Source organism: Myotis nattereri (genome assembly GCF_964212035.1).
Source record: "Myotis nattereri genome assembly, chromosome: X".
Lineage (NCBI taxonomy): Eukaryota > Metazoa > Chordata > Mammalia > Chiroptera > Vespertilionidae > Myotis > Myotis nattereri.
In genome coordinates, this window is record NC_138078.1 from 40398727 (window position 1) to 40467594 (window position 68868).

The window sequence follows — 68868 nt, forward strand, 5'->3', positions numbered from 1 at the left end:
GTAAGAGAACAAAAGGAAGACATTCAGAAGGTGGTAGAATAGTGAGGCCTTTTCAGTCTAAGCAGAAAACAGCTGGAGGAAAAGCACAGAGGGTTGCATGGACATAGCATATGTGAAAAACCAGTCAGGAGCTTGTGGCTGGAGCACAGATTTGCCAGGCTAAGGAATAGGGGATGTGGTTTGTGGTGGGAAGTAAGGCTAGTCAACGGTCTCAAATGCAGGAAATTGATCTTACATCCACTCTGCGTGGAAGCAGATAATGTTCCAATTCCTCTGACAGTGTAGTGTTGGCAGGACCGAAAGAGAGCTGATTTTCCATGTCCCTTCTGGCAGAAGCAGGCAGTGCTTCCCTAAGCAGGAAGTGTTTTCCTGTCAGAATAGTAGTATAGGTGGTGCTGAGCATAGAGCTGATCTTCCATTCCTCCTTTAGCAGAAGCAAGCAGTGTGGTGCTCTGATCCCTTTGCCAGAGAAGTGTCAGCAAAATTTAACAGTGAGCTGTTCCTCCACAGTCATCTGGTGGTATAAAGTACTGGATGATAGTGATCTCTATTCTATAGCCTTTCTTCACCCGCTCTTCCCATATCAACACAACATTGATGAGAGTAAGCAATGTAGAGTGAGGCAGGGCTAGTCAGCACTCGTTTCCCTAGATCCTTGCTGGCAGTGAAATCCAATGGTGAGCTGAGTTTTCATCCCCAGCCACCATCAGTGATACTGAAAGAGGGGAACAAGATAGAACTATGTGCTATTCAAATTTCCCTACAACTTTTGTGTCAGGCCCAGTGGCATATAAGCCTCCACTCTCACTTGGAGGCAATGAGATTGTATAAATCAGTACCACACTTTCACCATGAAGAAATTTTCAGATCTCAGAAGGGTGCTAAACTTCTATCCATCCCACCCATGTGCAATGTGGCAGTGTGAGTCCTCCACTTTGTAAAGGTGGTCTCTAGAGATCCCACAAGAAGTCTAACATGCACACATACCTGATCCTCCAGCTACAAAACAACAGAGGGGATGTCTGATAAAAAACAAATTAAATAGAGTACAGAGATTCATAATATAATATCAAAAAAGACAATGATACAATAAAAATCAAAATTCATGCAAAGAGCAAGGGAAATCAACAATTTGAATGTGACAAGGCACTTACCAAATGGAAATTTTAGAATTAAAAAATAAAATAATTAAAAGTATCTTAGGATGGAATCAATATAAGACTAGAGATGACAGAAGATAGAACCAGCACATTTTGGGTTAGAAAAATAAAATTTACTCTATGTGAACAACAGAGAGAAACAGACTGAGGGGAAAAACACAGTCTCAGAAACTGTGAGCCAATGAAAGAGTTAACATTTACAATTGCCTTAAAGGAAGTGAAATTCTTAGCTATAGATCTACCAAAACATGTAAAGGATCTGTATACTGAAAATTAAAAATGGTAATGCCAGAAATTAAAGCAGACCTAATGGAAGGACATACCATGTTCATGGCTTTGAAAACTCAGCATAGTAAATATATAAATTCTCTTCAAAGTGATCCATAAGTTTAATGCAATTTCTAGGAAAACTTGAGCAATGTTATTCATAGAATTACATAGGATTATTCTTAAATTTATGTGGAAAAGCACAATATCTAAAATAGCTAAAACAATTTTAAGAAAAGTATATTGTACAAAGAATCATTCTAACTGAAGTTAAGACTTACTGCATAGCTACAATAATCAAAAAAGGGTGGTGTTTACAGAGCAATAAACACATAGATGATGACACAGAAGAGGGAACCCAGAACTTGACTCACACAAATATGTCCAAGTGATTTTTGGCAGTTCAAAAGCAATTCAATGGAGAAAGGATAGGATTTTCAACAAATGATGCTAAAGGAATTGGATATTGCACTGCCCCTCCCCCCAAAAAATGCTAGATTTAAACCTCTTATCCTATCTAATAAAAGAGAAACATTGTAATTAGCCATAGGACCACTACCCTTCCCATTGGCTAATCAGGGCTATATGCAAATTAACTGCCAGCCAAGATGGAGGTTAACCACCAACAAAGATGGAAGTTAATTTGCCTACCTGGCCGCAGCGCTGGGAGACGAAAGGGGAAGGACTGAAGAATGGTGATCCGAAACCCAGGCAGCAGGTGAGAGCTGGGGGGTGGGCAAAGGCCGCCTTCAGCCGGTGATCGCCATCAGAAAGCCAGTTGGGTTGCTGCCTGGCCTGCGTGGAGCAGTTGCCATGGCGATCAGAGGGCGGGAGGGCCCGGGAGCAGGCCAGGCAGCAACTCCGTCCCCCGGGCCGGGTTGCTGGTCCCCCTGGGCAGGGTTGCTGGCTGGCCTGTGCCCAGCAATTGCCATGGCGATTGGAGGGCGGGAGAGCCTGGAAACAGGCCAAGCCGCAACCCCTGATGTCCCAGGGGCCAGGGTTGCCGGCTGGCCTGCGCCCAGTGATCGCCATGGTGATCCGAGGGCAGGAGGGCCTGCACCCTGTCATCGGAGGGCAGGAGGGCCGGGGCACAGGTCAGGCCGCAACCCCTAACTCCACAGGGGCCAGGGTTGCCGGCTGGCCTGCGCCCAGCGATTGCCATGGCGATCAGAGGGCGGAAGGGCCCCGGGTCCAGGCCAGGGGGCAACCCCAAACTCCCAGGGCTGGCGGCTGGCCTGTGGACCCAAGATCGCCATGGTGATCGGAGGGTGGGAGGGCCCGGGAGCAGGCCAGGCAGCAACCCCGACCCCCCAGAAGCCGCCTGCCTGTGCCCCTGTGCAGCCGCAGAAACCGCCTGCCCGCGCCCGTGTGCAGCAGCAGAAGCCGACAGCTCTAGCCCGTGTGCAGCCTCTGAAGCCGCCTGCCCACAGCCTGTGCAGCCACAGAAGCCGCCTGCTCACTCCTGTATTCAGCCACAAAAGCCGCCTGCCGCCGCCTGTGACCTGATCTGGTCCGGGTTGCAGGCCCGCGCCCGTGTGTGGCTGCAGAAGCCACCAGCCCGTGCCTGTGTGCAGCCGCACAAGCCGCCTGCCTGCCGCATCCCACTATGATCCACTGAGTTATGAGGCCAGAGAGCAAGGAGAACTTCCACCCCTGAGTCAAAGTGGGGAGCAGAGGACACGGCCTCCCCTCCTAAAGTCGCCAAAGGACAGGACCTAACCTAAGCCACATCCTCTGAGACAGCTGGGCAGACACCACTGACCCTCTCTGCAGGCCGGGCCCCCCTCCCCCTTCCCCTGTCCCTGCACAGCTCCCATAGCTCCCCACTGGCTGAGTCAGGCACAACAGGTTTGCAGCCACAGGGGCGATTTAGCAGCTAATGAAAAATGCGAGAACGAACAACTGAAGCAGCTACTGCAGTGGGGAAAAGACGTTCATCAAATTCGTTGTCTCTGAGAAACTGAGGCAGCCAGCACAGGCCCCTGCACAGGATGAGGCTTCTGCTTCTAAAGAAACATCCTGGGTTAGAGGTGAGGGGGTGCTGCCTTTCCCATCTCAGAGCTCTAGGAGGAGTCTGTGCTCCCCCTCCTGGTATTCTTAACACCCAGAGACCCCTCCCCAGTCCAGGCAGGCATGTTCCACGCTGACCGCCTCCAGAAAGCAGAGAACAAAGAGGCACTTCTTGACTTCAGGCCTCTAAACCAGTGGTTCTCAACCTTGGCTGCACATTAGAATCACCTGGGAATCTTTTCAAAATCCTGATTTCTGGGCCTCATCCTCTGGAAATTCTGTTTCTTTGTTATGGGGTGGGGCCACAACATTAGTAACAAAGAAACAGAATTTCCGGAGGATGAGGCCCAGAAATCAGGATTTTGAAAAGATTCCCAGGTGATTCTAATGTGCAGCCAAGGTTGAGAACCACTGCTCTAAACAGACTTGACCACTGCGGGCAAAGACCTGCAGGTGAGAGGGGGCAGGTTCTGGGTGTCGAGGTCCAGAGCGTGGAAGACCTCCTGGGGGAGCAGTGGATCTGGAAGCCTGTGTGCTGGGTCAGAGACACGCCTGCCTCCCACCCTCCCCTGCCCTGCACATAGACGTGCCTGGACTGGGGTGAGGAGGAGCAGGAGAACTAGAGGGAAGGAACACTGCGTGTTTGTTGGTGACCATGTAAAAAGGACTGTGACCTCCCCTCCCGCTGAGTCACTCCCTAAGGCAGCAGGAGATGGAGGGTCTGAGAGCAGCCACACAGCTTTGTGGCCGTGACCCAGGCACCAAGATGGTGTCCGTGCAACAGGGCTGAGGAGGTGTCAGAGGACCTCACCCCAGAAAGCCCAATAGCTCTTTGTGTGAGAGAGAGAAGGTGGCAGGGAGGGAGGGACGGAGCACATTGGACTCAAGAGGCCTCAAGGCCCAGATGAGGAGAATATACCAGGGATCAGCATGGACGTGAGCTCTGAGGTGAGGGCCAAGGGCAGCTGGTGGGGGCAGCCCAGACAGAAGGCTGAGGTCCAGACGTCCTGACCTGCTCGGCTCTCTGGCACCTCTGCCTGAGACATACACTGTCTGACATGGAAGCACAACTCCAGAGAAGGGGGTGGGGAACCCAAGTTAAATAATATTTTGTTTTTGTTTTTTCACTTGGCAGAATGGGGGCTGAAGCTGAAGTTAGGTTTGGTTACTAAACAATAAAGAAAGCAACATTTCTTGCACACCCGACTGTGTGGTCTGAGTTTGCTGCTGCCTACAAACCGAGAAAAAGCTGTAAAATGAAGTACTAACCTCTAGGGTTTAGTTCAGACCGAGGAGTAGTGCCACTCAGCCAGAAGCTGGCTCATGGCTGGCCAGTGAAGTGATGGTGGCAGGAGCTTCTCCCACCTCCATGGCAGCACTAAGAATGTCCAACTAACGGTTTAGGCCCGACCCTTGGGGGCCTAAGCCTTTAGTCGGACATCCTCCAAGGGCTCCCTGGCTGCCAGAAGGATGTCTGACTGCAAGCTTAAGCCTGATCCCCCGGGGAGTGGGCCTAAATCAACAGGTGGATGTCCCCCAAGGGGTCCTGGACTGCAAATGGGCGCAGGCCGGGCTGAGGGACACACCTTTCATCTCCCCCCACCCCCCGCGAGTGCACAAATTTTGTGCACCGGGCCTCTAGTCTATATATATAAAGAGCCAGGGTCCGTAACATCCAAAACAACCAAAGGCTTGACTGAATGCCAGTCTGTGCGTGCAGCAGGCTCCAGTGGGCAGGAACTGAGCAGCTGGCTGAACTGCTGAATTCTCAGAGAGAAAGAGAAGCGGGGCTGATCAGCAGCCTGCGCATAAGAACCTGCTTCTCTCTCTGGGCCTCATCATCAACCGAGCCTCTCTCTCTTTCCAAGAGATCAGCAGTTCAGCCCACTCACCAGCAACCTGGGGCAGCTGCAGATCAGCTGTGCCTCTCTGATCAGGCCCAAAGATAGGCCCAGAGACGCTGACTGGCATATAAACTGACCAATCAGAACCAAATCTGGGTGAACTGTGAGGAACCAGTGGCTACCTAGGAGGCGGAGCTTTTGACACTGACTGGTATAGAAACTGACCAATCAGAACCTCATCTGGGTGAACTGCTAAGGCAGAACCTAAGGTGGGGGCTGAGGAGGGGTTTTAAGGGCAACAGCTGTTTGGTATAAGGTGTAAGAAAGTGGTTCACTTTTTTAATTGAGTTTGGCAGTATAGTGCATATGGCTGGCTATCAGTCCAGATATAGGGATTATATGTTTCTGTCTGCCAAGAGAATCTCCTCCTGCTGAAAAAGGCTCCCCCCATTTAAGCAATCCTATCCTATATAATCTATGTATACTAACAAAAGGGTAATATGCTAATTAGACCGGGCCGACTGGCCATCTTCAAGACATCTGACTTCCTTCCGGACAAAGCCATGGTGGTGGGGGCTGAGGCAGAGGCAGTTAGGGGTGATCAAGCAGGCAGGTAGAGGCAGTTAGGGGTGATCAGGCAGGCGGGCAGGCACTGAGCAGTTAGGAGCCAGCAGTCCCAGATTGTGAGAGGGATGTCTGACTGTCAGTTTAGCCCCAATCCCACAGGGATCGGGCCTAAACCAGCAGTCAGACATTCCCCAAGGGGCACCCAATTAGAGAGGGTGCAGTCTGGCCTGAGGGAACTCCTCTCCCCATGCACAAATTTTGTGCACCAGGCCACTTGTATACTATAATGTTTACAATAATTATATATATATATATATATATATATATATATATATATATATATATATATATATCTCACTGCAGACACAACTAATTCTCACAGCCACTTGGCCTGGAGCTCAAATCCCCTCTAGTATTACCTACAACAATCAAGGCTTAACTACAACAAGACTGCGCACAAAGACCACTAGGGGGTGCACCAAGAAAACATAAAAAAATGCGGAGACAAAGAAACAGGACACAAAGGTCAGGAATGGAAGATATAGAGCTCAAAACCACACTTTTAAGGTCTTTCAATAATTTTCTAAAAACTGCCAATAAATGTAGTGAGATCCTCAAGAAATCTAATGAGACCCTCGATGTTGTGATAAAGAACCAACTAGAAATTAAGCATACACTGACTGAAATAAAGAATATTATACAGACTCCCAACAGCAGACCAGAGGAGTGCAAGAATCAAGGCAAAGATTTGAAATGCGAAGAAGCAAAAAACACCCAACCGGAAAACCAAAATGAAAAAAGAATCCGAAAATACAAAGATAGTGTAAGGAGCCTCTGGGACAGCTTCAAGCGTACCAACATCCGAATTATAGGGGTGCCAGAAGATGAGAGAGAGCAAAATATTGAAAACCTATTTGAAGAAATAATGACAGAAAACTTCCCCTACCTGGTGAAAGAAATAGACTTACAGGTCCAAGAAGCGCAGAGAACCCCAAACAAAAGGAATCCAAAGAGGACCATACCAAGACACATCATAATTAAAATGCCAAGAGCAAAAGACAAAGAGAGAATCTTAAAAGCAGCAAGAGAAAGAAACTCAGTTACTTACAGGGGAATACCCATACGACTGTCAGCTGATTTCTCAACAGAAACTTTGCAGGCCAGAAGGGAGTGGCAAGAAATATTCAAAGTGATGAATAGGAAAAACCTACAACCAAGATTACTTTATCCAGCAAAGCTATCATTCAGAATTGAAGGTCAGATAAAGAGCTTCACAGATAAGGAAAAGCTAAAGGAGTTCATCACCACCAAACCAGTATTATATGAAATGCTGAAAGGTATCCTTTAAAAAGAGGAAGAAGAGAAAGGTAAAGCTACAAATTATGAACAACAAATATGCATCTATCAACAAGTGAATCTAAGAATCAAGTGAATAAATAATCTGATGAACAGAATGAACTGGTGATTATAATAGAATCAGGGACATAGAAAGGGAATGCGGGAAGAGACTGGACAAAACTCGTGCACCTATGGATGAAGACAATGGGTGGGGAGTGAGGGCGGAGGGTGGGGCGGGAACTGGGAGGAGGGGAGTTATGGGGGAAAAAAGAGGAACAAATGTAATAATCTGAACAATAAAGATTTAATTAAAAAAACACAAACAAACAAACAAACAAAAATATATATATAATATGCAAATGAGGTCGAGACTCTGTCATGGTCACGACCAGCTCAGGAGAAGGGGCCAGGCTCTGCCCAAGCCTGAGAGATCAACATAGAGGGGTGCCTGCTCCGAGCTCCTGCAGTGTGGCTGAGGGCAGGCCCCCAGCGGACACACACACACACACACACACACACACACACACAGGGCACCTGCTCCGAGCCTCTACAGCATGGCTGGGGGCAAGCTCCTAGTGGACACACACACACACACACACACACACACACACACACTCATACACACACAGGGTGCCTGCTCCCAGTCTCAGATGCGGCTGGGGGCAGGCCCCCAGCGGACACACACAAACACACATGGGGCACCTACTCTGAGCCTCCATGATGCCCCAGTGGACACACACACACACAGGGCACCTGCTCTGAGCCTCTGTAGCTAGACTGCTGCTAAGCTGTCAGTAGGACATACCCTGAGGGCTCCTGGACTGTGAGAGGGGGCAGGCTGGGCTGAGCAACCCTCACCACCCCAGTGCATGAATTTTGTGCACTGAGCCTCTAGCCAATATATATATATATATATATATCCAAAGACCCTTATGGCGGAAAGACCAGAATGACCAGTCATTATGACTCATACTGACCACAGCAGGAGCACCACTCAGCCAGAAGCCAGGCTCATGGCTGGCAAACACAGCAGCAGTGGCAGGAGCCTCTCCCACCTCCATAGCAGTGCTAAGGAGCAGCGAGCCAAGTGGTAATGAGCAAGCAGGCGGGTGGTAAGGAGCAAGCAGACAGGCAGGTAGGAGGCAGGGGTCCTGGATTGAGAGAAGGCACAGGCCGGTCTGAGAGACCCCCTTCCACACACACGAATTTTGTGCATCAGGCCTCTAGTATACTATAATATACTATAAAATATTAAATAAAGATAAATTTTATACACTACTGAATGAGTTTACTTTTACCTGAATTAAAATATATGTTACATTTTATATTTCCCAGAACTATTTTTCTCTGTTTTCATCATGAATTATATTCAGGTACCATCATCTGTGTTTTTACTTTTCCATGGAATCAATTGATCCATTCATCTCTATCCTACTCTTTTGCTTGCTGAACTAGAGATAAAAGATACACTCCTTTTATTACCAAAATTTGGTCTACCTTCATAGGAAACATCTACAAAGCTAGTGGATATTCTAGATCTATGCAGTTGTCCTTTTATAATTTGTATATTTTATATACTCTCTTTCAATTATTATGCATTTCACAATTTAAAAAATAATCATAAAACTATCTGCCAGTATGGAGGTAGAAGTTCTTAGTAAATCTTAAGAGACTCCCTAGAAATTCTTACTCTTGATGCAAGAAAATAGCTTGAAGTGTGAGTACTTGGAAGAAGCACTATAAATCAGTGAAAAGGGATTGTAGAGGTGAAGTAATTAATATTTATTTCTGAATTTTACAAAGTCCTTTTTTTTAATTTTTACAAAGTTATTTAAGGATGCACTTTCAATTTTTTGCTATAAAAATAAAATAACTGAAGTTACTATACCAAATTGTTTTGTAATTAATTTTTTAGAAATTTTATCCTTTTTTTGCATCCATTATATGCTGTGAGATAGCCTCAAAAATTACATTTTTAAAAATTCTGTTTAGAAAACCCATTACAAATTTAACACCTTTCCCCTTTATTTCCATTATATTTTTTCTCTTTCTCTATCACAATATACTACTTAAATAAATTGATAGTTAAGAACAAGATAAACCTTTTTATTTGGTTCCTTTCTGTAAAAGAAATCAGAGATAAAGAGTAAGAACTTTCAGATTAGATTATGGTATTTAGATAATTTAGGTTTTGATACATTTTATTACATAAAACCTGTTACCTTTGGATTTTTTGAATCATTTCAAAATGAAAAGATAATTAAAATCACAGATCAAAATCCTTACATATTTAAGATTTTTAAATATTCAAAAACAATCTTTGTCTCTAAAATGATTAGACAATTGAAAAAGGAAGATATTTTGTAGCATTTTTAAGAATCATATTTGAATTGTGAAAATTTTTTATATTAAATTTATCGGGGTGACATGTTACCTAATAATAGACAAACATGCAAATTGACCATACCTTTGCTACATCCACCAGCCAATTAGATGAGTATGCAAATTAACCAAATAAAGATGGCGGTTAATTTGCATAAGTAGGCGCCCAGTGGTGATCGTAGCCTGCAATCAGAACTGAGAGGTCCCCTGCGCAGGCATAACACCTTCAGGAGTTAGGCCTGGGCAGGGGCGGAGCTGGCAATGGGGAGCAGGGACAGAGTCGGTGATCGTGGAGCTGGGGGTCCTGCCCAGGCCTAATGCCTTCGTCAGAGGTGTTAGGCTTTGGCAGGGGCAGAGCAGGCGATCGCAGGGGCAGGGGAGGATGTCGCGATGGTGGGGAGCTGGGGATCCCCTGCTCAGGCCTAATGCCTTGGTCAGAGGCGTTAGGCTTGGGCAGGGGTGGAGCCAGCCATGGCGGGGAGCAGGGAGGGAGCCAGCGATGGCAGGGAGCAAGGGCGGAGCCGGCGATTGCAGGAGCTGGCGGTCCCCTACCCAGGCCTAATGCCTTGGCGAGAGGTGTTAGGCCTGGGCAGGGCCAGAGCCAGCGATCATGGGGAATAAGGGAGAGCCAGCCATCGCGGGAAGCAGGGGCAGAGCCAGCCATCACAGGGAGCAGGGGCAGAGCCGGTGATTGCAGGAGCTGGGGGTCCCTGCCCAGGCCTAACACCTGGGTCAGAGGCATTAGGCCTGGGCAGGGGTGGAACCGGCAATGGCAGGGAGCAGGGAGGGAGCCAGGGATGGCGGGGAATAGGGGAAGAGCCAGCAATCATGGGGAGCAGGGTTGGAGCCTGTGATGACTGGGAGCTGGAGCTCCCCTGCCCAAGCCTAAGACTTGGCCACAAGTGTTAAGCCTGGGCAGGGGCGGAGCAGGAGATTGCAGAGCTGGGGGTCCCCTGCCCAGGCCTAACGCCTTGGTCAGAAGCATTAGGCCTGGGCAGGGACAGAGCCGACAATCCCTGGGAGCTGGGGGTCCCCTTCCCAGGCCTAAAGCCTTTGCCAGAGGCATTAAGCCTGGGCAGGTGTGGAGGTGGCAATAGCTGGGAGCAGGGGTGGAGCCAGCGATGGTGGGGAGCAGGGGTGGAGCCACCAATTGTGAGGAGCTGTGGGTCCCCTGCCCAGGCCTAATGACTTGGCCACAGACATTAGGCCTGGGCAAGGGCAGAGCTGCAGATCAAGGGGAGCAGGGGCAGAGCTGGCAATGGCGGAGAGCTGGGGGTCCCCTGCCCAGGCCTAACTCCTGGGTCATAGGCATTAGGCCTGGGCGGGGCGGAGCCGGCAATGGCAGGGAGCAGGGGTGGAACCAGCAATCGCGGGGAGCTGGGGGTCCCCTGCCCAGGCCTAAGGCCTCAGCCACAGGTGTTAGGCCTGGGCAGGGGTGGAGCTGGAAATCCTGGGGAGTTAGGGGTCCCCTGCCCAGGCTTAATGCCTTGGCCAGAGGCGTTAAGCCTGGGCAGGGGCAGATCCGGCGATAGCGAGGAGCAGGGGGGAGCTGGAGATGGTGGGGAGCAGGGACAGATGCAGTGATCACGGGGAGCAGGGGCAGAGCAGACGATTGCAGGACCTTTGGGGTCCCCTGCCCAGGCCTAATGCCTGGGCCAGAGGTGTTAGGCTTGGGTAGGGGCCGAGCTGGCAATTGGTGTGAACTACAGAGGAAACACCTTTTCTGACTGCTCATTGGCTAAGCTCCCTGTATGCCACTGGTAATATTCTTGGTAACTTGGGTAATAAGAATCCAATAAGGTGATCTAGGGTTTTTTACCACACTCCTGGAGAAAAAAAGGAAGGTCCACTGCTGGAGGGCTAAGAAATGTTATATCCTTCCCTAGCTGGTTTTGCTCAGTGGATAACGCCTTGGCCTGCCCACCGCAGGGTCTGGGTTCAATTCTGACCAAGGGCATGTGCCTAGGTTGCAGGCTCCTCCCTGGCCGGGGACCAGGTCAGGGCTCATGCTGGAGGCAAGCAATCAAAGTGTTCCTCTCACTTTGATGTTTCTCTCTGTCTTTCCCTTTCTCTTCAACATTCTCTAAAAATCAATGGAAACATATCCTCAGGTGAGGATAAAAAAAGAAAGAAAGAAAGAAATGTCATATCCTATGAAAGACACATCTTGAAAATGCCTAAAGAAAGTTGTCATTTTTTCATGGTAAAGGGACTGGAGTCCGTGTTGATGAAAACACCTTGGTGGCTGTGGTGACTGGCAGTGGCTGCAACAGTGGGGTGATAGGGTTGGTGCCTTCCCCTGATCAGCCAGGTTGCCTCCCACAAAGGGAGGCCAGACTGTGGCTTAGGCCCACTCCCCAAGGGGAGCAGAGAGCAGGGGGTTGGACACCACCTGAGGGCTCCCAGTATGCGATAGGGGGCAGGCTGGGCTGAGGGAATCCCCCCTCCAGTGCACAAATTTTTGTGCACCGGGCCTCTAGTTGGTAAATAAAATTACATAGTTTTCAAGTGTACAATTCTATGATACATCATCTCTACCAATCAAAATCAAGTCTCGGGCTGAGGTGCAGGGGCCTTCTGTATCCCCTTGTCTGCCTTGTACCTGAAATCTCCCCACCCTGTTACTCCTCCCTCTTCTACCTGCCCCTGTAAATACTACCCCCAATAAAACTTGGTGTGTGTTCCCTTAGAAAGAAAAAAAAAAGACAAAATCAAGTCTCCTTCCATTACCAAACATTTGAACCCCTTTACTATCTCTCCCAACCCCCTTTTCCCTCGGGTAACCACCATACTGTTGTCTGTCTCTGTAAGTTTTTGTTAGCTTGTCTTGCTAGTTCCTTTGTTAGTTTCAGTGTTATATCCCTCATTTGAATGAAATCATATGGTTCTTGACTTTTTTCTGTCTGACTTATTTCAATTAGCATATTCTCAAGATACATCCATAAAAAAAAATTAAAATTAAAAAGATCCATCCATGTTGTCACAAGTGGCAATATTTCATATTTTATTATGTCTGGGTAGTATTACATTGGGTAGTACTACAAAAGAGTCAAAAACATACAATGGAGAAAAGAAAGCCTCTTTAATAAATGGTGCTGGGAAAACTGGAAAGCCACACACGAAAGAATGAAAGTAGACTGTTATTTGTCACCATAAACAAAACTTAACTCAAAAAGGATCAAAGACCTAAATATAAGACCCGAAACAATAAATTACATAGAAGAAACATAGGTACTAAACTTATGGATCTTGTCCTTAGAGGGGATTTAATGAATTTGACTTCAAAGACAAGGGAAGTAAGAGTAAAAATAGATGAATGAGCCTACATTAAACTAAATGCTTCTGTAGAACAAAGGAGATAGTCAACAAAACAAAAAGGCAACCAAATGAATGGGAGAAGATATTTGAAAGATTTTAATAGTGTGCAATAAGTAGAAAACATATGGCTATCATACAGGCAGTTCCTGGGAAGATCTCAGATGCTTAGGAATAATTTCATTAGTAATTAAAAAGGCTATGTATTAGTTTCCCATGGCTTCTCTAACAAATTACCAAAATTTTGTGGCTTAACACCACACACATTTATTCTCTTAGAGTTCTGAAGATCAGAATTATGAAGTCAGTTTCACTGTCTGAAATCAAGATGTAGGTTAAGCTGCATTCCCTCTGGAGGCATTAGGGGGAAATCCATTTATTTTTTTTCCAGCTTCTAAAGCTACATTCCTTGACTTGTAACCCCTTCCTCTGACTTCAAAGTCATACATAACATCTTGTTTCAGTGGTTACATTGCCTTCTTTTCTGTATCAAATCCCTCTTTGCCTCTCTCTTATAGGAGCACTTGTAATTGCATGTAGGGCCAACCCAGTTAATCAGGGATGATCTCCCCATCACAAGATCCTTTACTTAGTCACATCTGTTATGTTTTTTTTAAAATTTACCTTTATTGTTAAAAGTATTATGGATGTCCCTCTTTCTCCCCCATTGAACCCCTCCTCCCCACTCCTGTCCTCTTCCCCAGGCCTTCAAGGCACTATTGTCTGTGTCCGTGGGTTATGCATATTTGCATTTAAGTTCTTTGGTCAATCTCTTCCTGCCTGCCCCCTTCCCTTTGAGAATTATCAATTTGTTGCATGCTTCCATGTCTCTGGATCTATTTTGTTTATCTGTTCATTTCATTCATTAGATTCCATATATAAGTGAGATCATGTGTTATTTGTCTTTCTCTGACTGGCTTATTTAGCTTAACATAATAATCTCCAAGTCCTTTCATGTTATGTTTTAAAAGGTAATATCTCCAATTTTCAGGGATTAGAACATGGATATATTTGGGGGCTATTATTCAGCGTACCTAAAGCTATAAAACTTTTTCTATACCTCACGCAAAATCTTTTCAGGGCACACTACATCTCTGAACAAAAAATGATTACCTTATAAATTTTTATTTTAAAAACTGATAAATTCAATCTGCCTGTTTTTGTGAAGAAAAATACTTCTTCTTTCCTAAAATTTGTATTTTAAAGATATATTTAAATATATGTTAAAATATCAGCTAAGTAACCCATGAATGTTTAATATTGAATTTTTATTACAAATTTTTAAAAGATGGGGAAAAAACAGAAACTATGTCACACACAAGAAATGGATTGTTATTCTCACAGCCCTACCACTAATGTCACAACTTTACTTTGGTTTTCATCTTCTTTCTTTCCTTTGAGTATTTTCTATCTCTTTTACTAGTTAAACTCTCTTAAGAACAAGTTCATTCCCATGCCCTTCTTCCTATATTATTTGTTTGCTGATCTTCTCTATATCTTTACTCTCTCTCTTATTTTCCTCATACTGTCATATACTTGTGGAGAACATGCAAGTCACTTAAACAAATACTGATTGAGGGCCTAAGCTTATGCAACTACCCAATCTAGGGACTTCTTAGAACACAGTAAGGAATAAGAAATTGTCCTAAAAGACCTTATATTATCTAAAAAAGGGAATAAGACAGGTGGAGTGAAAGAGTATAACACACTCTATGCAATTCAAGCAAACTCTGGAATAGGTATGCTCCAAATGGGAAGATAATGTTCAATTGGATATTCACAGTACAGAATGTTGGCATAGGAGTAGGATTTGAGAGGAAAAAAATGCAATAACACTAAAACTACACACTCCTTATTTTACCCCTGCCCACTATCTGCTCCTCAATTTGGTCCTGTCAGCATAGGTGTGTCTGAAACACAGAAACACTGTCTACTAGAATCTCATTTCTCCAAATGTTTCTTTGGCTTTACACTTCTCTTTCTTTCAGTCAACTTTTCAGGAATAGTTTTCATAAAAAATAATTGGAAGTTTCACTGGAAAATACTGCTTTCCCTAGAGAGCACAAAGGAACATCAAGCAACATCTGGCAGTTTTGGCTATATTTCAACCAGCTTTGCTTTGGCTTGGTCACAAGAAACAAAACAAATGGAAAGTATCACTGAGACAACGGCTCGAAGTCAGTGCATTCCAAATGGCAGAGGAAGCTATAGATTTGGCCACTGTGGAGTGAGGTCTGATAGGAAGGGAGGAGTGATGTGTATGGACTCGAGGTGGACTGTCAACATAAAGGCCTGGACATGATATAAACCAAATGGCACCAAAGCTTTATTCAAGGAAAGAAGAGGTTAATGGTGGCGGGGGAGGGAACACATGTAATACTTTCAACAATAAATATTTTTTTTTTTAAAAAAAGGAAAGCATCTCTATTGCCCCCAAAGACCTCAATACAGACATGCATGCTTATTTGTATCAGCAACAGCAATAGAATTTTCTTTCCTATTTCTCCATTTCTGCCCCACACAGAGTAATTCCATGTCTTTAGTCCTGATTTTTATTTCTTCTTCTTCTTCAACCCTCACATCCAATAAAGAATATAGAAAATCCCTGATTTAAAATATCCTGCATTGCGATCCTTCATTTGTGGCAAAAATTGCTGCTAGACTGCCCAATAATTGTGTTGATGCCAATACTGGAGCACAAAGCCTGTATCAATTGCCATCATTGACAAGCCTATCTAGAGCTGAAGTGATTGATCTAACTTTAAATTAGAGAGCAGATCAGGTAAGAAGACATTTCCTTGAAAACTGCTTCTCTCCAAATACATTCCTTTAAAACATCTTCAGAAATATGCATTCATACACATTTTCAAAAAATGTTTTAAGGCAGAAAACACTAATTTTTAATTTAGTTCACAGATTCTTGGAACAATCATGAATTGTTTCAGAGATATTCACCAGACAAAAGTGAAAACATATTTTGTTCCAATTTTTTAGACTCATATGTAAGAATCCTATGTTAATCCTGCTATGCAGAACATTTCCATAAAATAACATTTATATGCAGCTTTTCATCTTAACTGATTTTATGTATTTAATAATTTGCAAATTAATATAGTTATCTTATTTACTTTTCATTTATTTTTATGATCACTTTTGGTATTTCATAGAATTCAATGTGTTTTCAGGAATGCAAAACCAAAATACTACTTAAATCTTTAATAAATGAGCATCTGGCTTAAGGTTTCTCTTGAGACCTTCAGAAATATTGTCCAAGAACTAACTTGGCCAAAATTGGGAGTTTCCTCTAGTGGAAAAGAGCCTGGAATGATTCAGAAGTTCTGGATTCTAGTTCCAGTTGTGAGGCTGAGTTATGTGACCATGGCTAACTTTCTTAACAGTTTTAAGCCTCAATTTTTCTAAACATAAAATGAGCCCTTAGATTTGATAATTTTTAAAGTCCATGTGGAGTTTTTTCCCTTCTATAAGTTGCTACAGAATTTATTTATTGCATAATTTAGGATTTAATTACAGTATGATTCAAACTGCTTCAACTCAGAGTATAAACTTGATGAAGCAGAATATCTGTACTCCTAGAACACTCTCAGTGTTTAGCAGTGTTGAGCATATAGAGCGTATGGAATGCAGGGACTCAAGATTAGCAAAATATAATTGCGTAGGGTGAACTGCATAGCTACCACTACTCCAGAGTTTTGTCCTCAGATTTTTAATTAAAAATCTTATTTTGTTTTAGTAAGCTATTGTGATTAAGCCCCAATGAACATATTCATGTAAGCCCCAATCACAAACCTGGTTCCCAAACTGGAATCTCAGTTTATTTTTTTAAAGTGACAATTCTAACTTACAAGGAAACATTTTTACTAATTATAACATACAGTTGGGTGCTCCTTAAAGAAAAGTGGCACAACAGAATCCCTAAATATCCAACAGTGGTGTTAAGCAATGGGGGCTGCTAATGAGAGGGGTGGAAAAGAAGGTAAAACTGCAACATGTCAATAATTGCTGAAGGATGGTAATTATCAGAAAATATTTTTAAAAATGGTTTAACTTTTATGGTAATCAAAGAAATGCTGGCTGAAACAAGAGTGAGATACCATGTTTTAGCACATTACTAATGTTGTTAAATATATGACAAGACATTGGGGACAACAGAGCAGAATTCAGTAGAACTTATTTAAACCAGCAACATATTTGACAATGTTTTCTAGAGCAAATATAGATTTTAATACTGGTCAAAAAAGTTACTAGATCCTGTTATATAATAATTAAGAAAAAAATATATGATTATTTATAACCATAATCACATTTATTTAAATACATGCTTATTTGAAGGTTACTTGCTAATTAGAAAGTAAGCAGAGTAGGATAAAAGTAGTTGGACTTTACCATAAGTATAGAGAGAGAAGATTGACGGCTTCATTAATAATAATTTCAAGTTTAAAACAATCCAAAAAATTCAATCCATATTTACTTAGTGGTGAATGTTTTTTATTTCTTTATTATTGAATTTATTGGAGTAACATTGGTTAATAAAATTATATATGTTTTAGGTGTACAGTTCTATAAGATACCATCTGAATATTGTATTGTGTGTTCACCACTCCAAGTCAAGTCTCCTTCCATCAAGTGGTGAGTGGTTTTTAAACTGAGTATTACTTTTGGAAATCTAAATCAGAAATATCTTCAGGAACATTTAATTAGTGCCTTAATTCCAGGAAGATCAAGTTTCTCTTTTTGTGTGATAAACTGCATTACAGAATTGTTAGTTAAATTAGCAGGTGACAGGAAATTGGGTACAGTTGCTAACACCTCAGAAGACAGAATATAATTACAAATAATTTTAACAAGGGGCCTTTTAAAAACAGACAAAACTACCCTGGGAAGTCAAGGAAATAAAAAACTGTGTGTGTGTGTGTGTGTGTGTGTGTGTGTGTGTGTGTGTGTGTGTGTTTTAATTTAGGTAAGACAAGGTAAGAAAACTCCCTTTCCAGGACAGCATAGCTTTGACTGAGAACAAATGAAGGTATAATCACATCAGATAGGAGTTTTTCCCCAGGCCAAAACTTTTTTCACCCATTATCTGAGAGGCACAGAAACTTCTCTTTCTCTTATTCATGTCTCCATAGTCTCTCCCTAACACTGTTCAAATGCTATCAATTTCCTTCCCTTATCCATACCTGAAGCGTCTAAAGACCATTGTAGATATCAACATTGGCAAGACCAGCAACTATTCTGCTCTAAACTGGTTCAGACAATAAAGCTATGGTCCCATAACAATTTTTCCTTTATTCTATCATGTTATTTTCATAAGATCCACGTAGCTCAGAATCATAGAGCCAGGAGAGGAAGGGCTAGGTGAACATTCATTGCTATACTTTTGTATTTCTGTTTTGTGTACCCTTGGCCTTAATGCTGTCAGTAGGCTTTACCTAAGAACAATTCTGAAATATTCTCTTTTAAGCAGGCTCAAGTCTTAAGGTTTTTGCTTAGGTAGAATGCATAGGATATGATTAATCTAAAAGGCTTATTTCATAAAAGATGTCATGTTACCATACTGGTCTTCTCTAAACAATATTTTCTTTCCATAATAGGAAATGCCACCCAGGATGTATGTTCAAATTTCACTTTACTTTATGGCCCCCAAGCTTTCCCATGTCATTTGATTCCTTTCTAAATCCTTTTTAAGCTGTGTACATTTCTACTGCATATCAGTAAACAGTTGCCAATTCCAACTCAAATGAAGCTAATTAGAGTTAAGTGCAGAGGAAATTTATGAAGAGTAAGTTTCCTATGTACTACATTTTGAAGAGACTCTTAAGCAAATACACTATTTTCTTCCAGTACTCACCACCCCTAAGTTACAGATTCCCAAAGAAGATGTGGAGAATTTTAGTTAAACACACAACACTCAAATGTTGGCACAGTAGGTGGAGAACAAGGTGAGGGTATATCCAGAACTCACAGCTCTTAGGTCATCTATTTTCCAGCCTTAGAGAGCAATGCTTTACCAACTGGAGATCATCAGGCACACATCACTACAATCAGGACACAAGGCTCTATTAAAATGACTGTCCCATTTTAATTGATGTAGAATCAAAACTTACATTTTATCAGTTCAGGACATATGTGGGAGAGACAGTCATTTTTATGTATTTTAAATGATAATTTCAGATAACTTACAAAATTTATATTTTGTTCACAGGCAAGCCTCCCTAACACCTGCAGTTATTGGATAATCCCCCCCAAAAGATTCTTATCACTAATTGGCATTATACATGTAAATGTAATACCAATCTATTGTATACATACATCTAGAATATTTTATTAACAATTATGCTGATCGGGCCTTCTAATATTGTATAAGCACCTCGCACCGACACCAGAGACGTGTTCCCAGACAGTCCCCTGAGTCAGTGGAGAGGGCTGTCCCCAACCTTGATCCTTGTCTTCTCATATAAATGAATTTATACAAGAGACCTTGATTATGTTGTGAAAAGCCAATTTATGAAGGCAATTAAAGCATGCACTTTTACTGGAAAAGCAAAGCAAGCAAATAAATCTACAAATCTGTCTTATGAAGCATAGATGGGCTCTCAGCTAATCTGAAGAGCCAGTCTATAGATCTCAAAATTCCTCTGCTGACTATTTTGGTACAGAAGGTCCTTTTTTTTTTCTTCTTTTTTTTTACTTTGCTGTGGCCTTCCAAGAGTTCATGAGAAGCACCTGGCAACTTTACTTGCCAAGCCTTGAATCTGCTGGCTTCTCGCAGTGGTTCTCAACCTTGGCTGCACATTAGAATCACCTAGGAATCTTTTTAAAATCCTGATTTCTGGGCCTCATCCTCCAAAAGATTCCCAAGCCCTTTTTTTTTCTTTCCCCTTTACCCCTCCCTTCCTTCATTCTCTCATTAGGGAGGTTTTTTAACCATTTGCTCTTTGTCATTGGCTGGGGAAAATAATGGCTTTTTAGTTACAAGTTGGCTGCAAATTGCTCATGCTGTTTGGCCTTGTTTTAACTTTCCTGTCTCCTACTTTGGAATCCTGTAACAATATGACCTCAAAAAGGCAATCATGAAACAAAGCAAAGTTTTTAATGGAGCAAGCTATTCCTTTAAGATATTTTTCTTGGCACCTAGAGAGACAGTAAACAACATGCTTCCTGTAAAATATCAGGAAGGTATTTTCTGACTAATCTGGGATGTATTAGAATTGAAAAATCACCTATGCCTATGAATCTATCAATAAAATTATACTTTTATTAAATAGTGAGCCTGTGACATGGTTAAATGAAGATTGTGCCACTGCAATGCTGAAGGATACAGTTGGAGCTTCAGACAGTTGACTAAGCTAACCATGCAGGAATCCAATTGGCTTATTAAACTCAGGATGCCTTCAATATCTCCTCCAGCTGCCATGGAGAGACAAATCAGAATGAGAAAATGTCAGGAGTTCAAGTTTGGAATATCTATGACTTCAGAGAGTGATATTTGTCCAAATTAAGATAACATATTCACATTTTCTATGCTTCTAAACTATTAAGCCTCATTAACTCAGAGTCTAGTGGTCTGAAACCAGCTTGAGGATAATTTCGCTTCAATTGGAGCTTACTTTTTCACTTCTGAAAGAGTATAGAGATATATTGGTGAGGATTCAGAAGCACAAACGATAGAAGATTTTATAAATATGGATATTTATTATCAGGAATTAGCTCATGCAATTATGGTAGCTGAGAAGTCCCACAATCTGCCATTTGTAAGATGGAGATCCAAGAAAGTTGGCAGTGTAGTTCCCATCCAAGTCTGATGACCTGAAAACCAGAGGAGCTGATAGTGTAAATTTCAATCCAAGGGCAGGAAAAAAACAATATTCCAGCTCAAGCAGGCAGGCAGGCAGGGAACAAATACTTCTTCCTTCTACATTTTGTTTTATTCAGGCCCTCAATGGATTACGTTGGGTATGGCAATCTACTTTACTGAATCCAAAAATTAAAATATTAACCTTATTCAGAGGTACACTCAGAAATAATGTTTAATATGGGCACCCTGTAGCTCAGTCAAGTTGACACAAAATTAGCCATCATAATGGAGGATTATATAAAATCCAATGTTTTGAGCTCTAGGCTTGCCTTCACAGTGTGACCTTGGAAATCACTTAGCTTCTCTAGTCATCGGTTTTCTCACCCATAAAATTAATGGAGTGGATTGGGTAATTTTTATGGGTCTTTGATTTTCTAATCTACACTAATAAAAGAGAAAATGCAAATTGGGGGCACCTTTGCTATGCCCACCAACCAATCAGGAGTGAGTATGCAAATTAACCCCAAAAAGATGGCAGGTTAATTTGCATATGCAGGCACCAAGCAGCCAGGGGCGGGGCGGGATACTTGCGTCGTCGCCATGGTGATGATGCAGGCATTTTGCATGACCCCAGCTGCTCCAGGCCTCTGGGCAGTATGGAAATGCAGAAAGGCGGCTCTGGCCAGAGCGAAGGTGGTGCCAGCAGCCAGGGGAAGGAAGGCTCATTCTTGCATGAATCTTTGTGCATTGGGCCTCTAGTAGTCTATAATTCTGTGACTCTGAGACCAGTTTTTCCCAGACCAAACTGCAGAACCCCTTATAAGTTCTTGTGGTTGTCCAGGATTTGCTGAGTAAGCCAGACTTTAATTAGAATATTTAATCTACTTAAGAATCTAATAATTTAAAACACATTAACATGTACATTGTTTGAATTCAAGTACTTGGGGCAGGAATACCCTTACCTTGGTGAGAACAGCTGAGAAATAGAAATTGAGCAAAAACACTTCTGTGAAACCAAATAGTTCCTGTACTAAGACTCACAAAATATACTCAAAAGAGAGAGCTGAGATCAGTCATAAAAAATGTCCACTCCTCTAGCCATCTTCAAGTAATTAAATATATTAGGATTTCTATACAGGTTTGCATTAAAAAGAAATCTCAAGGCCCTAAATTGAATATATGGAAAGAGATGCTGTGATCAATTGGAACTGTCTGCCATAAACAAGAGTAGCTATGTTAGCAAATCTTTACATGGAATTTAATCTTAATTCATATAGAATTTTACAAAATTGAATTATTTAATTTACTAGTTTACAACACAATGGAAAATGTAATTTAGAAAATAGGAGAGAGGATGAAAAATTTGGCCTACTACAAGCTGAGAATAGCTAACAGCAAGGATATAAACATGAAAATTATTGTATCCATAGATCAAAATTATAAAATTTCAATAATTTAGGACTTTTCATTAAAAGTATACTGGTGCTACAAATGACAGTAGTCCAGGCCTTAAAATAGCATTCCATTGTGTTCAGTTTGGTAATGATATATACATTGGTGGCCCTGAGTTATTAGGAAAAGGATAGAATTACATTCACTGTACTTTGATAAATAAAATCCAAATTTCTGAGCTGTGAATAGTAGGCCTAATTTGTATCCTTCTCCAGATACCAAAAACTTAACCTCCAGATATACAAATATCTTGGTGCTCCCAAAGTATGGCATTCTTTTTTAATTAAGGGCATTTAATAATATTGTTTTGTCTGCCTGTAATGCCTTCTTTTAAGTAACTAAATCTTAGCTATATATTCTTCTTACTCAGCCCCAAGTTTTAATACCTCTGAGATGCATTTCTGGCAATATTCTACCATCTTACCACATCTCATAATATCATACTTGGCCCTCGTGCAACATTGTACCTCTTGCCTTCTGCTACCCTGGTAGCAAATTCATACCTCTCAAAGCACTCATAAGAGAATACAGTAATCACTAGTTGCCTTATCTTGCTGTCTAAATTAGATTGTGAGCTTGTTCAGATCAAAGAGATTATCTTATTCATATCTCTCTCCTTGGTGATTAGCCAACCCATTGATGCTGTACTTAATAAATGAATTAAAATTAAAACTATCTATAAGGCTTAGGGATTTTCAAGATTTTATGTTATTTAGAAATTTGCCAATTTAATAAAGGCTGTTGCTATTTAGAACTTAGTCCATTGACCTGCTACAGTGGCTCAACCAAACTTCTACTAGGAAGTTTGTTCCAGTCACCTGAGGGTGTTAAAACTCCTATGTTGAAAAGCATTCTAAGATGCATTCTCTTTAGTAATCTGAATATTCCACAATTGTTCTAAAGTGCTGAATTCTAATTTAAAAGGATAATGTAATAATAGTTTTTTATTTATTATTCCAAAAACACTTAATGGGTATCTATTATGTGTCATGCACTGTGCTAGTCCCTAGAGATAGAGTGGTGATGGCCACTCATCATGCCCTTATAAAGATCACAAGCCATTCATGTTCTTTGTTAATTGAAAAAAATCTCCAAATATGGTAACAGAAGTACTTTAAATTACAATAGCTCATTGCTTTCAACAGCCTTAGGCTTAGAAAATTAAAACTACCAAAAGAACAATCCTGTGAGATATTATTTTTTTTCCAGTTTTATTGATGAGGCAATTGAAGCTTTGTAATGTTAGCTAACTTGCCCCAGGTTACACAACTGAAAGGTGTTGGGCCATGAATTCAAATCCAGGAAGATGTGGATCTAAAGCCTGATCAATTTCTCAATCTTCATGGCCCATTCAAAATTACACAGAAAAAAAATGAGGTCATATATATGTACAGTGTGACATAATATTTGTAAAGGTGTTTAATACTCTGATCATTTACTTGGAACTAATTGCTTCCTTTACATGCATGTAAAAGATGAGAAATAATCACTTTGGCAATGACATATAGCTATCACACAATTTCTATAAATATCTAACAACCGAAACCAAAATGGGGGATGTTTGAGTCCGAGTTCGTTCTCTTGCAAAAACAAAAAATTAAGTCGTGGACAAAAACAATTAGCAGAACTTAAGTTTATTGGGAGAAGCCAGTCCTGGAAAAGGTGTAACTGGGATTCCAGGGGCAACCCAGTGTCCAGAGCTTCCTTTTCAAGTTACAGTCAAGAGTAGTTCAACATCCAAGCTAATTAAAGTCTAGTAGTCCATGTGTAGAGTCCCACATGGCCATAAGCCACGTAGGCAACTAGGAATGTGCTCCCCTGCACAGGAACCTCAGGTATCCATTGTGTACTGTGGCAGGGGAAAGAGAAAAGGAAGCTCAGGCTTTTTTGTATGTATGTTTGTTCCTAATTGGTCATTTCAAGGAATTTTGTCTTAGCAACATCCTTGGGATTGGTTACATACCTCATTGCCTTGTGATTGGTTATCTGCAAGCTGCTTGTCTTAGTAACATTCATACATTTTAAAGCTCATGTCTCTCACACATGACCTTTCTTCCCTGCCCAGTTGGGGTGTCTTAGTAACCTAGTTGGCTTCCGGGGTTAATTCCTCTCTCCCTATGCTCCCCTTCCCTGTCTACCTAGCTTTTTTCTGTCTCCTAACTGCTTATTCAATGAGAATGTCGTCACCAGTTTCCTGTAGTTTATAATTAGTTAGTTAATACTTTTATTACTTGTTGTTTCATTTTCCCTTTATAAAATAGACTCTCTCATCATGTAGACAACATTAAGGTTGTAAATGAGTGTAAGATATGTCTGTCATGTCTAAATCTAGTATATAATTGCTTTAACTGGCAGATATTTTCTGAATTTACTGATGCTTGGCTTCACTTTGGCTCTTTTTGAAAGAGTATCATTAAATATTTCCTTATTTGCATAAAATTCCACGTATCAAACTTAAGGGCCAATATTTATGTTCATATATTTATATATAGCCTTGAACACATATTTCTTTATTTACATATGTCTGGCTAGGCTCATTTGCATATTTTGTGGTCTGTAATAAAAAGGCTGAATTTTACTAGCTATAACAGGTAACCCATTCATTTAGGCTTTCCACATTCACTGCCCTGTCTGGAGGGGATTCCTTGTTCATAGCCCAACTGAAGGAAGTGACCTGTAGTTGTTTCTTATACAATACTGACATACTGTGCTGTGTGATTCTTTCTTGCTCCTTTATCCTAATAAGACAATCACAAAGCTCCAAAGCACCCAGTGAGTAGACTGCCAATGGCTCATTAGTTAATCAGATTATATGACCAATTTATATCTGAGAGAAAGGAAAAATTGACTTCCCTTCATCTATATACAGGTGGTAATATACATTGATTTCAGGTACTATAATGACACAAGAAATCCTTTGTAAATTTACCTACTCAAATAAACACACCAATCACATAACAGTGCCTCCAACATTCTACCATAATCCCAAATTCACAATAGAATGTACTGCAAGCTAAGCGATACTTTATATTCATGTTACATGTGCCTTCAAATAAAAAATGTACCTAACTTTTAAATGATAACCATTAGGAACACCAGACTATAAATTTGGCCTTACTAGCACTATGAATGAATGTTTTAACATCGTGTATACTCTAACCTTTGCAAGGGCTCATATGCACATTATAAAGGGAATGACCATAAAAACAGGTTTCTGTTTATGCCCAAATCATGAACCTATTGCAGGATTTCTTTCTAATCTTCAGTCACATTAACCATTTGAGAATGCAGTAGTACTTAAACTGTGAGCAAACTTATACTAGGCATAAAGAAGTTTAGCAGACATACAGGTGGTCTACAGGTACATGAAACTATGCTTAACCTTACTATTCATCAAGAAAATGCAAATCAAACCCACAGTGAGATACAACCTCACAACTGTTAGTATGAATATTATAAAAAACACAAGAATGACAAGTGTTTGAAAGGATGTGGAGAAAAGGGAACCCTTGTTCACTGTTGGCAGGAATGTAATTTGGTGCAGCCACTGTGAAAACAGTATGGAGATTCCTCAAAAAAGTTAAAAATAGAAGTACCGTATGATCCAGCAATTCTACTTCTGGGTATTTATCCCCTCCAAAAAACAAAAACACCAATTCAAAAAGATACATGTATATCCATGTTCATTGCATAATTATTTTCAATAGCCAAGATATGGAAAAACTTTAAAAAATGTAAGTGTCCCTCTATGGATGAATGGATAAAGAAGATTCATGTATGAATGAATGGGGATTTTATATATATACATATACTAGGGGCCCAGTGCATGAATTTGTGCACCTTGAAAGGAACTGTGGGCTGCAAGGCTGCTGTGAGCACAGGGGTAGGTCTCGGCCCATCCTCCGTGCCCCCACCTGGCCCCTGCTACCATGACCTCCAGTCCCCTGTCTGTTGGCAGCTTCACTCCCATCACTGCTCCCACACGCTGACTGCACTGCTCTACTCTCATCCGCTGATGGCGCAAAGCGATTGGGGCCGGCTCCATCAGCGGGTGCTAGCAGCAGCTGCTGCTCCAATCGCCCCTCAGGAGCAGAGGGAGGTAGAGAAGCCCTCAGGGGCAATCAGGGCTGGCAGTTGCGGCTCACACCCGCTGATGGCGCCAAGTGATCAGGATTGGTGCTGGGCGCTGGCAGTAGGTACGAGTGGGGCCAGCACTTGCAGCAGGTGCGAACTCCAGGTGGGACTGCGGCGCGCAGGAGCAAAGAATTTTCAGTAACCACCAGAGGGTCACCCTGAGACGGCGACAGATGCCCCTCCTTGGTCTGGGGCCCCTGCTCACCTGTTCCACCATCCCGCCACAGCCGATGCCCACCATATTTTGTGCTCTGCCACCTGCTGCTGACGCCCACCATGTTCCACGTGTGCCCCCTGGTGGTCAGCGCACGTCATAGCGACCGGTTGTTCAGTTGTTCTGCCTTTCGGTCTATTTGCATATTAGCCTTTTATTATATAGTATATACATATTACATACATGTATATGTAGTAAGCCCATTTTAACTTGAAAATATTAAAGTCAAAATGCACATAACACAACTAAGTTACCAAATATTATGGCTTAGCCTAGCCTACCTTAAACATTCTCAAAAAATTTAAATTTACCTTCAGTTGGACAATTATCTTGAGCTTCAGCAATTACCAATACCTGACAAACTTGTCACCTTTATGCTATCATCTTTTTTTAAAATATATTTTATTGATTTTTTACAGAGAGGAAGGGAGAGAGATAGAGAGTCAGAAACATCGATGAGAGAGAAATATTGATCAGCTGCCTCATGCACATCTCCTACTGGGGATGTGCCCGCAACCCAGGTACATGCCCTTGACCGGAATCGAACCTGGGACCTTTCAGTCCGCAGGTCGACACTCTATCCACTGAGCCAAACCGGTTTCGGCTTTATGCCATCATCTTTTCCTGCATTGCCCATACATTTTGAAAAAAATTCTAGACATTTTATTTTATACATGCAATCATATATATATGACATTTATGTTATCATATTATATTCTTCTATTCTTCACATATACATATACATATACATCATATACATATACATGTACATATACATATACATATACATATACATATACATATACATATACATAGTCATAGATTAAAAAAATAAGAATTTGGCTCACATGATTATAGAGTCTGAGAGGCCCCAAGATCTGCAGCCAGCTAGTTGGAGACAGAGTACTGCTGATAATGTAATTTCAGTCCAAGCCCAAAGGCCAGAAAACAAAGACCAGATAAATTACAATCCAAATCTTGGCAAGCTCATGACTAAAGTACAACCAATGTTACAGTTTCAGTCCAAAGGCAACCTTTTTGATTCATAAAATTAACCATCACATGTCCTTTTTATTTTTTAAAAAATATATTTTCATTTCAGACAGGAAGGAAGAGGAGAGAGAGAAACATCAATGATGAGAATCATTGACCAGCTGCCTCCTGCATGCCCCCTACTGGGGATCAATCCTGCAATCTGGACATGTGCCCTGACCAAGAATGACCTCTAGGTTCATAGGTCAACACTCAACCACTAAGCCACACCATCAGGGCTGTCCTTTTTCTTTTTGTTGTCTAAATTGTTTGATAGTTGAAGCAAAAATTATAACATTATCAGATGGCTCTCAAAATATCTAGAGGACATATTAACAATTATATTATAAATAAGAGAGGATAAAGGGACCTAAAAGGAGGTAAGGTTTCTATACTTCATTCACACTGGTAAAATGCTGACACCAGTACTTAGTAATAAGCTATGTATGTATAATGTAATACTTAGAGAAACCGCTAAAAAACTCAATACAATAACTAACACTGAATACACTTTGTATAAATTGAAATGGGATTTTTTTTGTTTTTTTTTATTTTTTATTTTGCTTAAAGTATTACAAAGGGTATTACATATGTGTCCATTTATCCCCCCCGCCCTAGACAGTCCCCCAGCCTCCCCTATCCCTCAGTGTCTTATGTCCATTGGTTATGCTTATATGCATGCATACAAGTCCTTTAGTTGATCTCTTACTCCCGTACCTCCTGCTCCTCAACCCTCCCCGGCCTTCCCGCTGCAGTTTGGCAATCTGTTTGAGGCAGCTCTGCCTCTGTATCTATTATTGTTCAAAAGTTCATAATGGTCTCTATTATCCATGAATGAGTGAGATCATGTGGTATTTTTCCTTCATTGACTGGCTTATTTCACTTAGCATAATGCTCTCCAGTTCCATCCATGATGTTGCAAATGGTAAGAATTCCTTCCTTTTTAGAGCAGCATAGTATTCCATCGTGTAGATGTACCACAGTTTTCTAATCTATTCATCTACTGATGGGCACTTAGGCTGTTTCCAGATCTTAGCTATGGTGAATTGTGCTGCTATGAACATAGGGGTGCATATATCCTTTCTGATTGGTTTTTCTGGTTTCTTGGGATATATTCCTAGAAGTGGGATCACAGGGTCAAATGGGAGTTCCATTTTCAGTTTTTTAAGGAAACTCCATACTGTCTTCCATAGTGGCTGCACCAGTCTGCATTCCCACCAGCAGTGCACAAGTGTTCCTTTTTCACCACATTCTCTCCAGCACGTGTCGTTTGTTGATTTGTTGATGATAGCCAGTCTGACAGGTGTGAGATGGTACCTCATTGTTGTTTTGATTTGCATCTCTTGGATGATTAGTGACTTTGAGCATGTTTTCATATGTCTCTTGGCTTTCTGAATGTCCTCTTTTGAAAGGTGTCTATTTAGGCCCTTTGCCCATTTTTTTGATTGGATTGTTTATCTTCCTTTTGTTAAGTTGTATGAGTTCCCTATAAATTTTGGAGATTAGGCCCTTATCAGATATGACATTGGCAAATATGTTTTCCAACACAGTGGGTTTTCTCGTTGTTTTGTTGATGGTTTCTTTTGCTGTGCAGAAGCTTTTTATTTGGATGTAGTCCCATTTGTTCATTTTCTCTTTAGTTTCAAGTGCCCTAGGAGCTGTATCAGTGAAGAAATTGCTTCAGCATATGTCTGAGATTTTGTTGCCTTTGGATTCTTCTAGAATTTTTATGGTTTCCTGTCGTACATTTAAGTCCTTTATCCATTTTGAGTTTATTTTTGGGTATGGTGTAAGTTGGTGGTCTAGTTTCATTTTCTTGCATATATCTGTCCAATTTTCCCAACACCATTTATTGAAGAGACTATCTTGGCTCCATTGTATGTTCTTGCCTCCTTTGTCAAATATTAATTGAGCATATTGGTTCGGGCCGATTTCTGGGCTCTCTATTCTATTCCATTGATCTATATGCCTATTCCTGTGCCAGTACCTGGCAGTTTTGAGAACAGTGGCTTGGTAATACAACTTGATATCTGGTATTGAGATCCCACCTACTTTGTTCTTTTTCAGGATTGCTGCAGCTATTCGGGGTCTTTTTTTATTCCAGATGAATTTTTGGAGAGTTCGTTCTAGATCTGTGAAGTATGCCGTTGGTATTTTAATGGGAAGTGCGTTGAATCTATAGATTGCTTTGGGTAGTATGGACATTTTAATGATGTTGATTCTACCAATCCATGAACACGGTATGTTCTTCCATCTGTTTATGTCTTCCTCTATATCTTTTTTCAACATCCTGTAGTTTTCTGAGTAGAGGTCTTTTACCTCTTTAGTTAAGTTTATTCCTAGGTAGCTTAATTTTTTTGGTGCGATGGTAAACGGGATTGTTTTTATAATCTCTCTTTCTGAAAGTTCACTATTGGTGTATAGAAATGCCTCAGATTTCTTGGGGTTAATTTTGTATCCTGCTGCATTGCCAAATTCATGTATTAAGTCTAGTAGCTTTTTGATGGAGTCTCTAGGGTTTTGTACGTATAATATCATGTCGTCTGCAAATAAGGACAGTTTTACTTCCTCTTTTCCAATTTGGATGCCTTTTATTTCTTCTTCTTGCCTAATTGCAATGGCTAACACTTCCAGTACTATGTTGAACAGGAGTGGTGAGAGGGGGCATCCCTGTCTTGTTCCTGTTCTTAGGGGAAATGGTGTTAGTTTTTGTCCATTGAGTATGATGTTGGCTGTGGGCCTGTCATATATGGCTTTTATTATGTTGAGGTATGATCCTTCTACTCCCACCTTGCTGACAGTTTTTATCAAAAATGGGTGTTGAATTTTGTCAAATGCTTTTTCTGCATCCACTGATATGACCATGTGGTTTTTTTCTTTCAATTTGTTTATGTGATGTATCACGTTTATTGATTTGCGGATATTGTACCATCCTTGCATCCCTGGGATAAATCCTACTTGGTCATGGTGTATGATCTTTCTGATGTACTGCTGGATCCGATTTGCTAAGATTTTGTTGAGGATTTTGGCATCTATGTTCATGAGGGATATTGGCCTGTAATTCTCTTTCATTGTGTTGTCTTTACCTGGTTTTGGTATTAGGGTGATGCCGGCTTCATAGAATGAGCTTGGAAGTGTTCCTTCCTCTTGAATTTTTTGTAGTAGTCTGAGGAGGATAGGTTTTAGTTCTTCCTTGAATGTTTGGTAAAACTCCCCTGTGAAGCCGTCTGGTCCTGGGCTTTTGTTTGATGGAAGCTTTTTGATGACTGCTTCAATTTCTTCCATAGTTATTGGCCTGTTGAAATTTTTAGATCCTTCCTGATGGAGTTTTAGAATGTTGTATTTTTCTAGGAACTTGTCCATTTCCTCCAGGTTGTCTAGTTTGTTGGAGTAGAGCTGTCCATAGTATTTTTTAACAATCATTTGTATTTCTGTGGTGTCTGTTGTTATTTCGCCTCTATCATTTCTGATTTTGTTTATTTGGGTCCTCTCTCTTTGCTTCTTGGTGTGTCTGGCTAGAGGTTTGTCAATCTTGTTTATCCTTTCAAAGAACCAGCTCTTGGTTTCATTGATTTTCTGTATTGTTTTTTTGGTCTCTATGTCATTTATTTCTGCTCTAATCTTTATTATCTCCTTCCTTCTGCTCACTCTGGGCTTTTCTTGTTGCTCTCTTTCTAATTCTTTGAGTGTTAGAGTTAGATGATTTACTACCATTTTTTCTTGTTTTTTGAGATAGGCCTGTAGAGCTATAAACTTCCCTTTCAGGACTGCTTTCATTGTGTCCCATAGGTTTTGGATTGTTGTGTTTTTACTGTCATTAGTTTCCAGGATGTTTTTAATTTCTTGTTTGATCTCACCGGAACCCAATCGATATTTAATAGCATGCTAATCAGCTTCCAGGTGTTTGAGTATTTTGGGTTGTTTTTATTGTAGTTTATTTCTAATATTATGCCATTGTGGTCTGCGAAGACGCTTTTTATGATTTCAATCTTCTTGAATTTGGGGATACGTTGCTTCTGACCCAATATAAGGTCTATTTTTGAATATGTATTATGAGCACTTGAGTAGAATGTATATTCCGTGGCATTGGGGTGAAGTGTTCTGAAGATGTCCATTAAGTCCATCTGATCTAGTGAGTCATTTAGGATTGCTGTATCTTTGCTGATTGTTTGTCTAGAGGACTTATCCAGTGCTGTCAGTGGTGTATTAAAGTCCCCTACTATGATTGTATTGTTGTTGATCTCTCCTTTGATATCTTCCAGGAGTTTTTTTATGCATTTGGGTGCTCCTGCATTGAGTGCATATATGTTTACCAGGGTTATATCTTCTTGTTGTATTGATCCCTTTAGTATTATGAAGTGGCCTTCCGTATCTCTTGTTATGGCCTTCACTTTGAGGTCTATTTTGTCCGATATAAGTATTGCTACCCCAGCTTTCTTTTCCTTTCCATTTGCCTGAAAGATATTTTTCCATCCTTTCACTTTCAATCTGTGTGAGTCCCTTCTAATGAGGTGGGTCTCTTGTAGACAGCAGATGTATGGGTCATGTTTTTTTTATCCATACAGCCACTCAATGTCTTTTGGTTGGAGCATTTAGTCCATTTACGTTTAAAGTTATTATTGAAAGGTATTTGTTTGTAGCCATTTCTTTTTTTGTGTGGCTGTTTTCTTTCTGAGCTTTTGATTACTTATTTTTTTACCAGTCCCTTTAGCATTCCTTGCATTGCTGGCTTGGTGGTGATCAACTCCCTTAGCCTTTTTTTGTCTGTGAAGCTTCTTATTTCCCCTTCAAGTTTGAATGATAGCCTTGCTGGATAGAGTATTCTTGGATTCAGTCCTTTGCTTTGCATCACTTTGTAAATTTCTGTCCATTCTTTTCTGGCCTGATGTGTTTCTGTTGAGAAATCATTTGACAATCTAATGGGAGATCCCTTGTATGTAACTTTCCATCTCTCTCTTGCAGCCTGTAAGATTCTCTCTTTGTCCTGAATATTTGCCATGGTAATTATGATGTGTCTTGGTGTGGGTCTTTTCAGGTTCACCTTGTTTGGGACTGTCTGGGCTTGTGTGACTTTTTCTTCCCCACCTCAGGGAAGTTTTCTGATATTATTTCTTCTAATAGGTTTTCTAATCCTTGTTCATCTTTCTGTTGTTCTGGTACCCCTATTATTCGTATGTTATTTCGTTTCATGTTGTCCCAAAGCTCCCTTAGGCTCTCCTCCTGTCTTTTAATTTTTTTCTCCAATTGCAGTACATTTTGGGTGTGTTTTGCTTCCTTGTCTTCTAATTCACTAATTTGGTCCACCGCTTCTCCTAGTCTACTGTTAATACTTTCAATGGTGTTTTTCATTGCAGCTATATCACTCTTCATTTCTTCTTGGGTCTTACTTAAGTTGTTGATTTTTTAATCTGTTTCTTCTAGCTTCTTCCTTATGTTATTGATTTTTTCATCTGTTTCTTCTTGCTTCTTGCAGAGGTTGTCAATTTTTTCCTCCATCCTGTTTATGCACTCTAGGACCCTTATTCTGAATTCTTTTTCTGTTATGTTGCATGCCTCTGTATTCCTTAGCTGCTTTTCTGGAGAGTCCTCCTTCTCTTTCCTTATGGGTTTCTTTGTCTACCCATGTTTGATCTCACTGACATATCTAGACGTTGAGTCTTTCAGTGGTTGCTCCCTTGGTGGCAGTGACTCCTTGGTCTGTGGTTGCTCTTCGGGCGGTTGCGGTAGCAGCTGCTCTTCAGTTTGGCAGATGCTCCTCTGGTGGGTGATGTTCACAGCTGTGGTGGCTCTTCTGGCTGGTGGGGCGAGGTTTCACGTACAGCTGCTGTTCCTCAGCAGAGGGTGTGGTGCTCAGGAGGTTGCTGTTGCTTGGATCTGCTGTGTTGATTTAAAGGCACAAAATACAACACAACAAGGCACCACGTACCAGGCACTATACACAAATATATTCACAATATTAATAACCCCAAATAAAGGTGACCACCTGAATTAAGAGAATTAGGGGATAAGGAAGAAGGAAGAGAAAAAGATAAAAGAGAAAAAAGAAAAAAAAAGTAGGGACCAAAAAAAGGAGTGCAAAAATGAAATTGGGAAAAAGGAGGGGTTGGGGAATAAAAGCGAGAAAAGAAAAGAAAAGAGCGAACAGAGAGAATGAAGTGGAAGAGTGGAAGAGACTTTTTATATGAGGAGAATACTCCTATAGAACCGCCACTAATCCCAACAAATTCCAGCAACAGCTCCCTGGAGATGAATGCAAACTAGAAACAACCAATAATATAACGATGAAAATAGAATGGAGAACACTAATCCCAAAATAAAATAATGAGAAAATAAAATGGCACTTTAAAAAATGGTAAAATGGTAGCAGTAATAATACTGGTTAAAAATAAGAAGGTAGTAATTAAAAGGGTAAAATCAGGTGATGGAAAAAGAAGAAAGAAAAAAAAAGAAAAAACAAAAAAGAAAAAAAAATTGGTTTCTCAGTTAAAAGGTGAAAAAAGAAAAAAAAATTGCAGTAGTGATGGTCCTTCAGTTCTTCTACTCTTCAGTGTGGCTCGCCTTAGACCTGCCAGGTATTCAGGAGAGTGTTGAGTTTCCCTGCGATACACTGTTCCTCTGTGTTGTAAACCACAGTCCTTATTTTAAAGCAGGCCACATTTGTTTCCCAGACTGCCTTATTTTGTGTTTAGCAAAGAGTCAGTTTGTGGGTCAGCCTCTTGGTGGCAGTGTTCTGGGGTTGGCCTCTGAGGCTGTAGGGCCTCTCTGTCCAGTGGAAGTTCACTGCCCAGAGCTGGCTGCATAATAGTTAGTTACTGGCGCTGTGTTGTTGCAGGGATTGAAAATCCCTCTATAGGCCAGACCCTGTTAACTCCCAGGGACTGATCAGGTTATTTTAATCCTTTATCTTGTTCAGGGTGGAATCTGGGTGTGGCTGTGCTCCTTGCCTGGGGGCTGGGGGGAGGAGTCTCAGTCTCTGGAGAGAATGGCTGCCCCAGTCCTGGGCTCAGGGGTGTCTCAGCACTCAATTCTCTGCCACCTCTCCCAGCCCCCCTTCTCTCCTCAGTCTCTCCCCAGATTCCACTCCTCCGCACCCTCTCCCTCTCTTCAGCACAGGTGAGTGTCTGTATCCGAAATGTCCCATGAACAGGATTCAGTGAAAACAAACAAACAAACGCCGGCCGCAGAAACAGGGAAGGCTTGGTTTCTGTAAGCTTCTTCTCTTACTGGGACTGCATGGTCTGGTCAGCTCTTCAGGCTGTCCTCTTTAGGCTCAGTCCTCTGTGATCACAGAACCCAGCTCTCAATTCCCCCAGCGGCGCCAGGAATTCCGCGGTTCTCCTTTCCCCCATCAGGGGCTGTGCCTGTCCCAAGGGACACGGCTGTCTGCCACGCGGTCTCCCTATGACTCTCTGGGCTCAGAAGTCTGACAAACTTTCCTGCCCAAATCCCTGTGTTTTTTTACCTTTCCAGGGGAGTTCTGCTCTTCCCTGCTGCAAACCGTCTCACCAGCTGAGCAATTTCGCCAATTCGGGGTGGGTGTTATTAGTTTCAGCTGCTCACTCCATTTGCTCCGGGACACGACCTCTGAAATGGGATTTTAAAAAAATGTTTATTCCCACAAAATTTGGTACATAAATGTTCTCATCAGCATTATAGTAAAAAAGTAGAAAAAAACCCACACAAATGTACATTAAATGATGAATGGATAAAGTGTGATATAGTAATAAACTTGAATATTATTCAGTATTAAAATAAATGAATTCTGATATTTGGTGTGATACAGATGTGTCTTGAAAGAATGATAAGTGAAAGAATTCTGCAACAAAGGACCATATATTATATGATTGAATTGATAATAAATGTCTAGAATAAGTAAATTTATACAGAAAAAAGTAGATGAATGGCTACATAGGGCTGAAGTGGGGGATGGGGACACTTTGGTGGGCATCAACAGCTAAGGGAAAAATATATTTAGGTGTAATGAAAATGGTCTATATTGGCTGTGGTGATAGATGTACAACTCTTGTCATGTACTAAATATTATTGAACTGCAAAACATTTTATTATTTATTTATTATTATTTTTTTAATCTTTAATTTCTTTATTGGTTAAGGTATTACAAATGTGTCCTCATCCCTCCATTAACCCCCAACACATTTTAAATGGTATATAAATTTATATCTTGAAAAAACTGCTTTAAAAAAAAGAAATATAGGCATGTAAAGAAACCCATGGTCTTAACTTCAATAAAACTTAAAAGTCTAGCAAGGTTCAATTGTGGGAGTCTGGGGATGAAAATGAAAGAACGCATTTGGGCCATCCAGCGTGGCTCAGTGGTTGAACATCAACCTATGAATAAGAGGTCACAGTTTGATTCCTGGGTAGGCCGCATGTCCTGGTTGCAGGCTCCATCCTCAGTGTGGAGCGGGGGTGGGGGGGGAGGGGGAGAGAGAGAGAGTGATAGAGAGAGATCAGTTATTGACTTTGCAGTTTCCAACTGTAAATAGCCTGGTGCCTGGTACATGGCATCATGTATATGGACATTCATGAAGTTTCCCATTGTAGCCTTAAAAGAAATACACCTCTTCCAGAGTTATGATCAGTTTATCTGTTTCTTGCTACCAAAGCTCCTATCTATAACCTTTATTAAAGGACAAGATCCATGTGGCTGTATGATGTATCATATCCTAACATTATATATATATATTGAGTGGCCAGATTATTATGACCACCTGACGTTTGTAGGCAAATTAGCTATAATTTCGCACTGAAGTTGCTAGAGGGCCAGACCATTATAAATAGGGAAGCAAGTTGTTTACTACGACAGTAGAAGTGATTATTTTTTTCTGAAGATATGGGTAAACAACCCGATTTAACAGCCTTTGAATGTGGGATATATTTGAACGAGAGTGGCCAGATTATGATGACCACCTGATGTTTGTAGGCAAATTAGCTGTACACTGCAACGTGTGGGATATAGAAACCGAAGGCCTGTTTGAACACCTTTGCTGTCTGCAGTTACCAAGATAAAATGCCTCCAATTCGCACAGGAACACAAGGATTGGACAGTTGAGCATTGGAAAAAAGTCATGTGGTCCTATAAATCATGTTTTCAGTTGCATCATGCAGATGGCAGAGTGAGAATTTGGCAGAAACAGCATGAAAGCATGCACCCCACATGCATGAGTACAACCCTTCAAGCTGGTGGGGGCAGTGTTATGTCTTAGGGCATGTTTTCCTGGCATGATTTGGGCCCTTTAATTCGTGTGGAACAATGTCTGAATAGCACAACATACCTAAGTATCGCTGCTGATCAAGTTCATCCTATTATGTTGATGGCGTATCCCAATAGAGATGGCTTCTTCCAACAAGACAATGTGCCATGCCAAGGTGCTTGTATTGTGCAGGAGTTGTTTCAAGAACATGAGGGAGACTTTACCTTGCTTAGGTGGCCCCCACAATCACCAGATCTCAATCCAATTGAGCATTTGTGGAACCAAGTTCAAAGAGCCATCAGGCAACTGGTTCCACAACTATCAAATCTCACCGAACTGGACAGTGCTATTCATTAGGCATGGTATCAGATTCCTCGAATCATCTTTCAACATCTGGTGGAGTCAATGCCAAGAAGAATCACCGCAGTATTGAAGGCAAAGGTGGCCCAATGAAGTACTGATGGGGTGGTCATAATAATCTGGCCACTCAGTGTGTATATATATATTAGAGGCCCGGTGCACAAAAATTTGTGCACTGGGGGGAGGGGGTTCTCTCAGCCCAGCCTGTGCCCTCTCACAGTCTGGGACCCCTCGGGAAATGACCACATGCTGGCTTAGGCCCGCTCCCTGGGGGATTGGGCCTAAGCTGGCAGTCACACATCCCTCTGGAAGCCCGGGAGCCCTCAGGGGATGTCCATTTGCCAGTGGGGAGCAGGCCTAAGCTGCAGTTGGACATCCTTAGTGCTGCTGAAGAGTCGGGAGAGGCTCCCACCATCACTGCTGTACTAGCAGCCATCAACCTGGCTTATGGCGAGCAGAGCTCCCCCTGTGGGAATGCACTGACCACCCGGGGGGAAGCTCCTGCACTGAGCATCTGCCCCCTGGTTGTCAGTGTGTGTCATAGTGACCAGTCATTCCCAGTCATTCTGCTGTTAGGGTCAATTTGCATATTACCCTTTTATTATATAGGAGTGCCTGTCCAGCCTGGGTGAGGGGCTGAGGGCCGTTTTCAGGCTGGCCACAGCCCCTTCTGTGTGGGGGTCCCCACTGGGGTGCCTGGCCAGCTTGGGTGAGGGGCTGAGGGCCGTTTTCAGGCTGGCCACAGCCCCTTCAGGATGGTGCTCCCTGCTGGGGTGCCTGGCCAGTCTGGGTGAGAGGCTGAGGGTCGTTTTCAGGCTGGCTAAACCCTCCAGTAGGGACCCTCACCCCATGAGGGTGTGGCCAGCCTGGGCGAGGGGCTGATGGCTGTTTACAGGCTGGCCACAACCCCCAGCCACCCAAGTTCCCAGTGGAGGCTTGCTGGAAGCAGGTATCTGGGATTTATTTGTCTTCTATAATTGAAACTTTGTTGCCATGAGCGGAGGCCACAGCCGGCTCAGGGCAGGCAGGAACCTTGGCTTCCTCCATCATGCAGGCAACCAAGCCTCCTGCTTGCTCCAGCTCTGTGGCTGCCGGCCGCCATCTTGGTTGGGTTAATTTGCATATAGTCACTCTGATTGGCTGGTGGGCATGGCTTAGAGCATAGCAAAGGTATGGTCAATTAGCATCTTTGTCTTTTATTAGTGTAGACACTAGAGGCCCGGTGCATGATATTCATGCATGGAGCGGGGTTTCCTCAGCCCAGCCTGCACCCACTCCAATCAGGGACCCCTCGGGGGATGCCTGACCACCAGTTTAGGCCTGACCCCTAAACCAGCGGTCAGACACACCTCTCACAGTCTGGGACTGTTGGCTCCTATCTACTCACCTGCCTGCCTGCCTGATCACCCCTAACTGCCTCTGCCTGCCTGCCTGATCACCCCTAACTGCCCTCCCCTGCTGGTCTGATAGAGCTCCCAACTGCTCTCCCCTGCCATCCTGATATTGCCCCCAACTGCCCTCACCTGCAAACCTGGTTGCCCCTAACTGCCCTCCCCTGTTAGCCTGATATCTCCCCTAATTGCTCTCACTTGCCTGCCTGATTGCCCCAAACTTCCTTCTCCTACCAGTCTGATCTCGCCCTCAACTGCCCTCCTTTGCCAGCCAATTTGGTTCTGATTAGTCAGTTCCTATGCCAGCTAGTGTCAAAAGCTCTGCCTACTAGGCAGCCATTGGCTCCTTACATTCACCCATATTTGGTTCTGATTGGTCAGTTTCTATGCCAGTCAGCATCTTTGGGCCTATCAGTGGGGCCTGATCAGAAAGGCGGGGCTGATCAGCAGCCCTAGTGGAGGCCTGGAGAGAAATGGAGGTGGGGCTGTTGGCCAGGCCCGAAGAGAAAGAGGCAAGTTCTGATCAACTGCTGCCACAAAGGCTACAGATTAGACACTGTCTTCCTCTCTGCAGGCCTCTCTCCGGGCCTGATCTGCAGCCCCCTAGGCAGTCAGTGCTGAGTCGGCAGCACCCAGTCAGTGCTGGGTTGGCAGCATTGACTTCAGGTATGGTCAAGCTTTCCATCATTACAACCCTGGCTTTTTATTATATACTAGAGGCCTTGTGCATGTATTTGTGCATGGGTGGGGTCCAGCTGGCCCGCCCCAATTGGGGCCGACCTGGCCAGGCTGACTCAGGGGAGCGGCCATGAATGTTTGGCAGTCTGGCCCCACCCCTTGGTTTAACTCCTAGTCAAGGGGATAATTTTCATATTAGCCTTTTATTATATAGGATATTGGATTCAAGGGCAACAAACTCTTTAACTTACTAGAGACCTGAAAAGAAAAGACAAACTAAGTCATGTAGATACTTCCTTGGAAATTGTGGGATGGATGAACAGAAACTATAGCCAATTAGCTGGGTTGCTTTAGTGGATCAGGCTTGATGTGAAGCATCAAGAGCATAGTTAGAGGCCATGATGAGCTACATACACATCACCAATATTTGGAGTGGGAAGAAAAAGCCATATGTCAAAGAAAAGGGATGCTGAGACAGAAATGAAGCAGAGATGACTATGCAGAAGGAGACTGCCATACTCACTGGCAGATTCCTAGTTCCTCCAATGCCAGCTGTAGAGAAGCTTCAATTCTTGAATTCATTAAATACTGCTGTGTCTTTAGTACACAACTATTATTCTTTTAAAACAAGCATAAATAGATATGTCCTTTATAACCAAAAGTGCTGTAACAAAAAGTACTTACAGTAAAAATGTAATTTTAGAATGATAATAGCAAGAATATTCACAGAGCCATAAAAATAGTGAAAGTTTTGAACAACACCAAAGACAAAAGACTAAATAGGGCTTATTTTACTTGGAAAATAATATGAAGAGCACTAGGAAGAACTTTTATGACATTTATAGCCATACAAAACTTAATCCTTGAATCTTAATGAACATCATATATCAACCGCTTAATCAACATTTCTACTTGGAGATCTAACAGGCATTTCAGTACAAGCATGTCTTAAATGCTCCTGACCTTCCCATCAAAATCTGCTTCTTTCAGTCTTCCATCTTTGTAAATGGTAGCTCTATTTTGCTCAGAACAAAATGTGGGAGGCATTCTTGATTTTTTTTCTTTTTCTCACTCTCAGCATTCAATCTGTCAGTAAATGTTTTCTCTATGGTCAAAACATATCCTGCATCAGACTACTTATCTTCTTCCCTTATTTAAACCACCATCATCTTTATGAGAATCACTGCAATTAAACTCCTATTTCTCTTGCTTTCTTCCTTGCTCTCCTATAATCTATTATCAATCCAGCATGGAGAGTGACTGTTAAAATAAAATAAAAAATATGTTCACTTCTACTCAAAACCGTCTAATAAGTCCCCATTTTACTCAGAGTAAATGGCAAAATCTTAACTATGGTCTACAAGCCTCTATGATCTAGACACATATGTCACCTTTCTAACCTCATCTGTTATTGTGTCCCCCTCATTCACTGGGTCCTAGCCTCAGTGGTTCTATATTTCTTGAATATTGCAGGCATATAACTATCTCAGTACTATACACTTACTTACCTTCCCTCTGGCTGAAACAATCTTCCCCAGATAACTGGATTCCTTGCATTCTAGTCTCTGTCAGACCATTGCCAATATTTACTCAAAGGAGTTTACCTTGATGATATTATTTAAAACTAAAACTTCCTCCTCCTGTGGCCAAGAGCACTGCCTTTCCCTGCTTTATTTATCACCTTAGCACTTATAGTCATTTAACAGACTATACATTTTATCAATTTATTGAATATTTCCCCTTACTAAAATGTAAGTTCCATGAGAGCAGAAATTTTGTCTGTTTTATTCTCTACATCTGTTGTATGTAGAGAAGTGTGTCTGGTACACAGTAGTCATTTGATAAGTATCTGTTAAATAAATGAATTAATTCATTAATTAATTCTAACAGCTACTTCCCAGCCTTGTGATCATAAGCAAGTTATTTAATCTTTCTGTACCAGTTTCCTCATTTGTAAAATGTGATGATCATAGAACCAAGAAGAGATGAAGAATGACATAGCTGCAATAAATAACACAATAGAAAATATCAACAGTAGACTAGAAGAAGCTGAGGATAACATCAGAGAGCTAGAAGACAAGGCAGAAAAAACACCCAAGCAGAGCAGCAACTGGAAATAGGAGGAGAGCCTAAGGGAGCTTTGGGATGACACAAAACAAAACAAAATAACACCCACATAATAGGGGTGCTAGAAGGAGAGGAGGCTGAGCAAGGAATAGAAAACCTGTTTGAAGAAATAATGACAGAGAAACTTCCATGATGTTGGGAAGAAAACACTCACACCTGTCCAAGAAGCACACAGCGTCCCAAACAAGATGAACCCCAAAAGAACGATGACTAGGAATGTTTCTCAGTGACAAAGTAAAAATCTTAAAGGCTTCCAGAGAGAGATAGAAAGTTACATATAAGGGATCTCCCATTAGACTATCTACTAATTTCTCAACAGAAACACATCAAGCCAGACAGGAATGGAATGAAATATACAAAGCAATGCAAAGCAAGGGAATAAATCCAAAAATACTATATCCATCAAGGCTATCATTCAAAATTGAAGATAAAATCAGGAACTTCACAGACAAGAAAGGGCTAAGTGAGTTTATTACCACCAAGCCAGCAATGCAAGAAATGCTAAAGGGACTAATGTAAAAAGAAGAAATAAGAAGGGAAGAAAGAACACAGGCATAAAGAATAAAAATGGCATGTAATACTTTAAACAAAAACAAAAATTGGCAAAAAAGAATAAAAATGGTGACAAACAAGTGCCTATCCTATATAATAAAAACCCAATATGCAAATCGATCAAATGGCAGAACAAGTGGCCATTATGATGATCACTGACCACCAGGAGGCAGATGTTCCAAGCAGGATCTGTCTCTTGGTGGTCAGTGTGCTCCCTCAGGGGGAGTGCTGCTCAGCCAGAAGCTGGGCTTATGGCTGGCAAGTGCAGTGGCAGTGGTGGGAGCCTGTCCCACCTCCACTGCAGGCAGGCGGTAGGGAGCAAGGGGTCCTGGACTGTGAGAGCCCCAGGCTGAGAGAGGGATGTCTGACTGCCAGCTTAGGCCTGATCCCCGTAAGCTGGTAGGTGGACATCCCTCAAAGCACCCTGGACTGCGAGGAGGCGCAGGCTGGACTGAGGGACCCCCTGCCCCCAGGGCACGAATCTTGTACACTGGACCTTTTTTCAATAACTTTAAATGTAAATAGATTAAACGCTCCAATCAAAAGACATAGGGTAGCTGAATGGATAAGAAAACATGACCCAAATATATGCTGTCTATAAGAGATCCACCTCAGAACAAAGGACTCACATAGACTGATAATGAAGGGATGGAAAAAAATTTTTCGGGCAACTGGAAATGAAAACAAAACTAGGGTAGCAATACTTATATCTGACAAAATAGACCTCAAAGTGAAGGCCATAACAAGAGATAAGGAGGGCCACTTCATAATACTAAATGAATCAATACAACAAGAGCATATAACTCTGGTAAACATATATGCACCCAATGCAGGAGCACCCAAATACAAGAAAAAAACTTTGGCAAGATATCAAGGATGAGATCAACAGCAATACAATCATAGTAGGGGACTTTAATATCCCATTGACACCACTCTATAAATCCTCTAAACAAAAAAATCAGAAAAGAAATATCAATCCTAAATGACTCAGTAAATCAGATGGAATTAATTGACATCTTCAGAACATTTCACCCCAAAGTTACCGAATATATATTCTTCTCAAGTGCACATGGGACATTTTAAAAGATATTGGGACACAGGCAAAGCATCTTCAAATTCAAGATAGAAATCATATCAAGCATCTTCTCAGATCACAATGGCATAAAATTAGAAATCAACAGCAATAAAAACAATGAAAAAAATCAAACACTTGGAGGTTAAATAGCATGCTATTAAACAATGATTGGTTTGCCAAAGAGATCAAAGAAGAAATAAAAAGCATCCTGGTAACAAATGACAATAAAAACACAACAATACAAAATCTATGGGACACAGTGAAAGCAGAATGGTTTACAGTCCTACACCTTAAGGAGACCTTCTTTTATATACCTTTTCATCCTATTCAGTTTCTTTTTTGCATTTGAAGATCCCTCAGAGCAGTCTACCCAGAGGTTTGTCCCCACTTGTTTGGTCAGGCCTTAGCTCAAGATTTATGCCATTTTGAACATCCACAAACTAAGGTCATACAGTATGCTGATTACATTTTACTATGTGTCCCCTCTGACAAGGTCTCCCAAGAAGGTACAAGAGCCTTACTCAACTTCCTGGCAGAAAGAGGTCTAAGGCTCAGCTCTGCCATACATCTATAACATATTTGGGCTTAGTCCTGATAGAAGAACTAGGGTGTTGGGAGAGGATAGGGTCAAGCCTATTTCTTCCTTCTGCCCCATACCTTAAAACAACTGAGATGTATTTGGGGCATTACTGGATTTCATAGATTATTGATGCCAGGGAATGGGGAGATAGCTCAACCTCTATATCAAATGATTAAGTAAGCTCAGAAAGAAAATCTATCCTTACTTGAATGGGAGCCAGCATCAGAATTGGCCTTCAAACAACTTAAACAGGCTCTTCTCTATGTGATGGGGGTTTCTCTCTTCCTGAGACCAACACAGAGAGAGAGAACATGGGGGTTGATGAAATCTTGAATAGAACTCTATGAGGTTTAAGAAAAATGAATAAAACACAAGACTGAGACAGAAATAGAGAAAGCTGGGCCTGAGTGTGGCATCTGCCCCCTCATGGAGGGACAGAAAGAGCCAGTACAGGAAGCAGATTTATTTATACTTGAATTACAGGAAGTTACATCACATCTGGGTGGGCCTTGAGTTCCTGACGACATCATGAGATCCATCCCCTTAACACTGGGAGGGAAAGTCAGACTGAGTGGTGTCCAATCTCTTGACTGGTTCCTCCCTCAGGGCGAGGCTTTGCCTTTCTCTCTGAGTTTCAGTTGACATATTTAAAGAAGCCCCAGTGTTTTGCCAGTGGCCCTCAACACCTCCCCCTTTATTTACATTTAAGCAACTAAAATTAAAACTAAAACTTAATATCAAGAACAAGGCTTTGACTAAATAAAACTAATAACAAATCAATATCAATGCAAACACAACAATAGTAGAGAAATCAAACTACAGCTATGTTAACATTTTAGCTACTGAGTGAAAAGTCTCTTTTGCTTCTGGGCATTAAAGGAATCAGTTTGCAATAAGTTTCTTTTTGGGCCAACAGTTCTTAAAGTCCCAATTTCAATGTCCAACAGTTCCTTATGTGTACATGTTAACAATGATATTTCAGTTTTGGATGGTGGACAAACGTTGGCAATGCAGGTCCGACCCTCTCTGGTTTGGGCCTGGGCAACCTGCAGCAACGCACAGCTGCTGACTGCTAGCATGGCAAGGCTTCTTCACTATATTCATTCTGGACTGTTTCTCTTTTGTTGTTCTGGGGCTACTGCTATTCTGTGGCTGGAGCAGTCCGGTCACTTCCTCTCTGGAATTCGTTGTTGAAGGAATCCACATGGGCTTGGAAAAATACAAATTCTCGACCAAAGGTTAAAGGAATAATATTTGTAAATTAGACTTGGGATCCTTTTCAATTTTTGCCCAAATGATTTTCCTTTGGCTTATTTTGACACCATACGTGTTTTCATGGGTGTCTTGTTATTAGCATTACAAATTAAAAATAATTTTCAAGTAAAAAAATTAAAGCAATTAAGGCTTTTACTTACAGGACATTATTCCACTATCCCAGTGGTCGGCAAACTCATTAGTCAACAGAGACAAATATCAACAGTACAACAATTGAAATTTCTTTTGAGAGCCAAATTTTTTAAACTTAAACTATATAGGTAGGTACATTGTTATTAACTTAATTAGGGTATTCCTAAACTGGCCTTTGCTAAAAACGTCCTCAATCTGATTGAGGTACGTTCATTGAGGTCGACCCCTTCCAACTCTCCCATCCACACTTGTCTTGTATACTTGTTTCATCTATCTTTTGTCACCTGCACACGATTTGTGGATGTTACTAGCACTAACCACTGCACAATGAGACTGCTGACTGACTGGCTCACTCAACTCGTGCATGAATCACGTGCGCCTCCCCAGCACTACCTGTCCCACAGCCCGCCTGCTCCACGTCTCCCATCGTCCGACCGACCGACCGACCGACAAACCCCACTTCTTCTAATGCCACTTCTTCAAAATAGACTTGCCCAGGCCAAAAACTGACTTCTGCGCATGGGCCACAAAGTTTCAATCACACTGTACGTGCACTCCCGCATGTGGTATTTTGTGGAAGAGCCACACTCAAGGGGCCAAAGAGCTGCATGTGGCTCGCAAGCTGCGGTTTGCTAACCACTGTACTATCCCACCATTTTTGATTTTTTAAATTTTAGAAGGCTTTTGGGAAATTTTACAATGCAGTCTTGATAACTTTTAATTTTTTGTTTAGAAATATGACTGCTCTGGATTCATTGCATGTTAAGCAATTTTTGAACCATCAATAACAATTTTAGTTAATACTTCAGGAACAGTTTCCTGTACAGTATCATTAAATTTTCTTGAACATTCATTTTAATTCGCCAATTTTAAATTAATTTGAAATAAAGTTTATTATTTTAATTTTATTTGTCCTAAGTTATGCACAGTAAATAGCATTAATTGGATTACTGCTAATCCGTCCCTTTAAATACTTTGACATAAGCTATTTAACCTTTGTTTAGGGAGGGAAATGCAAATCATTTACTCCCAAGTGTCCTTGGTTTAGGGAAGACAGGATTTAAGGATTTAGAGAAGACAGGGTTTAAGGATTTAGGGAAGACAGGATTTTCTAGATGACTTTAAACCTTTTGGCATTTATATTTTTTAGATAGTTGTAAACTGCTGTTACATGGGCGTCAACAAATTAGAAAAATGACTTTGTTGGTCTGTGCATATACTTAATAATAACTTTGCATGACATTCAAGGCATATATATTTAAATAAAACATTGCTATTAATTAATTAATTAATAATTTCTCTTTTTATTTATTTGGCAGAATTTCCTCATGCAATCTCAAGTATCTTGTATTGCTCTAATTTAGTTATTTCTTTTTTGGGAGAAGGAATAAATCTTTTTGCAGTACCCCAGGGCCTTTTGGGGTCCACAAAATCTGTCCTTCAGTTATATTCTTAAAGTATTACATTCGGAAAAACAATCAAATATATCCAATTTAAAAATTATTAAAAACTCAAACCAGTTCTTAACATTAAAGGATTTGGTCTTGACCATATAATTAAGTACTTTTAATCTGGTCATTAAATTTTCATATGATATATCTTGAATGTTAGCAAAACTGCTGGGAGAAACATGCTTACTGCTCGCCCATTTTCTCACTGCACAGCTGTGGTCACCTTCAGAGGATTTAAGACATATGATACCATTAATTTATGTAAATCACATAAAATAACTTTTCTTTAATATTCATGGTGACTGCTATTAATAATTAGATTTAATGCCTAAATGACATTGTTCAGTTTACCTTTTACCTTTAGAGAATGTTCTTATCTACAAGCCTTTAAGAATTTGAACTTCTATTGTCAGCCTTTATAAAGCCGGTTGATTAAAACATTGGTCTGTCATCCTATCTAATAATAGAGAAACATGGTAATTAACCATAACTTCACTACCCTTCCCATTGGCTAATAAGCAAGGTATGCAAATTAACTGCCAACCAAAATGGCGGCTGGCAGCCAGGCAGCTGAAGCCATCAGGAGGCTTGGTTGCCCTGGCAATGGAGGAAGCCAAGGTTCCACGCCTGCCGCAGCCTGCCGCTGGGCTCTGAGCTTCTGAAGCAACAGCTCCAAAAGATAGAATGTTTCAATTATAGAAGCTAAAAGATGGCGGTTAATTTGCATACGCAGGCTCCAAGCGGTGGAGAGAAGCCAAACAGCCCCAAAGCCACAGAACAGCGAGGCCTCCAGGCCCCAGGATCAGCTGAGCGGAGAGGCCTCCCGGGCCGGAATCAGTGGAGCCTGATGGAAGCCCTGTGTGTTTATGCACCCTGGAGGTGCAGAGGTCCCGTCCTAGTCAGAGGCCAATGGCACAACTTCTGACTCCGAGAAGCAGCCTGGGGGCTGGAAGGCGGCTCCTCTGACCTCAGTGCTGGAGTCCCACCGCTCCACCAGGAGAGGAGCAGAGAAAGGCCGGAGCCTCCCTCAAGGTGACCTGAAATCCCCACCCACACCAGACAGGCTGCTGGGACTGTGCGTGGAGGACTCACCTCCAAGCCCAGCCAGTGGCCCTGCCACAGCCATGGCACTCCTGGGTGCAGGCCCCAGTGGGACGTAGGATGGTGGCGGGGGCGCCTTGAGTCCTGGGCTCCTCTCCTGCCTTCCGCGTCCTCCTCCTGCTTCAGGGCCTCACCCTCCGTGGCCTCCTCCTCCCCAGCGGCCAGAGCAGTGGACCCACTGAGGGCGCTCCCCACTGGCTGAGGGGGTGAATGGCGCTGCGGGGACTCCCGGGTGAAGGGTCACCCTGGGGAGGAGTCCGGACACCTGCACACCCCACTCCTGTTCAGCAACATCCCCGAGATCACATGTCTGCACCGCGGGCTGTGGGGCAGCGTGATGGCGCTGATGGTGGAGAAGGTGCTGCGCATGCGGGCACTGCTGCAGTCCGGGACCTCCTCAAAGGCTTTGAGATGTTCGGCTCCCTCTTCAATCCCTACATCCGATACTGCATGGAGGAGGAGGGCTGCATGGAGTACATGTGCAGCCTGCTGCCCGACAACAACCTCTTCCCGGCCTACGTGACGTGGGCGGCGGGGAAGCACCAGCAGTGCCAGCGGCTGAAGCTGAGCGACATGCTCGCCAAGCCCCACCAGCGGCTCACCAAGTACCACTGCTGCTCAAGTCGATGCTGAGGAAGAGGGACGAGCCACGTGCCAAGGAGGCCGTCATCACCATGGTCAGCTCCGTGGAGCGTTTCATCCACCACGTGAACACGTCCATGCGGCAGCAGCTGGCGGCCGTGGTGAGCCGCATGGACGCCTATGAGGTGGTGGAGGGTAGCAATGACGAGGTGGACAAGCTCCTGAAGGAATTTCTGCACCTGGACCTGACCGTGCCCATCCCTAGTGCCTCCCCGGAGGAGACGCACCAGCTGCTGTTGGAGGGGCAGCCTGAGGATGAAGGAGGGAAAGCACAGCAAGATGGATGTGTACTGCTTCCTCTTCACGGACCTACTCTTAGTGACCAAGGCAGTGAAGAAGGCTGAGAGGACCAAGGTCATCAGGCCACCACTGCTGGTGGACAAGATCGTGTGCCAGGAGCTGCTGGACTCTGGCTCCTTCCCCCTCATCTACCTGAACGAATTCCACAGCGCCGTGGGGGCCTACACGTTCCAAGTCAGTGGGAAGGCTCTGTGCTGGGACTGGGTGGACTCCATTTACAATGCCCAGAACCAGTTGCAGCAGCTGCATGCACAGGAGCACGTGGGCAGCCAGCAGCACCTGCAGAGCCTGGAGGAGGAAGAGGAAGAGGAGGGTGGGTAGAGTAGCACTTCCGCCGTCAGCTTCCCCACCATCCTGCGCAAAAGCAGCAACAGCCTGGACTCCCAGCACTGCGCCTCGGACAGCTCCACGGAGACCCTGGCCATGGTGGTGCTGGAGTCCAGGAGACGCTCTCCTCTCCCGAGTTCGAGGGCGGCCCCTTCAGCTCCCAGTCGGACGAGAGATGTCCCTCAGTACCACCGCCTCATCCGTCACACCTACCAGCAAACTGCTGGCTCTGGGCCCCGGGGAGGGCAGCTCCTGCTCCATGGACTCCGCCTATGGCACCCTCTCCGCCACCTCCTTGCAAGACTTTGCGACCCCAGCCCCTGTGGTGGAGCCAGTGCCCCGGCCCCTAGATTTACCACAGGCCCCTTCACCCCAGCCCTCGCCCCGCCTCCGCTGCCGCCCCCCTGTCCAGCTGCTGCCCTGCCTGCCCCACCTGCTCAAGTCCAAATCTGAGGCCAGCCTCCTGCAGCTGCTGGCAGGGGCCACCACCCAGAGGGCGCCCCCAGCCCCCAGACGCAGCCTGTCGGAACTCTGCTTGGCTGCCACAGCCAAGGTGCTAGGACTCAGGGCTCCCCTCAGGAAGCTGGGCCCCGCTGGTATTGCGGGGGCTCACAAAGCTCTGGCAGTGGCTCCCAGCTATCAGAGATGGAGGGCAGGACCACCTGGCTGATGGAGGGGCCCAAAGGGCCCTCCAGGAGGAGCAGAGAGCTGCCCTCAGGGACCTCCCCCAGGGTCCAGCCTGAGCCTCCACCCCCCCATCTCTGCCCAGCACAGGAAGCTGACCCAGCTGGCCCAGCTCTACCACATCAGGACCACCCTGCTGCTTAACTCCCAGGCCCTGAGCACAGGGTGGAGCTGCCATGCCTGGAGGGCACCACGCGGGGGGGGGGGGGGCGCATGTGCGCCTGGTGCAGCAGGACTTGCTGGGGAGCCGCCCACCTTTCTGGGTGGGCCTCAGGCCTGGCGCCCAACCTGGAAGGGCCACAGTGCGGCCACCAGGCCCTGAAGGCTGCCTGAAAGCCATACAAAGACAACCTGCTGCTGGAGGGCAGGCATGCGGTGCTCTGTGATGACACCGCAGGTAGGGAAGGAAGGTCATGGAAGGGAACAATTGCAAGGGGAGATCCTGAAGGTTCTGAAAGCAGAGGACCAGCTCCTTGCAGACCTGAACTCCGTGTGGGCCTCTTTCTCGGCCTGTGGAAGCGGTGCAGACACAGGAGGAGGTGATGGACCGGGGCTGCGCCCAAGGAAGACTCGGAGGAAGCAACGTGTGGACAGGGCCAGGCGGAGCAGGCAGGCCTGTGCGGAGCCTGCTGGAGCGCAGCCAGACCCCAAGGCGACCACCAAGCCAGGCCCTAGGGAGAAGCGAGCAGATGCCACTCCACTCGCTGGAGAAGACCATTGAGCAGAAAACTAAAGAAACCGATTTTACATCATTTTCCAGGAGGAGAACAGTTGGCATGTAAGCCCCTGACCAGTGCCCAGCCTCTCCTCTGTCTGTCTATCTCACTCTTAGGTACCATGTTCTTTGTTCTCTCTTAACTGCAACTCATTTTTAAACTAGATTGCTTTTAAAAGAAGGCTAAATAAAGTTTCCCTTAAGTTATTTAGGTGGTGCTGGGGCTGCTGGGGCTGCTGGGGGCCGGATTACAGACACAAACACGCAGGGGAGCCCGGCACCCAGCAGCCCCAAGCCCCACTGAGGCAGTGTTGGGGTTACTGGGGGCTTGATCAGAGACATAAACCAGTAGGTCCGGCACCCAGCAGCCCAGCACAGCAGACCCAAACCCCACCATCACGGAGCTGGGGTGCTGGGGGCAGAATCAGAAACACAAACCTGCAGGCTCGGCACCCAGCAGACCCAAGGCCCACCACCTCGGCATTGGGACTTCTGAGGGCCTGATCGAAGACACAGATCCGCAGCCCCTGCACCCAGCAGCCCCAAGCCCCGCCATCAAGGTGCTGGGGCTGCTGGGGGTAACAGAGACACAAACCTGCAGGACCAGCACCCAGCAGACCCAAGGCCTTCATGGCAGCACTAAGGAGCAGCAAGCCGAGCGGTAGGAAGCAGCAAGCAGGTGGGTGGTAAGGAGGGAGGGGTCCCGGACTGTGAGAGGGCACAGGCTGGGCTAAGGGACCCCCTACCCATCCCCAGTGCATGAATTTCGTGCACTGGGCCTCTAGTATAACTAAAATTATATAAGACCTAGATTATATTTTAAAAGCTAATTTATTAAGCAATAAGAATAAGCATCTTCATAGAAAAAATATAGTAAATAAATCCGCGAAGCATACATGCGGCTCCATCGCCTGGGCTTTCCTCATAAACTCCGCCTTAAAACTCTGCCTCTGTGAGAAACCAAGATGGCGGCATAGGTAAACACCGGAAATTGCTGCCTCTCACAACCACTTCAAAAATACGACTAAAAGACAAAATGGACATCTTCCAGAACCACAGGAAGGCTGGCTGAGTGGAAATTCTACAACTAGAAAGAAAGAGAAAAGCACACTGAGACTCAGAGGAGGTACAGAAGTAAAGTGCAGAGGTACTGAGGCGCACATGGAAAGGGCTAGCAAGTGAGGACGCAGTTGTCTTTTTTCAATCGAGAGGGAGTCTCAAGCTCCCAACTGCTCTGAATTCCAGTTCTGGGCTAGTCTCTGGGGACCCAGATCATACAGGGAGAAACTGGACTGTCTGGCATCGGTCGGAACTCACGGGCCGCTTTCTCTCAGAGGTGCTTGCAGCGATTACATCGGGACACTGAGACCTGGGGCCTCTTAGCGTAGGGCTGAGGATCCATAGCTGTTTGCTCCAACCTGTTGATTCCCAAGACGCTGCCTCACCCAAGCTGTGTGCAGAGGCTTTTGCATATGAAAGGCAAGGCCCTTTGCAATCTGAAAATTACCTAACAAACTGTAGCTGGGTCACAGAGACCCAGAACTTCCAAAAGAAGGCCCAAGGCCCTAGAGCAGCTTGCATTGCTACACAGCTGGGCCTCATATAGGCAACTCCAAACCCCAAACAAAGAAGAGGAATCTGCAGATCTCTCCATAGCTCCTGCTGGGTAGCCTCAGGCAGAGGCTAAATTGGCACCTCCTTAGAGATCCAAGAGCCAGTGTACCAAGTGGTCAGAGTGGGATCATCCAATTACAACTCCTCAGATCCATAAGGGACACACTCAGGGGGCAGACTCAGTGAGCACCAAAGCCCCACTGAAGCAAGTCTTGCCCCAGAAGGGTGTCTCCAGCACAGAAGTTCTCCCACTGTAGACACAGCTGATTCTCACAGCAAATTGCCCTGGAGGTTAATTCCTCCCAGTGATACCTACAACAATCAAGGCTTAACTACAACAAGACTGTGCACAAAGCTCACAAAAAGGTGCACCAAGAGTGTCCACCTCAGGTAACTGGGGAGGCTGAGCCACTGGGCCCCATAGGACACCTAGCACAGAAAGTCACTCTATCAACACAGGGAAGCATAAAAAATGTTGAGACAAAGAAACAGGTCAGAAATGACAGAAATGGAGGAAAGCAAACTACAGGATATAGAGTTCAAAACTACACTTCTAAGGTTTTTCAAGAATTTTCTAGAAACTGCTGATAAATTTAGTGAGACCCACAAGAAATCTAGTGAGACCCTCGAGGTTATGAAAAAGGACCAACTAGAAATTAAGCATACATGGACTGAAATAAAGAATATTATACAGAGTTCCAACAGCAGACTAGAGGATCGCAAGAATCAAGTCAAAGATTTGAAATATGAAGAAGCAAAAAACACCCAACCGGAAAAACAAAAAGAAAAAAGAATATAAAAATGGTATAAGGAGCCTCTGGGACAACTTCAAGCATACCAACATCCAAATTATGGGGGTTCCAGAAGAAGAGAGAGAGCAAAATATTGAAAACCTATTTGAAGAAATAATGACAGAAAACTTCCCCTACCTGGTGAAAGAAATAGACTTACAAGTCCAGGAAGCACAGAGAACCCCAAACCAAAGGAATCCAAAGAGGACCACACCAAGACACATCATAATTAAAATGCCAAGAGCAAAAGACAAAGAGAGAATCTTAAAAGCAGCAAGAGAAAAACAGTCAGTTACCTACAAGGGAGTACCCATACGACTGTCAGCTGATTTCTCAACAGAAACTATGCAGGCCAGAAGGAAGTGGCAAAAAATATTCAAAGTGATGAATGCCAAGAACCTACAACCAAGATTACTTTACCCAGAAAAGCTATCATTCAGAATTGAAGGTCAGATAAAGAGCTTCACGGATAAGAAAAAGCTAAAGGAGTTCATCACCACCAAACCAGGATTATATGAAATGCTGAAAGGTATCCTTTAAGAAGAGGAAGAAGAAGAAAAAGGTAAAGATATAAATTATGAACAACAAATACACATCTATCAACAACTGAATCTAAAAATCAAGTGAATAAATAATCTGATGAACAGAGTAAACGGGTGAATATAATAGAATCAGGGACATAAAAAGGGAGTGGACTGACTATTCTTGAGGGGGAAAGGGGTGTGGGGGGTGCTGGAAGAGATTGGACAAAAATCGTACACCTATGGATGAGGACAGTGGAGGGGGGGTAAGGGCAGAGCGTTGGGTGGGAACCGGGTGAAGGGGAGCTATGGGGAGAAAAAAGAGGAACAACTGTAATAATCTGAACAATAAAGATTTAATTTTAAAAAGTTTATATTTAAAAATCTCTTAATTAATAAATAATTTTGATATAAAAAAAACTCTGTCCCTGAAATTCCATTCTGCCTCAGTAAGCCGACATTCCTTTTGTGATTGGCTAATTCAAAGGGAGGGGCAGGCCGTTGTTGTTTTAACATGGCGGCCATGTGCCATGTGGCCCAAGATGGCAGCTGCCACGTGTTGAGGCCACATGGTGGTTGCTCAAGCCCCCTTTTTTCAGATAGAAAATATAACTTGCTTATCACTACACTTGGTTAAAAATGCAGAATTAATCCTCCTTTCTAACTAGATTTAGATGGAAAATTCACTAGAATTATATAACTTCTTAAACCTTAACTTTAATTCTAAACTCTTAAAATTTTCAGTCCTCTTTGATAGCGAGACAGAAATTCGGACATATAATGACAGTACATTTAAAATACGCAAGGCACATTTAACGAACAAATTCAATTTTATATTGTAGATATTTTATAAACCAAATTTAAACCCAATTATCCAATTCCATTCTTTGAAAAACAGCCTTAATCGCATGGCCACAAGCCAGTGAGACTGCTGGAAGCGGGAGGATTTAAAATGCAAGTTCTCCTTGTTCGGGCAGGATTTCAAAAGGCATCTTTCTCCATCTGGGAAACATAGAAAAAGCAGAAAATGGCATGCCACTCTCCCAGAGAAAAATCTTTGTAATTTAGCCGAATTCCTGTTTTCATTTTAATCAATGGTATACTTTTAAAAACCAGCTTAAGCTAAAATAACAAATAAATAATGTGATAATACACAGACAGCACACACAGAACTTGAGAGGACATGCTATAGCTTTTTTAAAGCTCAAATAGAGTGGGGACTCCTTCTGAGTCCCTAAATTTTCCCAGAATTTTACAGCCAGTTGAAAATTTTACTACTACACTCCCCACTTACCTTAAATATGCACTCGCGTGCCTTCCAGAGTGTGCCCTTGTGGTCCTTAATTATTAATTACTAGAGGCCTGGTGCACAAAAATTTGTGCACTTGGGAAGCATCCCTCAGCCCAGCCTGCCCCCTCTAACAGTCTGGGAGCCCTCACAGGATGTCCTACTGATTACCTGTGGGGAGTGGGCCTAAGCCTCAGTCTGGCCACCCTCTATGGAAGGCAACTGGCCGATCAGGTATATAGATACTTTCTGAAGGCAGCACAGACTCCTTCCTTATTTCTTTCCTCTGTGGTTGGAGAATAAGGGACTAAAAGGTGGACACAGAACTGTGGCCAGGCCTGGGGCTCTTGTAGGCAGCAGAAAGAAGGAGAGGGCTGGGAAAAGTATAGACACGGTTTTCTTCAATTGTCCTCCCTTCCTCCGGGCCCCTCACTCTGTTCTTTCCTTGTCATGGTGGACGCTTGGGCCTCAGACTGACAGGAGCCCAGCGACGGTGGAATTCAGCCCCCTCACTTCTCAGCTGAACATACAACCGCCTCACATTCCTAATGGAGCTGTTTTCAAGTGGCTAAAGTGCTGGCAATTCATGCCTCCTGGCCTTTCCCCTTTCGGGTTTCCTCCTTGGGTCAGTTGCAAACTTCACCGAGACACTGAAGCAACTCTTCCCTGGTCCTTCTGCACTGGCCCCTGCCCAGGCCAGGCCGAGCACTCTTCCTTGAGGTCGCTGGATCCACAGTCTGAGCTCAGGGAGGTCACCCAGAGCCTGTTCCTCCGGCCGGGTAGTGGGGGGAGGTAGAGGGGCTAGCTTGAAGAGCTGGAGGAAGATGGCAGAGTAAGAGTTGGTATGAACCAGCGCCTGCTTAGCCAGACTTCCTAAGCTCCCCACCGGGCCCAGGCTGGGCCCTTTCCCCACACCAGGAGGATCCCAGCTGAGGTCCCCTCCCTGCACCCAGTGCTCTCCTCCCTGTTCTACCACTGGGGGAAGGGAGCAGCTCACCTGCTCTGGACCCTGCCAACCTGGCAGGCTGAGGCACAGGTGGTGCAGCCTAGGGTTCTGGTGGCTGCGAGCTTTCTCCCCCTCCCTGAAGCGTGGGGCGGGGTTGCAGCAGCTCACAGCTGCCCCTGGGCACCATGCATGGAGACACCGCTATCCACTGAGCCACCATCCACCCGAGACCTGTGGGGGTTGGGGTGGCCTCGGGCTCCCACTGGCCCCACTGAAGCCAGGCTCGGCTTGGCCAGCCACCCCACCACCCAAGGGCTGCATATGCCCCACAGGCCTCATTGCTTGCATGAATCGCTGTGGTCCGGCCGTCCCATCCCAGGAAGTGGCCATCCTGATCGCCATGGCTCACTCCCTGGTGCAGTTGGGCCTACCCAGCAAGCATGTAGGCAGGAGCTGGGCCTCTGAGGGGAAGGAGGAGGGATGCATGGGCCAGGGAAGAAGTGGGGAACTTGGCGGTGTAAACACAGCCCCCTCCCACATCAAATTCCGCCTCTCTCTCTCTCTCTCTCTCTCTCTCTCTCTCTCTGGGAGAGGGCCCCGTGTCCCCGGTTGGCAGAGGCTCAGGCGAAGGCAAGCAAAGCCGATCGCCTCGCCTGAGCCCCTGCCCGCCCCCGGATCACACACAGGGGCCTGAATGGAGGCTCGCACTGTCCTGCCCTGCCTGCAGTATGCAAATTAGCCGCCATCTTCGTTGATGGTTAATTTGCATATCACTCTGATCAGCCAATAGCGGGCATAGCGAAGGTACAGTCAATTACCATGTTTGTCTATTATTAGTGTAGAAGATATCCAGTGTTCAGGGTCTCTGTTCATTGCTCCAGATATAGGAGGGGGGTTTCTCTCTTCCCATGACCAGTGCAGAGAGAGAATGTGGGGGTTGATGAAATCTTGAATAGAACACTATGAGGTTTAAGGAAAATGAATAAAACACAAGACTGAGACAGAAATAGAGAGAGCTGGGCCTGGGTGTGGTGTCTGCCCTCTGATGGAGAGACAGACACCTCTATGGCATCTGCCCCCTCATGGAGGGACAGACAGAGAGAGCCAGCACAGGAAGCAGATTTATTTATACTTGAATTACAGGAAGTTACATCACATCTGGGTAGGCCTTGAGTTCCTGACAATATCATGAGATCCATCCCCTTAACACTGGAAGGGAAAGTCAGACTGAGTGGCGTCCAATCTCTTGACTGGTTCCACCCTCAGGGCGTGGCTTTGCCTTTCTCTCTGAGTTTCAGTTGACATATTTAAAGAAGCCCCAGTGTTTTGCCAGTGGCCCTCAACAATTCTCCAGGCTCTGGCTCTGAGTCTTCCCACTTATCAAGATTTTAATCTATATATGACTGAAAGAGGTAGTATGGCCTTGGGGTTCTGACCCATCCCTGTGGTCCTATACAACAATCAGTGGGGTACCTGAGCAAGAAATTGGACATCATAGCTAAAGGCTGGCCAGCCTGCCTCAGCTGTGGCAGCAGTAGCCTTGCTGTTACCAGAAGCTACCAAACTGACACTGGGAAGAGACTTTGCTATCTACACCCCCCGTAATGTGTCTAATCTCTTAATCTCCAAGGGAGGATTTTGGCTCTCAGATAGCCATCTTCTCAGGTACCAGGCACTTTTATTAAAGGGACCAGCTTTTCAGATAAAAATTATTCCCATTCTTAATCCAACCACCTTCCTTCCCGAGGAGGGTGAAGACATAAGGCACAGTTGTGAGCATATTATACTTCAAACTTATGCAGGAAGTGAGGGCGTGAGAGAAACTCCCTTGGAGAACCCAGACTTAATACTTTATGCAGATGGATGGAAACTCCTTTGTGGAACAAGGGGTCTGAAAAGCAGGCTATGTGGTTGTAACCTTTGATAGCACTATTGAAAGTGCACCCCTCTCTCCTGGGACTAGTGCCTAGCAGGCAGAGCTGGCTGTCCTCACAAGATACTTAAAATTAATACAAGGTTAGAGAGTAAACATTTACACAGACTCTAAGTATGCATTTCTTGTTCTTTATGCCCACGTAGCCATTTGGAAGGAAAGGCACTTCCTGACAGCTAACGGATCCATTAAATATCATAAGGAAATCGATAGGCTCCTATCAGCAGCCTACCTTCACCCAGAAGTGGCAGTTATACACTGCTGAGGTCATCAAAAGGGCCTGGATGAGATTTCAGAAGGAAACAGGAAAGCTGAGATAGCTGCCAAGGTGGCTGCTAAGAAGCCATTAACTGGGAACGTGGAAGCATCCTTAATCTGGGAGGACTCTCTTAGAGAATTAAAGCTCCAATATACCCCAGCTGGAAAGGAATGGGCCCTTGCAGGGGACATTCTCTGCATACCTCTGGATGAATACAAACCAATGAAGGTAAACTACTCCTGTATGAGGCCAGTAGATGGAAAGTTATTCGAACCGTATACCAGGACTTCCATCAGATGATTTAGCAGTTGTTCATAGGCAAGAATCTCCTGAGAACTACCCAACAGGTCATTAGGACCTGTGAGATATGCTAAAAGAATAATCCCCATAATAAAAAGCTTGTCCTACCCAGAACTCAAAGGACAGGAACACACTCTAGGGAAGACTGGCAGATTGACTTTATCCATATGCCTAAATCAAGAGGGAATCAATACCTCCTAGTGTAGGCAGACACTTTCACTAATTGGTTGGACGCATTCCTTTGCAGCACAAGGGGCACAAGCAGTAGTTTACATCTTAGTTTCTGAAATTATTCCCTGATTTGGGTTGCCTAGAACCCTCCAGAGTGACAATGGCCCATCATTTAAAGCAAGAGTCACCCAGCAAGTCTCAAAAAGCTTTGGGGACTCAATATCATTTACATTGTGTTTGGAGGCCACAGTCCTCAGGAAAAGTGGAGAAAGTTAACAATATTTTAAAGAGAAATCTCTGAAAGCTCACCCAGGAGAATTACCTTCCATGGCCCACAGTGCTCCCCATAGCATTACTTACAATTAGAAATACTCCTCAGAATTTAGGCCTTAGCCTTTGTGAGATGCTGTATGGCTGTCCATTCCTTACCAATGACCTGTTGTTAGACAAAGAAACAGATACATAGGACTTTATGGCTTTAGTGAAGTTTCAGCAGACTTTACAGCAGTTTACTAAAACAGCCATTTCCCTTTTGTTCCCTGAAGATATGGTACTGGTGAAATCTCGCCCCTCTCTCTCTTCTGCCCTAAGCCCTCTATGGGAAGGGCCTATATAGTGATCCTGTCTATGACCACTGCAGACAAGGTCAACGGGATTGATTCCTAGATTCGCCACTCAAAAGTGAAGGTCTGGACACCAGGTTTGACTGAGAAAAGGGAAGACCAGGAGGAGAATCCAGCAGCACCTGATCAGAGTGACTGGTACTCCTGTGAGCCCCTGAAGGATCTGTAGCTCATTTCCTAAAGGCCCCAAGAAAACCCACAGATCCCAGGATAGAAGCAATCAGGGTTACAAATGGTCATGGAAATGGAACCTCAAATGTCAGCTCCCATCTTCCATGGGCTGTGAGATCGTCTGCCTCTGGAGGAGTCCAAACACCCCCTACCTACTATGTACCTCTTCAGATGGAAGTAGCCAGAGTGATTGTTGACCCTATTCTCAACAGCAGTTGGGGTCTGCAAATTGGAGGGGAAATGAGGAGATAGAAGAGGGCTAGGTAGTTAGGGATGGGACCATGGAAGGGGATATAGAATAAAGAGCTGAACCCAGCCACAGAAACAAAGTGACCTAGACTGAACCAAGTTGAGTGGGAAAAGACAGTGACATCACCTGGGACCTGACATGGTAGTCCTCAATCAGGTCCATCCTGCTGGCAGGTACTTGAGCATTAAAAAATATGGATGTTGCCCTAACTGGTTTGGCTCAGTGGATAGAGCGTCGGCCTGCAGACCAAAGGATCCCAGGTTCGGTTCTGGTCAAGGGCACATGCCTGGGTTGCAGGCTTGGTCCAATATACAGGAGGCATCCAATCAATGATTCCCTTTCATCATTGATATTTATATTTCTCCCTTCCTCTCTGAAATCAATATAAAAAATTTAAAAAATGAAATAAAAAAGTATGGATGTTGCTAGGGCAGGCAGCTTTCAGATAACCAATAATAAGACAGTCAGTGAGGCTTATGAAATAACAAATCCCAAAGATGTTGCTAAGGCAGAATTATTTGAAAGAACCAATCAGAAGCCAGCAGGGCATACATATGGTCCTAGACAGTGAACTTCTGTAACAACCCACTTGGGAACCTTCCATACTAGAGGGAGTCTGTCTATCTCTCAATAAATTTTGTTTTCACTTGTCTTCTTTGTCCATGAAGTCATTCTTTGATTTTGTGACACAACAAACATAGATCTGATCACAGCACTTTGGTTTCATCAGTAAAAGTTATGGATCAAGACATGCAATGAAGGCCTGGCAGTGCCAAGAGGTGAGGCAAATACAGAAGAACCCCAAAGAGCCTATGCAAAAGGAAGATTTTATGAAATATGTAGAGAAGAGTGATAGGTAAAAATGTAGAAGGAGAGATTTAAAATGGTGGCAGACTACGTGGATGCTGCAAAGACACACTCCCAGGACCAAACTTGAATTACAACTGAAATACAGGAAAAAAAAATTCCTGAATAATCAACTGAAGACTTGCTGGAAAGAACCCAGATAACTTAGGACAGAAAGTGGAGACCAAATAGAGACTGATAGGAGAAGCAGATTCACGAAAGGGATAGCTGGGCTCCCACAGACAGCAACTAAAGTTCTGGAGAGATTTCTCAGCCATGGGGGGTTGCCACTGAGAACTCTGGGGTCTAACCCCCAAGCTGGGCCCCACAACAGAGAACACCAGAAATGAGAAGGGTACTGACATAACATGTAGCTGTGAAAAGCATCAGGGTTACTGTGTGCCAGGGAGAGACGGCTGAAAATGCAAGCACTATCTTAAAGGGCAAAATACAAAAAATCCTCTGTGTAGCCACTCACCTTTTGCTCCAGCAGAGGGCAGGCAGAGTGGACTGGAGCTGTGTGAGTAGTAGCCAGGGTTGGAGGCTATGGGGTTAGAGATCAGAAAGCAGACACACTGGTTTCCTGTGCTGAGTCATTCCCTCCTGCTGCAGAGGTCATCCTTCTCAAGCAGACATTTACTATCCAGGTGGCTTTGCACGGGGATGGGGGGCGGTGGGGGGGAGGACAGTTGACCCACCCTAAGGAGAAAAAACCTTGCTCCACATTCAGAGTTTCTGAGGCCCATTAAGAGACAGAATAGAAATTAGCCTCCAGGCAGAAGCAATTGCACCAGCCCTGCTGAAAAAAATTCTCACACCTGTGGATGATTGCCTGAGGAATATTCAAGATGAATCTAATAAGACTGTAGGCAGAGGTGGTCTCTGGAGGCTTTGAATCTTTTCCTGATCTAATTAGTCAGAAATGGTTTTTGACACTGTCCTGCACTAGAGATTGAGAGGCATAGCAGATCTACCTAATACATAGTTACAAACTCAAAAAGGCAACCAAAATGAGGAGACAGAAAAACAACCCCCAAATGAAAGAACAAGAGATTCTTCAGAAGAAGAGATATGTGAACTGGAGATAAGAAATTTATCTGATATAGAGTTCAGAGTAATGATAGTAAAGATGTTCAGCAGCATGAGAAAAGATATAGTAACTATAAAAACAGAAATAAAGAATGACATAGCACAAATAAAGAACACATTGGAAGGAATACAGAGCAGGTTAGGGGAAGCTGAGGATCGAATCAGTGAATTAGATGACTGAGTTGAAAAAAAAATCACTCAATCAGAGAACCAAAAAGAAAAAAAATTTAAAAAACACACACACAGGAGAACAGCTTAAGGCAGCTGTGGGGCAACATGAAACGTAACAATATTCGAATAGAAGACAGGCCAGAAGAGGCAGAAAGAGAGACAGAGATAGAGAACATGTTTGACGAAATAATGGCAGAAAACTTCCCTAACCTGGTAAAGGAAAAAGTCACATAAGTTCGGGAGGTACAGAGTGTCCCAACCAATAAGAATACAAATAGGCCAAACCCCAGACACATCATAATTAAAATGCCAAAAATTAAAGACAAAGAGAGAATCTTAAAGGCAGCAAGAGAAAAGCAAACTTATTTACAAAGGAGTTTCAATAAGGCTGACACCTCATTTTCTATCAGAAACTCAACAGGCCAGAAGGGAATGGCATGAAGTACTCAAGGTAATGAAAAGCAAGGATCTAGAACCAATATTACTATATCTATCAAGGCTATCATTCAAAACAGATGGTGAAATAAAGAGCTTCGCAGACAAAAAAAAAAAAAAAAGGCTAAAGGAGTCCATCACCAAGCCAGCATTACAAGAAATGCTAAAGGGGCTACTGTGAGGAGAAGAAATAAAGAGAGCACCTAAGCATACAGAATTAAAATGGCAATAATAAAGAACCTATCAATAATAACTTTAAATGTAAATGGATTATTTGCTCCAATCGAAAGACATAGGGTAGCTGAGTGAATATAAAAACATGACCCAACTATATAGTGTCTACAAGAAACCCACCTCAGAACAAAATACTCACACAGGATTAGAGTGAAGGGATGGAAAAGAAAAAAAATCTGAGTAGCAATACTCATATCTGAAAAAATAGAATTCAAAATGAAGGCCATCACAAGCGAGATGAAAGGTCAATACATAATACTAAAGGGATCAAACCAACAGAAGGATATAACCCTGGTAAATATATATAAACCGAATAGAGGATCATCTAAATATATTTAAAAAAAAAAACTTATAGAGGACTTAAGGGAGATATCAACCACAACACAGTCATAGTAGGGGACTTTAACATCCCACTGATTTCACTGGATAGATCGTTCAGATAAAAATTAACAAGGAAACAGTGACTCTAAAGGACACACGGGATCAGATAGATTTAATTGATATTTATAGAACATTTCACCCCAAAGCTTCACAATATACATTCTTCTTAAGTGCACATGGGTCATTCACAAAGGTAGACCACATTTTAGGACACAAAGCAAGTCTCTACAAGTTTAAGAAGATTGAAATCATATCAAGCATCTTTTCAGATCAGAGTGGAATGAAATTAGAAATCAACTAAAGTAAAAAATAAACAAAAAACATGCAAACATATGGAAGCTAAATAGCATGTTATTAAACAATGAATGGGTTACCAATGATATCAAGACAGAAATCAAAAACTTTCTGGAAACAAATGAAAATTAACACATAAAAATTCAAAATCTCTGTGACACAGCAAAAGCAGTTCTGAAAGGGAAGTTAGTAGCATTTCAGGCCTACCTCAGAATACAAGAAAAATTAATAATGAACTATTTAATCCTACTACTAAAAGAACTAGAGAGAGGACAACAAGAAAAGCCCAGAGTAAGTAGAAGGCAGGAAATAATAAAGATTAGAGCATAAATAAATGGCATAGAGACTAAAAAAAAAACCCCCAAAACCACAATATTTTAATGAAACCAAGATCTGGTTTGTCCCAATTATGCCCCAATTAATTAATTATTTGCCTAGATTTAGTGGGACATACGCAGGTGACCAGGGGTCAGCAATAACGGCCTACCCCCTGGTACTACAGTTGAGCCGACCGGAACACATGAACACACAAGGTTTATTTACCTATTCCTAGTGGGTCGTAGGCTCTGGCAAAGGCCACCCAGTGATGCACACCGAAAGACAGACAACGAAGACAGAGACAGACAGGTGGCTGCAGTTGGCTCAGGCTCGCACAGCAGAGCAGTCAGTCAGGGGCTTGTCTCATGGAGCGACGTGGAGTCCTCCTTTTATCAGGCAGGAGACGTAGACTGAAGAAGGTCCAGTGTTCATATAGCTGGCTGTAAACAACTGTGTCTTATTGGTGTGGGCCAGATTGTGTGCCTTATGCTAGGAGGAGGGCGTTTACACTTTTCAGGGGTCCTCAAACTACGGCCCGCGGGCCACATGCAAATACAAATATTGTATTTGTTCCCATTTTGTTTTTTTACTTCAAAATAAGATATGTGCAGTGTGCATAGGAATTTCTTCATAGTTTTTTTTTTTAAAAACTATAGTCTGGCCCTCCAACAGTCTGAGGAACAGTGAACTGGCCCCCTGTTTAAAAAGTTTGAGGACCCCTGCTTTAAGGGCTTAGACTCGCAGGGGTTCTCAACCTGTGGCAGTCGAACGACCCTTTCAGAGGGGTCACCTAAGACCATCCTGCATATCAGATATTTACGTTATGATTCACAACAGTAGCAACATTACAGTTATGAAGTAGCAATGAAAATAATTTTATGGTTGGGTCACAACATGATGAACTGTATTTAAAGGGCCAGAAGGTTGAGAACCACTGGCTTAGAGCATTCACATCAAGATAGTGGGGTGTTCACCAATTTGGAAGTTACAGAGTATTGGGGTCTCCACACAGCAAACATTTCACACAATAATCATTTCACACATTAGAGGGGTTTCCTTATGACCATAACATTATTGTAACATGGTTCCTTGCAAGGATAAACAAGATTGATGAACCATTAACCAGACTCATCAAGAAAAAAGAGGGCCAATAAATAAACTCAGAAACAAAAGTGAAGAAGTAACCACTCACACCACAGAAATAAGAAGATTTGTAAGATTTGTAAGAAAATACTATGCCAACAAGCTGGACAATGTGGATGAAATGGACAAATTCCTAGAAAAATACAGTCTCCAAAAACTGAATCAGGAAGAATCAGAAAACCTGAATAAGCCAATAACAACTGATGAAGTCGAAGCAGTAATCAAAAAACTCCCAGCAAACAAAAGTCCAGGTCCGGATGGCTTCCAAGAGGAGTTTTATCAAATATTCAAAGAACTAACACCTATACTCCTCAAACTATTCCAAAAATTCCAAGAGGAAGGAACACTTCCAAGATCTTTTTATAAGGCCAGCGTTATCCTAATTCCAAAACCAGATAAAGACACTACAAAGAAAGAGAATTGCAGGCAAATATCCCTGTTGAACATAGATGCTAAAATCCTCTGCAATATATTAGCAAATCGGATCCATTAAAAAGATCATACACCATGACCAATTGGGGCTTATTTCATGGATGAAAGGCTGGTACAATATTCTTAAATCAATAAACATGAAACATCACATAAACAAATTGAAAGACAAAAATTACACGATCATAACAATAGACACAGAAATAGCATTCAACAAAATCCAACACTCGTTTTTTATAAAAACACTCAGCAAAGTGGGAATAGAGGCAGCATACCTCAACATGATAAGGGACATATATGACATACCTACAGTGAACATACTCAATGGGAAAAAACTAAAATAATTTCCCCTAAGAACAAGAACAAGACAGGAATGTCTGTTTTCACTACTCTTATTCAACATAGTACCTGAAGTTCTAGCCACAGTGATCAGACGAGAAGAAATAAAAGGCATCCAAATTAGAAAGGAGGAAGTGAAACTCTCATTATTTGCAGATTATTTGTACATAGACAACCCTAAAGACTCCTTGCCCTAACTGGTTTGGCTCAGTGGATAGACCATTGGCCTGTGGACTCAAGACTCCACCAAAAACTACTAGATTTAATAAATGAATTTGGCAATTTAGCAGGATGCAAAATCAACAACCAAAAATCAATGTTGTTTTTTTTATGCACCAATAATGAATTCTCAGAAACAGAAACTCAACAAACAATCCCATTTATCATTGCAATAAAAAATTAAGATACTTAGGAATAAACTTAACCAAGGAGGTAGAAGGCTTGTGTACAGAAAACTACAGCAAGTTGAAAAAAAGAGTTAGAAGTCGATATAAACAAGTGGAAGAATATACCTGTTCATGGATTAGTAGAATCAACATCACTAAAATGTCCGTATTACCCAAAGCAATCTACAGATTCAATGCAATCCATATTAAAATATCAACAGTATATTTCTCAGATCTAGAACAAATAGTCCAAAAATTTATGTGGAACCAAAAATACCCTGAATAGCTGCAGCAATCTTGAGAAAGAAAGTTAAAGTTGGAGGAATCACAATACCAGATATCAAGTTATAGAACAAAGCCACTGTACTCAAAACAGCCTGGTACTGACACAAGAACAGGCATATAGATTAGCAGAACAGAACAGAGACACCAGAAATAGATCTAAGCCATTACACTCAATTAATAATTGATAAAGGAGGCAAGAACATGCAATTGAGTCAAAAGAGTCTCTTCAATAAATTATATTGGGAAAATTGGACAGATACATGCCAAAAAATTACAGTAGACCACCAACTTACAGCATTCCCAAGAATAAACTCAAAATGGATAAAAAACTTAAATGAAAGTCAAGAATCCATAGCAACCCTAGAAGAAACCATAGGCAGCAAAATCTCAGACATCTCCCATAGCAATGTTTCTGGATACATCTCTAGGGCAAAGGAAACTAAGAAGAAAATTAAAAAAATGGACTACATCAAAATAAAAAGCTTCTGTACAGCTAAAGAAACCATCAACAAAATGAAAATGGAGTCTCTTGTATGGGAGAACATATTTGCCAATGATACATCTGATAAAGAGTTAATATCCAAAATATATAGGAACTCATACAACTTAACAAAAGACAAAGAATCCAATGAAAAATTGGTAAAGGGCCTAAATAGACACTTCTCCAAAATGGACATACAGATGGCCAAGAAACATAGGGGAAAATGTTCAAAGTCAATGATAATCAGAGAGATGTAAATTAAAAGGACAATGAGATATCATCTCACACCTGTCAGAATGGCTACCATCAACAAATGACAAGTGTTGGCGAGGTTGTGGAGAAAAGGGAACCCTAATACACTGCTGATGGGAATGCAGACTGGTGCAGCCATTATGAAAAATAATATGGAGTTTCCTCAAAAAATTAAATATGGAACTGCCATTTGAACCAGTGATCCCACTTCTAAGAATATATCCTAAGAAACCTGAAGCAATTTGATAGAATATATGCACACCTATGTCCATAGCTGCACAATTCACAATAGCTAAGATCTGGAAACAGCCCAAGTGCCCATCAGTAGATGAGTGGATAAAAAAGCTGTGGTACATTTATACCATGAAATACTATGCAGCAGTGAAAAAGAAGAATATCTTACCCTTTGACACAGCATGTTGGGACCTGGAGAGTATTATGCCAAGTGGAATTAGTCATGCAAATAAAGACAAGTATCACATGATCTCATATCAATGCGGGATCTAATTAACAAAATAAACTGATGAATGGAGTGGATCCAGAGACCTGGAAGTATGGAACAGGGTGTGGAATCTTGGAGGGAAGTCGGGGGGAGGGAGGGTTGGTGAGTGGGAAGTAATCAACCAAGAACTTTGTATGCATATGTGCATGGCCCAAGGCCACAGACAATGGGCCAGTGAGGGCCTGGGGCAGGCGGCAGGAGTGGGCTGGTGGGGGTCAATGGGAGATAAAGGGGACATATATGTAATACTTTGTACAATAAGAAATATATACATATTCAATACAACATTGAAGGAGCACATATCAGGGAAATGTGCAAAGTGAAAATATCTCATTTCCCAAGGAGAAAGCACAGTGTGTTATACAGATTTTTCAAAGAAATAATATGCATAATAAATTCCTCTCACACACACCATCATGCCAAAGACTGTTAAACATGGATTCTTGCCCATTGAGGCACAGCAGGATAAAATTTATAGGAAGTTTAACCAGGTGTCTCCAGGGTTGTCCACCACTGCTGTCAACCAAAATGTTCCAAACGGTTCCTCTCAGACTACTTGCATTAATGAATATGATGGTGTCATAAACCATGTGGGATTCTGTACTTGCCTTAATGAAAATTTATTGCCCCATGAATGATTAATGCTTAATCTGAATGTTTCATAGTTTCTATATTACTGAGATACCACGCAATGGAACTCATCTACATTTTGTGTTGCTCTTTCCATCCCCATTAAAAATATAATTAATTGCTGCATCTGTTTTATTTTACTGAATTGCTCTTTTTTTTTTTTTTTAGAAACTAAATGTTACAATTTATTCCATCTTAATGATTACAGATATTATAGGGCAGGGTGGGTAAATAAGGAAAATAAAGCAAATTCCTTTCTCCGCTAACAGTATTTTGGCACTTTCATGATATACAGGTTGACTTAATTCATTTACTTAGAAAGCTGGCCATAGCAGCAAATCTTTGCAATTTAGGATCTTCCTCCATAGCTTACTCTAAGGATCTTAATGACTGGACTACCCTATGAACTCTGAAATGGTGTTTGCTCTAACATTTTTGAAGCTTACACATCTTAATCTGAGATTTGATACCTCTTGTTAAGGCAGGGAACTGTTAAAAGCTTTCTCCTGGCTAACCCAGTCCACCATTGAGCAATCTTAACAGTTAAGGTACTATATAAAAATAAAACTGTTCCCAAGCATTGATTGAAACAGTTGTGCTGGGATCCCTTTTCAGAGCATTAGCTCCCTGAGAGAAAAGAGGTCCTAACCAGTTGCTTCCATGAACAATGACCCCAGTACAGTATATCTAATGTCCTTTGAGGCATAACTCAAGAGGTCAGGCAACCATGATTATCCTGACAAGTTTACCAGTCTCTCTCTCTCTCTCTCTCTCTCTCTCTCTCTCTCTCTCTCTCTCTATATATATATATATATATATATATATATATATATATATATATATATTGGCCCAGTGCACAGAATTTGTGCACAGGGGGTGTCCCTCAGCCTGGCCTGCACCCTTTCCAATCTGGGACTCCTCAGGGGATGTCCAGATAGGGCCTAAACTGTCAGTCTAACATCCCTCTCACAATCCTGGACCGCTGGCTCCTAACCACTAGCCTGCCTGCCTGATTGCACCTAACCACTTCTGCCTGCCAGCCTGATCACCCCCTAACTGCTTCCCTGTCGGCCTCATTGATGCCTAACTTCTCCCTTGCTGGCCTGATTGCCCCCAATTGCCCTCCCCTGCTGGCACCCGGAGAGTATCTTAAGTAGAGGCACAGCTACTTCAGCTAAGTGTGTAATGTTGAATAGGCCACCTGGCGTCCAGATGCATAAGTTACTTCAAAAATAAACATTTTTAGGGTGGTGTGAAAATTTGGTCTCTGATATTGAAAGAAAAAAAATATTGCTTTAAAATAATGACAACACCTATTTCAAATATTGTAATGAAAGTATGAAAAAAACCCTCACATAAAAAGGCTGAAAAAATGTTATTTTACTTTGAAGACAGAAATAACTGAAAATAACAGGTTTCTTTTAGGCCACATCTTAAAAAGGTAGCTGCTTTTTTATGTCTTAGGCCTATACAAAGGTCTTAAAAGACCCCTGTTCCTGCCTCCTGAAGATTTTAGATTAACACGTTTGTCTTAAAAACTCTGAGGTGCCTAATTTTTAAAAACAGCTGATCATACCCCCTTCCTCAACCATATTGTCACATCATCCAAGTTATCTACACTAATAAAAGAGAAAAATGGTAATTGGCGTACGA

At 42.8% G+C, this 68868-nt stretch overlaps 1 pseudogene across 1 annotated transcript; it reads left to right on the forward strand.

Annotated features, from left to right (window-relative positions):
* Positions 1-47751: 47751 nt before the first annotated feature.
* Positions 47752-50139, forward strand: LOC308511668 (pleckstrin homology domain-containing family G member 5-like; annotated as a pseudogene). The gene is made up of 2 exons: positions 47752-49569; positions 49816-50139. The product of its transcript is annotated as a pleckstrin homology domain-containing family G member 5-like (transcript).
* Positions 50140-68868: the final 18729 nt, after the last annotated feature.